The sequence below is a fragment of the Equus quagga genome, chromosome 13, assembly GCF_021613505.1.
Source record: "Equus quagga isolate Etosha38 chromosome 13, UCLA_HA_Equagga_1.0, whole genome shotgun sequence".
Classification (NCBI taxonomy): domain Eukaryota; kingdom Metazoa; phylum Chordata; class Mammalia; order Perissodactyla; family Equidae; genus Equus; species Equus quagga.
Window position 1 is genome coordinate 92,220,090 of NC_060279.1, and position 68,030 is coordinate 92,288,119.

At 56.0% G+C, this 68,030-nt stretch overlaps 4 protein-coding genes across 9 annotated transcripts in view; 3 read left to right on the forward strand and 1 right to left on the reverse strand.

Annotated features, from left to right (window-relative positions):
- Positions 1-650: 650 nt before the first annotated feature.
- Positions 651-9,022, reverse strand: GIPR (gastric inhibitory polypeptide receptor). Its single transcript, XM_046683355.1, has 14 exons — positions 8,922-9,022; positions 7,828-7,962; positions 7,324-7,423; positions 6,661-6,768; positions 6,010-6,113; positions 5,237-5,340; positions 4,888-5,032; positions 3,985-4,144; positions 3,716-3,776; positions 3,316-3,385; positions 3,108-3,196; positions 2,877-3,015; positions 934-975; positions 651-857 (listed from the first exon to the last, which is right to left on the reverse strand). The coding sequence occupies exons 2-14, from the start codon at positions 7,897-7,899 to the stop codon at positions 651-653; spliced, it is 1,401 nt and encodes a 466-aa protein (XP_046539311.1). The 5' UTR covers positions 7,900-7,962; positions 8,922-9,022.
- Positions 9,023-16,660: 7,638 nt separating this feature from the next.
- Positions 16,661-39,889, forward strand: EML2 (EMAP like 2). Of its 3 annotated transcripts, XM_046683939.1 has the most exons (22): positions 16,661-16,765; positions 19,287-19,505; positions 19,597-19,720; positions 19,902-20,006; positions 21,906-21,934; positions 22,114-22,246; positions 25,617-25,766; positions 26,261-26,330; positions 26,424-26,534; positions 27,478-27,573; positions 28,489-28,623; positions 29,466-29,565; positions 32,158-32,312; positions 32,467-32,592; positions 34,151-34,282; positions 36,067-36,134; positions 36,401-36,489; positions 36,723-36,820; positions 37,353-37,440; positions 38,111-38,206; positions 39,162-39,292; positions 39,609-39,889. In XM_046683939.1, exons 1-22 carry the CDS (start codon positions 16,699-16,701, stop codon positions 39,732-39,734), a joined length of 2,448 nt encoding a protein of 815 aa, XP_046539895.1. In that variant the 5' UTR covers positions 16,661-16,698; the 3' UTR covers positions 39,735-39,889. The 3 variants fall into 3 exon arrangements, with proteins under 3 accessions (XP_046539895.1, XP_046539897.1, XP_046539896.1); XM_046683941.1 differs by lacking the exons at positions 16,661-16,765; positions 19,287-19,505; positions 19,597-19,720; positions 19,902-20,006 and adding an exon at positions 21,309-21,411 and having other exon boundaries at positions 22,117-22,246; positions 39,609-39,885; XM_046683940.1 differs by lacking the exons at positions 16,661-16,765; positions 19,287-19,505; positions 19,597-19,720; positions 19,902-20,006 and adding an exon at positions 21,377-21,411 and having other exon boundaries at positions 39,609-39,885.
- Positions 39,890-47,434: 7,545 nt separating this feature from the next.
- Positions 47,435-55,901, forward strand: GPR4 (G protein-coupled receptor 4). Of its 4 annotated transcripts, XM_046682962.1 has the most exons (4): positions 47,467-47,492; positions 48,256-48,535; positions 51,896-52,012; positions 53,853-55,901. In XM_046682962.1, exon 4 carries the CDS (start codon positions 54,680-54,682, stop codon positions 55,766-55,768), a length of 1,089 nt encoding a protein of 362 aa, XP_046538918.1. In that variant the 5' UTR covers positions 47,467-47,492; positions 48,256-48,535; positions 51,896-52,012; positions 53,853-54,679; the 3' UTR covers positions 55,769-55,901. The 4 variants fall into 4 exon arrangements, with proteins under 4 accessions (XP_046538917.1, XP_046538918.1, XP_046538920.1 ...); XM_046682961.1 differs by lacking the exon at positions 48,256-48,535 and having other exon boundaries at positions 47,435-47,492; XM_046682964.1 differs by lacking the exons at positions 47,467-47,492; positions 48,256-48,535 and adding an exon at positions 49,014-49,030.
- A 3,187-nt stretch (positions 55,902-59,088) lies between these two features.
- OPA3 (outer mitochondrial membrane lipid metabolism regulator OPA3) overlaps positions 59,089-68,030 on the forward strand; it is a 49,166-nt gene continuing 40,224 nt past the window's right edge. Inside the window, exon 1 of the mRNA XM_046682879.1 lies at positions 59,089-59,465. Within this exon, the coding sequence (XP_046538835.1) occupies positions 59,324-59,465 (142 nt within the window). The 5' untranslated portion in view covers positions 59,089-59,323. The remainder of the gene's footprint in view (positions 59,466-68,030) is intronic.

Here is a 68,030-nt window from a genome sequence, read left to right on the forward strand (position 1 = left end):
ACAACTAGAAGGACCCACAACTAAAAAATATACAACTATGTACTGGGGGGATTTGGGGGAGAAAAAGCAGGAAAAAAAAAAAGATTGGCAACAGTTGTTAGCTCAGGTGCCAGTCTTTAAAAAAAAAAAAAAAATTAGCCCAGAAGATGCTCCCGCTAAGAATCTACAACACACCTGGAATAAAATCCCAACTCTTGTGCCCCTGCCGACTTCTCCCTCTCCATCTGTTGGCTCTGACTCATCCCACTCCAGCCACGCAGACCGCCTCTCTGTTCCTCAGACATGGCCAAGCTGCCCCAGGGCCTTTGCAGATGCTAGGTCCTTCTGCCTAGAATCTTGTCCACTGATTCTTCCCAAAGCTGTCTCCTTCACCTCTTCCAGGCATGGCTTAAATGACACCTCCTCGGAGATGCCCTCCCGGACCTCCCTAGGCCTGCTTGTAATTTTTCTTCCTAAGCCATTCCACAGCATGTATACATAACTTAACGTTTTGTTTTCACGGTCTGATTCCTTTACTCAGCTGTGATCTCTAGGAGAACAGGGACCTTGTCTTTTGTTTCCTCCCCCCACCCCATTTCCCCAGCGCCCTCCACACCAGGCCCGGTACACAGTAGGCGCTCAATGAATATGTGCTAACTGAACACTGCTCCCTAGCAGTAACTTTCCAAGACCGGGCTGGCCTCATCCCCAGGCCCCGGGAGGATCCCCGAGGACAGAGCGCGGCCGCTGGCGACCCGGCCGGGGCCGGGGCCCTCGGGCAGGGTCCGGAAGGCGCGCTCCGGGGGCTGGCGCGGCTCCTCGTCCAGGCTGCGGCGCAGGCGGCAGCGGTGCCAGCCGCGGCGGATCTCCGACTGCACCTGCAACGGGCCGGCGCTCAGAGGCGGCGCCGGGCGCGCGGTTCCCTGCGCGGCCGCCAGAGGGAGGGCTGCCTACCTCCTTGTTGATGAAGCAGTAGAGGATGCTGACCAGGAAGCCCTGCCAGACCGGGCACAAGGTAAATCGGGGGCGGGGCCAGGATTGGAAACACGCGCCCAGTGATCCGGGACCCCGGGCAGGCCCCAAACCACCTTGGCTGCCGCCACCCGGGGCCTAGACTCGAACAGTCACCTTCTCCCTGGCTCCCGGCTCCCCCCTCGCTCTGGCCGATTTGCTGCGTAATCAGGGCTGGAGTTTAAGAACCGCGCACCCTGGAGGTGGGCTGCCTGCGTGTGATAACCACTCCCCACTTTCTTCCCAACCGGGGCAAGCTGCTTAGCCCCTCTGTGCCTCAGTTTCTTCATCTGGAAAATGGGTAATACAGTGGGTGGTTGTGAGAACAGAAGCATGAATAGTATGTAAGGAGCTACAGAGCCTGGCAAATAGCGTTAAATCTTTTTCTTAGTCGTATTCTAACATTATTTAATATGTTAATAAATTAATTTTAATCAATAGTTTTACATTTGTATAAATTTATACGTTTTACGTATAATTTAAATGAATATAAAATATGTATAATTAATACATTACTTGATAAATTCATACAAATCAATTATTTATATGGGTTATTATTATTATTATTTTGAGGAAGATTAGCCCTGAGCTAACATCCGCTGCCAATCCTCCTCTTTTTGCTGAGGAAGACTGGCCCTGAGCTAACATCGTGCCCATCTTCCTCTACTTTATATGTGGGATGGCTGCCACAGCACGGCTTGCCAAGCGGTGCCATGTCCGCACTGGGGATCTGAACCGGCGAACCCCGGGCCTCCAAAGCGGAACCTGCAAACTTAACCGCTGCGCCACTGGGCCGGACCCTATGCATTATTATTAAGATAATATCTTATTATTACTTTTCATGATCCTATGAAAATCTAACTCAGATCGTGTCCCTCTGCTCAGCGTCCTCCGGGGGCTCCTGCTTTCCTCGGAGAAAGAGCCACAGTCCTCACTTGGCCCAAAGGGCGGCCGTGGTACCTCTGTCCTCTGTCCCCCTTGCTCCCGCTGGCTCCCCCTGCTTCAGGCATGCTGGCCTTCCCCCATCTTGACAGTACCCTCTCCTGCCTCAGGGACCTTGCACATGGTGTTTCTCTTCCTGGAACATTTTCCCCAGGGATCTGCCTGGCTTGTTCCCTCTCCTTTTTGGGGTCTCTGCTCCTATGTCTTCTCAGCCAGGACTTCCCTGACCCTGCGTCTAGAAGCCCACCCTTTATCTGCTCCTCACCTCTATTTTCTTCCTTTTCCCCCCCTCTAGGCACATCTGGCATTGCGTATATTTTACTTATGTAGCGTGTTTAGTGTCTGTCCCCCACCTGAGGGCAGGGACCATTTGGTTCTCGGCTCTATCCCCACAGTATGCCTAGAAGAGTTCTTGGCACATAGTTAAGTGTCCGATGGATGTTTGCTGAATTTCATGAATGAACAGCCTTGTGAGGTGAGACTGGTATTGCCCTCACTTTAGAGATGAGCAAACTGAGGCCCAACAAGGTAAAGCAGCTTGGGGACTAGGGCAGGGCAAGGAAGGGCAGGGTTGGCCTGGAACTTTGGAGCGAGCACCTTTTTACATTTTGCACCTTAGGCACCTCTCATAGCTCCAAGCCTGAGGCGAAGGCCACAGAGACAGGAAGTGACAGGCGCGAATTTGGCCCCAGCCCCTCCTGGCCTCGAAGCCCCCGATCTTCACCAGGAGGCAGTGATGGGGATGCTGCCCCATCTCCTGTCCTTCTTCCCGCTGCTCGCCCCGCCCTGGACAGCGCTAGCTCAGGATTTTGTGTAGGATGAACGCACACAATCCCATCCTCACACCCCATTCAGTGGCTGCGCCAGAGGATGACTGCGGCCACGTGTCCCTCTGGGAAGGAGGCCAAGGTCGAGGGGTGGAGCCCCTGCCCCCGCCTGAGCACCTGGAAGGAGCTGAGGAAGATCTCAAAGCCGAGCTTGGCGAAGCGCAGGGCGCCACGGGCCTGTTCCTCCGTCAGGGGAGCAAACACCACCTCGTGCACGCCCAGCAAGGGCACGAGCGTCAGCGTGGAGCGAGCCAGCCTGCGGGGAGAGGGTGGCAGTGCTCCCGCGGACCCGGGTCCCCCATCTCGCACCCAGCCCCCTTCCCCTCCGCCCCCACCGCCCTCCCTCACCTCAGCCGGTAGTCGGGGCAGCGCATCTGCCGCGTCCTCAGCTTGGACACGAGGATGCCAAGAATGCGGATGAAGATGAGGAAGTTAATCTGCGAGGAGAGACAGAGGCTGAGGCAGCCCGGATCCCGTCCTGGGGAGCAGAGGGTGGCGCCCCGCTTAGGATGAGAAATCCCCGAGGAAGACCTGGAGGAGGCGGGGCTGGCCGTACCAAGATGGTCATGAGGATAGGGGTGCGTATGATCCACCAAATGGCCTTGACGTCGTTCCGTTCCCAGCACCTAGGGGAGGGGGAGTAGAGCTAAGAGAGAAAAATCCCCCGGACTCACCGGATCGCGCGCATTCCCTCCCCAGGCCCCGCCCCCGCCCTTAGCGCCACACCCACATCCCTTTAACCCCGCCTGTTACCATCCAGGCCCCGCCCTCATCCCGCCCCTTCCAGGAGTCCGCGAACACAATCTTTCCAAGCTCCCCAGTCCTTCAGACCCCCACCAAGTCCCCTCCCAGCCCCTGGGCGCCAGCAGCACCGCCCCACGTGGCCAGCAAACCCCGCCCACGTCCCTCGGAGCTCCCCCCACCTCCCAGGCCCCGCCCCGACCCCGGCGACTCACTGCGTGTTCTCGTACAGGTACCTGACGATCACCCAGGGAATGACGAAAAGCGCGGGGGCCCCTGCGCAGACCCCGACCCCCGCCCCCCAACCCCGCCGCAGCCGTCAGCGCGCGCACGGGCCCCGCCAGGCCCAAGACCCGCGGAACTGCCCCGCCAGGGTGGGGAAGCAGAAGCCTAGAGAGGGGAGGAGACCCCCTGAGGTAGACCAGCAGGGTAGTGGGGGCATCGGAGGCGCACGCGCCGGGCAGGGGACAGGGTCGGGGCTCACCCCAGCCGAGGAGCAGGTAACAGTGGAAGTGGCCCTCCTCGGAGCGTCCCACAAGCACCAGGAGGCTGTGCAGGTAGATGCCCTCCACCAGCAGCCACGTGTAGTTGGCACCCACGCAGTACTGGGTCACGATCTGGGCGGTGCGGCAGGCAGCTAGCGCCTAGGGGGTCGCCAGGCAGAGGGAGGGGGCAGTCAGGGCCGCCCCGGGTGTCCCCGAGCCTTCCTCCACCTGGTTGTCCTCGCACTCCGGCTGGTTTCTCTCTCCCTGTTACCTTCTGCTATATGAACCCTCCCACTCTATCCTCTTTAACAATTAACTCCCATCTTGCTATCAGAGTTCCCGCTTAGCCCGCCCCCCCCCCAAATATGGCCTCTCCCACCTCATCTCCTATGAATTGAAAATTACTCCACCTATCAAAAGGTTTCTCCTTTCTCATCCCCCACTCTCCCGCCAGCCGGTGGACTCTCCCATCTGGCGGCTTCCTAATTGTTGCTGTGGGCCGATTTGCTACCAGATAGTTTTTCTGACTCTGCCCCCAGCCTCTAGTCTCTCCCACCTTGTCTCCCAGTAACCAAGTGGTTTCTAAGTTCCCCCACCAGTTAGCTTCTGCCGTCCTGTCACTGCCTCGCCTCCAGCAGGGGGCTTGTCTCACTGGAGAGAAAGTCCAGGGATGGGTGAGATAACGAGAAAGGGGATTGAAAATTCCAGTAAAGGAGGTGATGGGGCGGGAGAGTTCAAGGACGGGGGAGGCTGCGCTGGGAAGGTCCCTCTCCCTATGTGTCTGGAGGGGTCAAGAGAGAGAAACTGTTGATAGCGTAAGAAGCGGGAAAGGGACTGGGGACATCGTGGCCCCAGCAGGGGAGGCAGAGTCCCAATTTGAGGAAGAGAGAGGTGCTGCTCACCTGGTTCCACAGGGCAGGGGGCTGGTCCCCGGGGTAAGGGCCGGGAGGAGGTAGCAGGCGGTCTCGCGTAAGGATCGCCGCTGCCCGCAGCATGAACGATGTGAACAGGTTGATGTGGATGTGGTTCCGTGTGCAGTGCAGACGCCTGGGGGGTTGGGGGGCAGTCTGGGGACCCCTGGAGACCTGGCCTCAGCCCCCCAAAGCCCCCTCCCCCCCCCCCCCCCCCCCCCCCCCCCCCCCCCCCGCCCAGTCCTTCCCACGGAACCACCATTGGATGCCTGTTGCTGGTGGTGCCTGGGCAAAATGAGGCCCAGTGTCTGCTGCCACCGCTCAGGGCTGGGGGGCCCACCTGAAAAAACTCAAGATGAGCAGGGCGAGCAGCAGTGCGGCAAGGGACACGGAGTAACCGACGGTGTACACGACCTGCAGCCGCTCCAAGGTCAGCCTTTGCTCCTGGGAAAGGAGGACACAGGAACAGGGCTCAGCTCTTGCCCCCAGGGCCAGAGAGGGGCTGGAAGGGCATCTGCTCTTTGTTCGTGCCCAGTACCCCAATTTTCTCTTGGGGATCCACCTACCCTTGTTGGAATGGGGCTGACTCCATCCCTCAGCTCGAGTGCTGGGCATGTGACCAGCCAATCAGAGCATTCTATCTCACACACATGCACAGTTCAAGATGGGCATATGACCCAAACCAGACCAATGAGAGTCAGTCCTGGGGCATAAGGTTGGAGCTATTGAGAACAAAACTCAGTCTCCTCGCAGTTTTGGTTGGTGGGATATGAGCCTGGTGCTAATGGGGCTATCTTTTCCACCCCATGGAAAAGGTGAGACCAGCACAGAGAAAACCAGAGCACAATAGGGTGAGAGACAAAGAGATACCCAACCATATCGTTTGAGCACCTAGATCCAACTGTGCCTGAAGCTGTAGTCTTATACTTTTCAATCACAGAAGCTGATACATTTCTCTTTCTTTTTCCATCAGGCAAGTCTGAATTGAGTTTCCATCACTTGGAACCTGAACAGTAGTCCTGAACTATACAAGAGGCTTCAGAATCAGCCAGAGGCTGCTGCCTTTTCACCTCTCCCTGGACATCCTAACTGGAATTCCTCACCTCTTCTTACCTGAAAGGCTCCGTTCTTCTCTGGGTTCTCACACTGAGAATGGTCTCTCCAAGGTTCCCATTGGCCATCACTGCCACATTGGCGGAGGACAAAACCTGTGGCCACTGTGCGGAAACAAGGGAGGGGATGAGAGGCAGAGAGAAACAGAGAGATGGAGACAGAAAGGCAAAATATGAGACAAGGGCAGAGAGAGAGAGAGAGCCAAAGTGATGATGACAATGATGATGATGATAAACCCTTACACAGCATTTTACACTTCTTAATTTAATATTCATAACAAGACTATGAAATTGGCACTATCATAAACCCCATTTTACAGATGAGGAAATCGAGGCATAAAGAAATTAAATAAGCTATCCCAGGCCACATAGCTCGGTAGGCATGGAAGAGCAAGACGCCTAGAGATAGACAGACCCGTGAAAAGGAGAGAAAATAAGAACCGGGTGGTCCTCAGAGAGGTATACAGACAGAGAAGGGGCTTTACGTGACAGAGCCAGGACCCAGCCAGGGTTGGGCAGGCGGGAGGAGACAGGCAGCCGGACAGAGAGGAGCTGGAGACAGCGTGTAGGTGAGCTGCGGGGGAGTGGCGTCTGGGACAAGGGTTAGGAACTGTTTGCATCTCGAGGGCCCGGGATCCAGGGGGCACCTCACCATGGCGGTGCCAGGGCAGGTACCAGGGGCAGGATGCACGGGCAGTGGCGTTGGGTGCAGCGTAGTCCCAGCAGACATACATGTCGAAGGACCGGTTGCAGGCGAGGCCTGGGGGGTGGGTGTGAGAGCCAGACGTGGAGTGGATCTCCTGCACCGCGTGCCCCAGGGGGCTCCGCCTTCTAGGCCCAAGCCCCGCCCTGGCCCCGACCACCCGGGGTGGGCCGGTCCCTGCTCCGCCACAGTTCCTCCCACCAGACCCAGGGCCCCGCCCACTCTCCGAGCCCGAATCTGGGCTCCTCCCACCAAGCAAATTCCCATGGCAGATGCTTCCCACGCGGCGAGCCCCTTCCTAGGCTCCGCCCCAACCCCGCCCCTTCGCATCCAGTCCAGGCCCCACCCACCTGGCGCAGCTCCACCCACCTGGCGCAGCCCCACCCAAGACTCCGCCCATTTCAAGCCACCTCTCGGGCTTTTCCAGCTAACCCAAGTTGCGCCCCTGTCCCGCACTGAGTGCAGGGCCTTCCCATCCAGGCCAAGTCCTCCCCGCACAGGCCTCCCCGATCCGGCCCACGTCCACCCTAGACTTCAGGCCCCTCTCGTCAGTCCTAGGCCCGCCCCAAGCCCACCCCTCGCAGCCGCAGCCCACCCCCTTCCCAGTCACACCTGCTGGGGGCTCCGCGGCCTCCAGTGTCTCCTGGCATTCCCTGCGGTACCGTTCCCAGCGCCGGTACAGCTCCCCCGCCGTCTGCCCCTCAGGGCCCGTCTACGGAGAGACAGAAGGGAGGACCACCCCCACCCCAGCGACCCCCGCTCCCAGGCAGGATGGTTCGTGTGGCCACAAACACCCTAGAGGGACTTGGAGGGGCTGTCTGTTTTGCCCACGAGTTCTGAGTGGCTTAGAAACTTCTTCTAAGTCTTGAGGGGTGCCTAGAAACCACCAGGGGAGCTGCTGTGGGGGACTGAAAACCTTCAGGAAAATGAGAGGAGGGAGTGAGTGGCTGGGAAGCATCAGGAGGATTTGCGGGAGAAAGAGGAGGGTCGGGAAACAACCCTCAAAATTTGAATCTGGTCAAGCGCGGCTGTCTTAAAACTCTCTTTGCCTTAGGGGGAGACTTAAAACGGTCCCCAGACCTCGCCTTGACTTCCTGTGGCTCCGCGGGTCCTCACCTCCGCCCTCCCGAGCAGCAGCCCCCACAGCAAGAGCAGCAGAAGCAGCCGCCAGGGCGGACAGGTCGGCATCTTGAGGGCGGCGGGGCATGGGGGGCCAAGGGTCTGGTCACGCGGGGACAGTCCCAGTCCGGCCTGAAGGGTTCAAGAACAGAGTCAGGAGCCTCCGCCCTCCGCCCCCAGCCCCGGCGCCACCTGGCTCCCTGGGTTCGTATGAGTGGACTCGGAGGAAGCCCCCCGCCCCCACGCGCGATGATTTGGGGACGGGGGAGTGGGGAGCGTGAGGAGTGGGCGAGTCCGGGATCCAACACGTGACTCCTGGGCCCGGCCCCCACCGTTGCTGGGGGAGCGGCGGCGGAAGGGGCTGTTTGCAGAGGGCGCGGTTGGGTTGCCCTAGAGCGGCGCTGGGCCGAAGCGCTAATGTCCCCCGGAGTCTAGACCTAGGGACTCCGGGGGACCTGGGGCCGGCCTCGGAGAGGAGGACACAGAGACCGTGAGGCACGGAGCTTAAAATGACCCTGGGAGTTTCCACTCTCTGAGCCCAAAGGGTTTTCAAATCGCCGTGGGAACCCGACCTTTTAAAACTTTCCCCCTGTGCATAAGGCCCAGAATCAATGGGACAACCCTCTCCTTAGGGACTCGAGAGGCGTCAGACCCTGGGCTTAGGTCTGCAGGGGCCTCGATGTCTGGAAATCGGTCTAAGCGCCCCCCCCCCCCCCTTCACCGTGCAGTGTGGAGGACAAAGCAGAAGCAGGGAAGATCAAAGGGAGCTGGGGAAAGACAGACAGGGAGTCAGAGAGGCCTCAGACAGACATACAGAGACTGAGAGAAATGGAGACTGAATGAGACACACAGCAAGAGACCAGAGACCAAAAGATGGAGAAATAACGTGAGCTACGAGACAAAGAAAAGATAGAGACGTGGAGGGAGACATGGAGACAGAGATACCAGGAGACGGAAAGGAGGCTAGAGACTGTGGGCACAGAGAGACAGAGGGACCAAGGCATGGGCTAAGAAACAGAGAGAGAGGGACCCGGAGACTTGTGGGGGGCAAGGGGGCAGGGGGAACGGGCTGGGATTGGGGGAGCCCTTACCTGTCCCCAGCCCTGCTCTCGCTCCTGGCGTGGCTGCCTCTGCTGTTGCCTCCACTGCCTGCCTGGGCTCTGGAAGAGGTGACAGCTGGGGTGGTGGGAGGGGGCGGGGCCAGGGCGGCCCAGGGAACAGGCCGGGGGAGCTCTGGGGCAGAGACCCAGAGAGGGGGCCAGTCGCGTGTGAGTGTCACAGGCACTCGAGGTCACATGGGAGAGCAGTCACGCAGTCATCGTCCCAAGGACCCCCCCTACCGAGGGCACAGTCTCTCACATTGTCCCATCCAGCCATCGCACACACAGCCACAGTCACACGGCCACGCCCAGTGTCACACGCAGCCCCGTGCTCTGAGCCACAGAGAGGCAGGGCACAGAATCACACAGAACATGTTCCTCAGGTTCGTTCACAGTCGAACAATCCACAGTCACATCCAGAGAGCCAGAGTCTCTCACCCACAGGTGGGTGGTCAACCACGGCGACACACAGCCACATGCCAGGGGTGTGGACTCCTCCACTCACACAGGAACACAGTCACAGCTTCCCACAGTCCTGGTGATACAGTGTCCATCACACCATCAGTGGGTCACGTCACAAACACCGTCTGTCTCCCCGAAACCAGCCTGACTGCCCTGGGAGGACGGCGCCAGGGCATCTCGGTCCCCACCGGGTCCCCAGAGTCACTCAGCACAGGTTTGGGCACAGAGCAGAAACTCAAAGAATGATTGTTGCGTCAGTTCAATAAAGGCACACAGTTACATGGTTCCTCACGGTCATATAATCCCTTAATGGCACAGTCTGAATGTCACGCACAATGTTACACAGGCACATGCATTAATGCTCCCACGCATCATCTCGCACACTTCACACCATCAACTACAGAATCCAGGCCCATCCCAGCGACACACATTCCCCGACTGTCACTAAGGCACACACTCTCACAAGCTCCCGCTGTCACACTGTCGCACCAACACCCTCACTCACACAGTCACGCCCAGTGCCACGGTCTTACAGACACACAACTCTCCATCACGGCCTCACCCGCACTCACAAGTCACGTATCGTCACACACATGTCACACCGAGATGCTACCATCCCCCCGTCATGCACGGTCACACAGTTACACGCAGGATCACACACCATCATCCCACAATCCCACACCAACCCACAGCCTCACATGGTCGCCTGGCCACAGTCATCACTGAGTCACACACCTTCTCACCATCTCCATCTCCAGTGTCTTCCTTTGCCCTAAAATATAGGGAACATCTGGACATGATGGGCAGGCTTAGAAACAGAGACTCAGCTCTCGGCGCCTCGTCCTCCTTCAATACAAACCACATCAATCACACTGTTAACATTCGTGAGGGCGCACTCCCCTGGGACCTATAAAATAAATGGGACAGAGGCGAGTCTGCCCATTTTGCAGAGGAGAAACTGAGGCCCAGAGGCCCTGGGAGGGGCGGGTTGTAAGGGGTGGCATGAGGTCCAGCCCCAGAGGCTGGCAGGAGACGAATCTGGAAGAGGGGAGTGGCATGGGGACGCCAGCTTCCTGGCCTCTGGCCCACCTCCCTGCTCTCTGCCCCACATTCCTGGCGCCTTCTGGGTCCTGGGAAAGGCTCGCTTCACGGTTCACGAGTGGGGAGGGAAAAGGGTCTGAGATGGCCCGGCACCTCTGGGCTTGGGAGGGAGTCTCTCCTTGGCCCCAAGAGGGCCTGGAGTTCCCTTGGCTGGGGATGGGAAGGTGGGGGGAGGCTGGGGAGGGGGAGGGGAGGGGAGGGCGGGGGAGGGGGGTGGAGGGAAGCAATGGAGTGGAATTGAGGTGGTGAGAGAGGCAGGAAAAGAAACCAAGGACAGAGAAAGACAGGAAGAGACAGAGACAAGAGAGACCAAGAGAAAGAGATGGACAAAGAGAAAGACATCGAAAGAGACAGAAATGGGGAGAGACACACAGAGCCAGACAGAGATAGAGAGATAAAGGAAGAGAGACAGAGATAATAGATACAAACCAAGAGACAGAGACATTAAGAGATGAAGATGGGGCGGGGCGGAGGGGGAGAGAACATGAAAGATGGGCCCCCCCTGAGGAGAGATGAGCAAGACAGGAGCCTGGGGGTGGGTGAGCAGCTGCTGAGAGCTCACACCCCCCTGGGAGAACGCAGGGCAGAGCAGAGCACGGAGGCGGGTGGGGGGAGCCCAGCGGAAAATGCCTGGGTCCCTGCCTGGTCCCCGGCCTATCTCAGCCCTCCTGAGAGCCCCCGCCATCTCCCAGGATCTGGGGAGGGGGCAGCAAGACCACAGAGGGTGCCACACCACCCTCTCCGATTCCCATGATCCAGGCTTCTGGAAACTCCGGCAGAGAAGCCGCCGGGCCCTCTCCCCACGCACTTCTCTCTCTCTGCTGTCTATCCTTCTTCACGCCCCTCCTCTCTTTGGTGGGACTCTCTCCTTTCTCCTCTCCTCCAGACCCCCTCTGTTTGGCCCTTCCTCTTGAGGGACAGCCTGGCTTTTCTCTTCCTTCCTGCAGCTTCCATTCTGCCCCTCTCCTCACTTCTGCTCTCTCGTGTGCTCCAGGTCAGACTTTTTGTGCCTCTTTTGAAGGTTTCTCTTTCTCCTCGCCTCTTTTCCCATCTCCTCTCGGGTGTCTGTGTGTTTCTCTCTCCATTGCCCCTGGTCCTGGGTCTGCAGGCTGCTGTCTCCCCCCCTGCCCCCCGCCCCAGCAATGACCAGGCAGTACCCCCCACCCCACCCCCCATCTAGGAATGCAGCGGTGGGGAGGAAGCTGGAGGGCCTGTGGCTCCCCCCATGGGGCTGCCCGGCCAAGCAGAGCCTTCGGGGAGCAGGCGGGCGCCTGGAGTGCTGGCAGATGGTGCAGGAGAAATGAGGCAGAGAGAGATGGGGAGAAGGGGCACCCCATGGGGACTGAGGCCAGAAATGGGAGGCTGAGATGGCCCCCTGAGATTCAGGACTACAGAGAGATGAGGTCTGGAAGACAGAGACCCAGAGAGAGGGACGTGCATGCACGCACACACACGGAAAGACAGAGATACAGAGAGTGAGAGACAGCAACAGAGACAGAGACTGAGAGAGATGCACCCAGAAACATAGGGATCCAGGGAGAGGCAGAGAGACCGAGATGAAGACTCCGAGAGAGAAGACCGAGGAGATGGAGACTGAGAGCCTGTCACTCAGAGACATGGGATCTGGAGAGACAGAGACCCACCGAGAGACAGCACGCCAGAGACAGGGGTCCCGAGAGAGAAACAGAGACAGATGGTCCAGAAAGAGAGACAGAGAGTCTTGGAAGGCAGAGAGATGGGGATGGGGTAAACTCTCTCAAAGACACAATCAGGCAGAGATGAATCAGAGATGCCTGGCTCTCCCAGAGGGGGAGTGCTCTCCCCCTACCCCAACACCCCATCCCCCCCACCCCCACCCCGCGGAGCATCTCCATAGCAACGTCCCCAGATCCTAAGGGCAAATATTGTCCTGGCCAGAAGCAGCGCCAGAAGCAGCGGGCTGTGTTGACATAATCTCCTGCTGGTGGGGTGGGGGCTCCAGGGGCCCTAGAGGCCAGGATGGGGGGCAGGAGAGCATAGAGGCTCTGAGTCGCGGCCCCACAGACAGCTGCAACCTCCCCCCACATCCAAATCGGAGTGCAAACCTCCCCGCCCTGAGAGGACTCGAACCTGTAGCCCGGACTTCCCCCTGGTGGTGGTGGCCGAGTCCTGAAGCCCCTTTCCCGGCATCAAGGACAGCAGGCTGGCCTGAGCATTTTCCTCCAGGTTTCTAGAATCTGGCTCCTCTTTCCTCTTCCCCCAGCTCCTGCGCTGGTCCAGGACTCTTCTCTCCCAGGTCTCCTGCCCCAATCCCGCCCCTCTCTCTTCCACTCACCTGCCCACACAATGGGGCAGCCAGGCAGCCAGAGCGGTCACACTAAAGCATAAACCTGACCCTGTCCCTCCCCGGCTCGGAACCTGCCATGGCTCCCTAGTGCCCTCAGGAGAAAGCTCAGGCTCCTCTCCACGGCCTTCAAGGCCTCTGCTGAGCTCTCTTGCCTTCTCTCCATGACTTCCTACCTCTTTAAACTCTTCCCAGCCCCTCAACCTTGGTTCCGGCAGTTTTCCCCACCTCCAGTGCCTCCACCCAATTTTTGTCGAGTCTTCCAAGCCCACCTCAAAGTTAGCTCATTCATTCATTCAACAAACAATTATTTCCTCTCCTGGACTGTGAACGCTGTGAAGATAGGGCTGGGGCTGTCTCTGTCACTGCTGGGTCCCAGCATCACCCAACGCTGGTTTGGCACAGAGCAAGGTTCAACTTATTTTATTAGGTACTGGTGATGTATCAGGCCCTGGACTTGGCAATGCTGGGGATGTGGCTGGCCCTTGCCCGGCCCTCATGGGGCTCCCAGCCCAGGCATAGACCCAAATAGGGAGCTAGATGGACAGAAGGAGAGGCAGAAAGAGAAACACAAAGAAAGGAAGAGTCAGAAAGAGGAAAACAGAGGCTCCGAGAAAAACGGAGTCCAAGATCAGAAGTAATAGTACAGTAATAATGAGAATAACAATAATAGCTCCCATATCTCGGGCGTTTTACGTGTCTGCATCTCACTTAATCCTCCTAACAGACCTGCAGCAGAGGTATCCTCATCCCCATTTTCCAGAAGAAGAAACGGAGGCTCAGAGAGGGGGAGTAACTTGCTCAGGGTGACAGAGCTCATAAGTGATGGATCAAGGGCCCAGTTTCCATACAGAGACATACGGACAGACAGAGATGAGAGAGAAAAGTGGCCTGGAGCAGGAAACCTAGAGGCAGAGAAGAGACGAAGGGAGACCGTGGGTCCTGTCCCCTCCCTCCTGGTGGAGCCGCCCTCTCTCCACTCTTGTCTTCCAGGCCTTGACATCTCCCTGCAAAAGCACTTGTCTGGGGCCGGCCTGGTGGTGCAGTGGTTAGGTTTGCACGTTCTGCTTCGGCGGCCCGGGATTCGCCAGTTCGGATCCCGGGTGCAGACGTGGCACCGCTTGGCAAGCCATGCTGTGGTAGGCGTCCCACATATAAAGTGGAGGAAGATGGGCATGGATGTGAGCTGAGGGCCAGTCTTCCTCAGCAAAAAGAGGAGGATTGGCAGCAGATGTTAGCTCAGGGCTAATCTTCCTCAAAAAAAAAAAAAAAGTGCTTGTCATAAAGCTAGCTCCGTTCGCTGTACCCAAACAGCACTGTGCTAAGCGCTTGACAGGCAGGAACTCACTGAACCCGCTCTCCTCCCCTGGGAAGCCCGTGCTGGGATGGCTCCCATTTTGCAGAAAAGGAAAAGCCAAGCTACTGGGGCAAAGCCACCGGGCTCACATGGATCCTGACACCTCGAGGGCAAGGGCTGACTGGTCCTTGTGTGTCACCCGCACCAGCCTAAACTCCTCTGCCTGTGGCTCCTTCGTCCACACCGGGGCTCCCCCCTCCCCTCCCGCAACACATGGAGCCCGGAGGACCTGAACTCCCCTGGGCTCCCACGGTCCTCGAGGACACTCCCGGGACGGTTCCTGGTACAATGCAGCCGGCTGCGGAGTCCTGTAGGTAGGCGTCTGACTTCCCCTCTGCTAGAATCTGAGCTCATGGGGGATGGGAGGTGGGAGAAGCTGGAGCATGGGAGGCAGAAAACCTGACTCCTGCTTCATTTTTATCAGAAACACAAGCAGTTATCATCACAGAATGATAACAGCCCACGTCTATTTCGCTCATTGCTCTGAACCCACTATTGATCTTGGTCCCTTCCATGGTAGGTGTTCACTGGGAAGTGAATAGGGGTTGCTACCACTTATGTGCCAGTCACTGTAGTCATGTGTGATTTGCATCAGTGGCCTCACTGGGGCTCATGGAGGACACAGTGACAAATAACATACATCTTCCCACAGCCTTTGAGACCCTACAAGATCTGTGGGGCCCATTACCTTCCTGACCCCATCTACCTCCCCCTCTCCTCTCCCTTGCAATTCCATCCTTGCCAGTCTTCTTGCCCCAGAAATATGCCTAACTCATACCTACCTCAGGACCTTTGCACTTACTCTTTCCTCTGCCTGGAAAGCTCCCCCCACCGCACTCCATGCGTGATTGCTTCCTTCTTGTCATTCACATTTCAGCTCAAATGTCTCTTCCACAGAGAGAGCTTCCCTGGCCCCACACTCTGAATTAGCCTCGCCCTCCCCTCCCTGATCATATCGCTCTGTCCTATCTCCATAATGTCGCGATCTGAAATTATCTTACCAGCTCCTTGCCTGTTTCTTCATCTGTAAAATGGTGATGAAACTAGGGCTTGTGGTGAAGATAACTGAGTGCCTGGCCCAATAAATGTTAGCTATTATTATTTATTTGTTTTGTGTATGGTGGCTTACCTTCTCCACAGATCGCGAGATCCGTGAGAACAAACTACTGAAACTCCAGCACCTCGAGCAGGGCCTGGCACCCAGTAGGCATTCAGTAAACATTTTTAAATGAGTGAAAGAGGTAGACACGACAGGAGCCCCCCCCCCCCCCTCCAGGTATGGAAACTGAGGCTCAGGGTCATAACCAGAAAGTAGTGGAGTCAGGATTCGAACCGAGGTCCATCTGGTTCCATAGCCCCGTGCTTTCACGGTCTTGCTTGTGTGTCTAGAGGCAAATCTCTTCCCGCTTTGAGATCGCTTCCCCTGCCTATAAAATAGGGTCTGGGGCATGTCTAGGCGCTGACCCTCCGTGGGGACTTGAGGAAGGTGGTCTCCACTATTCTAAAAGTCCGTTGTCAGGTTTTCTACCCTCCCCTCTTCCCCCAACATCGGAGCCGGCTCCGACAGACACCGCCAGCGGTCCTGGCGTCACAGCGGGGCCTCTGCCAAAACCCGGACTGGATAATGAAGTCGTGGGAGATGAGGGCGGTACGGGGAGGAACTAAGGGGCGGTCGATAAAAAACTGGAAGGAAAGGTTAGGGAGGGACCACAGGCTCGGGAGGAGGAGTCTAAACTCGGGGGGGCGGAGCTAATCCTATAAAAAAGGCCGGGTCAAGGGCTCTGGGCGAGGGACTACAGCCCTCGGATGCTCAGGGGGCGGTGCCAAAGGCTCTGGGGGCGGGAATAGAACTTTAGCTCCCGCAGGATCCTAGGGGTGGAGCTAAGAGTCCCGGGGGCGGGTCTAGATCGAATAAACAAGGACTCCAAGAACTGGGCTAGAATAAGAGTTCCAGGGCGGAGCGAGTGGATATCAGGGCGGGTTTGAGACCCTAGGGGTCCGGCTCTAGTCTTGCAAAGGGGCTTTTGGGAAATGCACCAAAAGATTAGGGAGAAGGTTTTGGGGATGTGGGAGTGTCTTCCTCCACCCCATCTTCCTCAGAGCCGGGGGCTACGCTTCAGGCTGAAAAGCTGGGAAGGCCCTGCCCCTTCCAATCCTTCTGCATCCCTATTGGAGGAGGGCCCTGCGCGACAGGCTCTCATTGGTCCTGAACAGGCGAGGAGGGGGTCGAGAGAATACGCGCTGTTGTGGGCGGGACCAGACTGTACCGAAGGGGATCTCGGCGCAACCAATCCCAGCCCGAGGATTGTGTTGGGGAGCCTGGCAAGGGGTGTCCCGACCCCCCTTTCTGAACATCCTGGGGGATGACCCCGGTGCCAGGCCCGGCTCCGGCCGCCTGATGCCGGGCAGGCCGAGCCGGGGATGCTGGAACGAAGGGTGTTGCTATGGCAACGGGAGGCAGGGCCTGGGGGGGCGACCGGGCCCGGGCTGGGGCTGGGGGGGCTGGCGGTGGCTGTGGCGGGGCGATGGCGGAGCGCGGCCCGGCCTTCTGCGGCCTCTACGACACGTCCTCGCTGCTTCAATACTGCAACGGTGAGACCCCCTCCTCAGTTCTGACACCGGCCCGCTCAGGGCTGGACCCATCTCCTCCTGCCCCAACCTCCTCCTGCCAAGTGTCCGTCTTCGCCCCATGCTGAAGATCCCCTTTCTCTCCCAGAGGGATCCTGACCCCAGAGCAAGGTCCCTGATCCCCGAAGCCCTGATGAAGTCCCTCACCCACTTCCACCCTCCCCTTCTCCCAAGGTGGCTGGATGGAGAGAAGGGGGCAGAACCTTCAGGAGCTTGGGGTTGAAGGGGGCGGGGGGGGGGAGGCCTGGAGGTCTGGAGCTCTGCCCTCCCTCTCCCCTCTCGATCCCGTGGGACCCTCACCCTTCTCCCTGGCGGAGGGACAGACAGATTAGGGGGAGGATGGGATCTGGTGTCAGCTTGTTGGCTGGATGTAGGACCAGGTAGGACGACCAGAGGACTTTACCTCCACTGTACCCCCCAAATCCTCAGGACCCCCTCTCCCACCCATTATAATCACCCCTTCTCCCTAGACAAATGGGTATGATGCCAGAAGGACCATTGGTGGGTGTCAGGCCCAGATGAGGGGAGCTGGAGGCAGAGGGGAGGGCAGACTGGAGGAGAAGTGGGGGCTGGTCTCTGGGCAAAAAGGCTGAAGGTGGGGGAATGGGCAGGAGGCGCCAAAGACTTGAGTCATGGGCGGGGTGGGGTGGGGGATGGGGGGCAGGCCAAGGCCTCAGAATATACTGGCCTCTCTGGGTGGGGGCTGAAGGGCCAAGGCAAAAACTCCTCCATTCCCCTCAGAGGGCCCTGAGAAGGGACTATCTTCCAGTTTGAAGCCCCCTACCCTGGCCACACACTCCAGTGCCAGGGACCACTGGAGTTGGCAGAGGACCAGAATGCTCCTTGCATCTTCCTCTGCCCCTCTAAGAGGCGGAATGACAGGGTGCCCAAGCCTGGGTGGAGGATCTGTTCCGCTGCTGAAAGGCTGTGTGTGCATACACAAGTAACTCCACCTCTCTGGACCTCAATCCCCTTCCTCTTCAAATGGGTATAATACTGCAACTGTGAGTTGCCGGAGCGTTAAGTACCATCATAATAGTTAATTATATTCTGTATTCGCTGAGCACCCGAGCTGGGAAATGTGTTCAGTGTTTTCCACGAACAGCCTGCCACATGTGAGCTCACTACAACAGATCTCAGTGTGGGGGGGTATTAGTATTAATGGTAAGTGAGAGGGGGCTCAGCGAGAGGTGATGGCCCCTCACCTATTGGCTGTGTGACATTTGGCGAGTCTTTGCACACTACCCAGACCTCCGTTCTGTTTCCTCCTTTGCAAAACGTGATGCTGACAGGATTCCCTCTTCTTAGGAGTTCCGAGTCCTGACAGCGCTCCCCCTCCCACCTCGGGAGGCCCCCACCTTCCACTGCAGGTCCGGCAGTGGGTGGGGGGCAGGGCGGGCGAGGCCTGGCAGACGATTGGGCCGCGGGGGGAGGGAGGGGAGGGACGGACGGCTGCACTGCGGAGCCCAGCGGCCGGGTGGGGCGGCCCACAGACGCGGGATGGCAGTTGCGACCTCTACGCCCCGTCTCTGTTAATGCTACCACCTTTACTTTCACCCGGCTGGGAGCCAGGGCGTCCTCGGTTGTGGCCAGCAATGAGTCTGGGTATGAGTGGTCTGGGAGGGAAGAGCGGAGGCGGACCATCTCGGTCCTCCGCCCTCCCACTTTTGGAAAATGGGCGATGGGGGGCGCGGTGGAGGAGTTATTTGGCGGTACCTATGGGATGGAGAGGAGAGGGAGAGCCGAATCTGGGGCGTGGGGTGTAGAAGCGAAATAAAGGAAGGGAACAGAAGAGAGAAGCTCCAGCTGGGAAGAGAGTTTGGGTGTCAGATCCCCGCCCGCCTCTCCCTCCCGTGGGTCTCCTGGGTCTGCGATGCGCTACCTGCAACCCCCAAGTCCGCCGCCAGGGGCCGCAGAAACTTTGTCCTTGCGGCGGGCTCTGGGGTCGAACCCCTTGGTAAGCAGAGAGCGCGAAGGGGAGAAGACCAGGCGTGATCTTTTGGCTGGGAAAGTCTTAGAAACAGAGAGGGAGCATTAGCACCCGCGATGAAATGTTGAGATTCGTCAGAGAATGTTGGAGATCAATTCTAGAACGTTGATGTCACTAGGAATAAGTTGGTGTCACTCTTAAAATGTCGATATCACTCACAGATATTTAGCATCTTAGTCATAGAATCTTAAAACCAGAGTCGAGAGGCTCTTGATTCGTAGAATCTTAGAAGGTAAGAGAGGAAGGGACTTCCCTAAGGTCACACCTCCAGGGCGCTGCGGCAGAGAGGAGCGTGGGGGCAAGAGCTGAGAGCGGTGGGGATTTCCTCCCCCTCTGAGCCATCTTCCTTGGCTCATCTCCAAGCGTGCCAGGCCCCGGTTGTGGGAGAGGAAGGGGGAGTGGCTGGCCTCCCTTAGACCCGGGGAGGAGAAAGTGGCACATGGCGCGTTGGAGCGCCTGGGTGACCCCAGCAGCTAGCGCTTCCCGGCCTTCCAGATGATAATTTGTCGGGCACGAGCGGCATGGAGGTGGACGACCGCGTGTCGGCGCTGGAGCAGCGGCTGCAGCTGCAGGAAGACGAGCTGGCGGTCCTAAAGGCGGCGCTGGCGGACGCGCTGAGGCGCCTGCGGGCATGCGAAGAGCAGGGCGCTGCGCTGCGCGCGCGGGGCACCCCCAAGGGCCGGGCGCCTCCGCGCCTGGGCACCACAGCCTCGGGTATCTTCTCCAGATTGGAGGGGTGAGATGGGGGGGGGACCAGGGCACGGATCTCACACTCACCTTCTATCCTCTAACCCTTCCCCTCCAGTGTGTCAGCTCTTGAAAGGCCTTCCCACCAGGACGCCCCTCAATGGCTCAGGACCACCGCGGCGCGTGGGCGGCTATGCCACGTCCCCATCTTCCCCCAAGAAGGAGGCAACCTCCGGGCGCAGGTAAGGCACGGAAGCCGGGATCCCCCAAACCTCCTCCAAGAAGGAGGCTGCTTTTACGGAGAGGGATGGACTCATGCGCCCGAACTCCAGCGGTGGAAGGTGCGGGGACGTTCTCTCAGCCTCCCGCACTCGCCCGCTGGCCTCTCAGGCTCCACCCTAACTGTGTGCTCTCCCTTCGCAGTGCCCGCCGCTACTTGTCACCAGAGCGCCTCGCCTCCGTGCGCCGAGAGGACCCCCGAAGCCGCACCACATCCTCTAGCAGCAATTGTAGCGCCAAAAAGGAAGGGTAGGTGTCCGAGGCGGGGTCATGTCACAGAGAGTGGGGCCAGCACCCCGGATGGGCATGGAGAAAGATGGGGAAGTTAGGGCGATGCCCTAGGCCACGAGGTGATAACCCAGAGCGGGGTCATCTGGTTCAGAATGCGAGGGCAGTGCCCGGGGTTGGGAGGGACCAATCTTGAGAGAGCGTGGCGAAGCGGAAGGCCTGGAAAGGCGGAGCCAACATTCAGGGGCGTGGTCAAAGACTTAAGGGGCTGGGCTAGAACCTAGGAGCCGTGGACTGTCAGGGTCTCCCGGGTGTGACAGTAGAAATCAGGGAGGAGCCAGGTTTGTGGGCGTGGCTATTAAGGTAAAGGAAAGTCCTTGCTGAGTCTCAGGGTTGGGGCCAGGGCGGAAGCCTCGGAGGAGTTTCAGCAGGGAATTGGGGGAATCAGAGGGAGGGGCGTGATTGGCATTTGAGGGCGTGGCCAGAGTGTTAGCCTGGGTGGAATCAGACCTGGGGTGGGAGGGGTCCCTGGGGTTGTGACCCGCTGGGGGCGTGTCAGGTGCAAGTAGCGGGGCCGAGCCGAGCCTGGGGCACCGCGTGGCGAAAGTGGGCGTGGCTGGAGGGCTGGGCGGGGCCACTGGTAGGCGTGGTCAAATCTCAGGGGGCGGGGTCAAGAGAGTGGATCACGTGGAAGTGGTCGTGGTCAGAATGCATGGAGAGACCACAGGCGGAGAGGAGGGCCCCGGGGGTGCGGTCAGTTATCAAAAGACTGAGTCAGGGGCAGGATCGGAAGGAGAGGTGGGTGTGATCAGAATGTTGGGCGTGGTCAACTCCCCGGAGGCGTGGCCATACTGAAGGTCTGGGCGGAGCAAAAACCCAAGGGTGGAGTCACGGTGCAGTGGGCGTGGTCAGGGCTTGGGGGCCGGACTAAGGAGGGACTGGGGTCAAAAACCACACATTTCAACCCCACTCAAATAATAGCAAATACGTACATAGCGCTATGTGCTAGGCACTACTCCAGCCACTTTACATCAATTAGCCAACTCAACCCTCGCAAACACCCCGGGAGGTACGTACTTTTATTATCCCCATTTTTCAAAAGAGGAAACGGAGGCAGAGGTTGGGCAATTTGTCCCCACTGCGAGGAAGCGGCCGAGCTGGGGTTTGAACTCAGGCGGACACGCCCCCGAGTCCAGGTTCTCAAACGACGCTCTCCCCCAGCCCCCAAAAAGAGCCTGGTCTCAGGACCCCACAGCTCGGGACCTGAGACCGCGTGGCCAGCCGGCTCCCGGGGTCAGCCGCGGAGGGCGGGGCAGGGCGCGGCGGCGCGGGCACCTCCCAGGGCCGGAAGCGGCGGAGCTGGCCCCGGCTCCACCCCCGGCCCCGAAGCTCCGCCGGCCGCCGCCATGAGTAGCTTTGGACCGGGGTGAGACCCTCTCGCAGACCCCCTCCTTCCCGCACTCCCGGAGCCTGGATCCCAGGTCTCCCCGGTCTCCAGAGACCCAGGCCGGCGAACCTCAGCCCTTTCCGCCGGCGGAGGGACTGTGGAGACACGCCCCTTCCCTTGCAGCTTGCAGTGTGGGGCACTGGGGGACTGGGGGGCGGGGAGCGATGGGAGAGCCGTGCCGATTAGGAGGGAGGGGACCCTCATGACTCCCCTCTTCCAGGACTGCGTCCCTGCCACTTCGTGCTGTGTGATCCTTGGCGTTCACTGCCTCTCTGGGCCTGTGTCTTAGGCTCTTCAAGATCAACCGAGCAAAGCACACGGCCTGCAGAGAGGCAGCGCTGCGCTCCTTACGCGGCCCCCCTTATTCAGCAGACACCTCGGGGAGCAGTGGGGTGGGGGAGCCCTTTCTCCCCTTTTCTGACCTGCCTGCTAATTAGGGCGCTTTTTTTTTTTTTTTGGTCCTTTCCGGACAGCAAAACCAAAGAAGTTATCTTCAGCATGGGTGAGTGAGGAGAGGGGGAGGGGCTGGCAGCTGGAGGTCGGGAGACCTGGCCATTTAGCCGTCGCCTCTTTGCCTCAGTTTCCCCACCTATTTTTTTTTTTTTTTAACTGAAGCCTGAAGGGGAGAGGAAATAGGGATGGGGGCTGGGGTCAGCGCCTGAACTCTGGGGCGTGTCCCAGCAGAGGAGGGCTCCGTGAAGATGTTCCTGAGGGGCCGCCCCGTGCTCATGCTGATCCCGGACGAGCTGGCGCCCACCTACAGCCTGGACACGCGCTCGGAGCCGCCTTCCAGCCGCCTCAAGCTGCACTGGGTGTATCCTTCTGGTTCAGACCCTTCCTCCCCGCCCCCGCCACCACCCCCGCCGCCCCCCCTCCCGGTCAAGAGGGGACAGAAGTCCTTCTGGTGTGGGGCTTCAGCAGGAGGGTGGGGAAGGTCCTTGTATCACTGCCCAGGCCTCGGTGGCTTGCGGGGTCAAGACTCCTCCTGGACTCAGGAGGGTGCAGAGGAAGGGGGTTGGCTGAAATGACCTTTTCGGATTCATTTAAGCAGCAAATGTTTGCTGAGCTCTTTCCGTATGTCATATTCTCTTCTGCGTGCGAGCTGTGTTCTGGGAGATCCATGATGACACAGAAGCCCGCGATTAAACAAACAAGATAATTTCAGTTAGTAATAAATGGTGGGAATACAGTAACCGAAGCTTGCGGGAGGCGAGTCACTGGGTTTCTCTGAGGAGAGGGCTTTGGAGCTGAGAATTGAGTAATTAGGAGCCAGCATAGAAAGAACTAGAAAGAGAATGTTCCAGACAGAGAGTGTGGCAGGTACAAAGGCTCTGTGGCCAGAGGGAGCTTGGTGTGTTTGAGAAACAGAAGAAGTTGGTAATGGTTAAGAACCCCGTCCTGGAGCCTGGCAGAAGTGGGTTGAAACCTCAGCGTGGCATCTGGCTGGCTGTGTGACCCTGGGCAAGTCACCTTGCCTCTCTGTGCCTCAGTTGCCTCCTCTGTAAAATGGGTGTCATGCTCGCAGATTCACGGGCCTGTGAGACCATGCGTCAAGATGCTGAGCTCATAATCTGTGCTCCATAAACAGTGATTGATAAGATCCTAACTAATCGTCATGGGGCACTTATATGCCGGGCGCTGCTCTAAATTCTTTCACGTATAAATATGATGAATAATAGGATCCTTCTCTTTTCTAGAATTGGGCATGTGTTTTTGCCACCAGTGGCCTCTGACAGCTCTCTGAAGCCTGCAGGTTGGGAATTATCACCCTCACTTTCCAGATGAGGAAAGCGAGGCCGAGAGTGGGGACAGAGCCCTCTCCTGGGGAGTCAGAGCGGATCTGAGGCAAGAACTCTGACTCTGGGCCCAAAGCCTTTTCCACAAAGCCCACTGTGGCTTGGGCTCGGCCTCCTAGGGACCTAGGCCCTGTCCTCTTCTCTTGGCCTTGGTTTCCACTCTGGAGCAGGCAAGGATGTTGGAGCCCAGAGCTTCTTCGAGGGAGCTGGAAATATTCACGAGAATCAACGAACACCAAGCCGTCATGCTGGGCTGCATCAGATGACAGACAGCGGACACTTCAGAAGTCAGGGCGGGCCTCAGGTTTCCCAGGTCTAAGATGACTATGGCTGGAGCCATTTCTACGGGGTCAGGATACCCCTGTTGACACGCATTCAAATATTTTCTGAATGTCTGGAGCCAAAGGCTGGGCACCCAGTTGTCACCATGACAGGGTCTGCCCACCTCGGGCTCACAGTCCGGTGTAGGGACGGGCTTCTTGACAGGGACAACACACAGTGGGCAGGGCTGGGACCGGGGAACCCCGAGGGGGCAGCTGAGCCAGCCTGGGGGTCAGGGAGGGCTTCCCAGAGGAGGATTCTAGCAGTGAACAGAACAACCCAGTCTGGGCCACCGTGGAATTCAGTCTCAGTGGCGAATAGGGACAGTTAACTAACTGACTAGATGGTTACTAAGTGGGGTGAGTCCACTTAGTGGAGGAAGCAAGCCCGAGGGCTGCTCTGAGGAGTCATAGCTGAGAAGGGGGGCAGGTAGAGTGTACTAGGCAGAGGAAGGTTAGGGCAAGACCTGGGGTGGGGGTAATGACCTTGGCATTTTGAGGCACTCTAAGATCAGAGAGCAAGGGAGGGCAGGAGCCCTGCCGAGGCTAGGGAGGGGCCAACCAGGCCAGTGGGAGGAGCTTGGACTTTCTCTGACGGCACTAGGGAGCCACGGAAGGTTCTAAATGCGGGGGCAGAGGGGGGAGAGTCAGCCATTCCTTCAACAGATACTGATACTGAATTCATATGTCTGCTGTCCACCAGGCTCTGATCTGGGCGCAGGGGATCCAGCAGTGAACAAAATGGACAAAGATCCCTGCCCTCATGGAGCAGACATTCTAGATGGGGAGACAGATAATAAGTTAAACAGCATGTGGGATGCTGATGTGTGCATTGCAGAAATATGAAGGGGACTGGAGGAGGGGGCAGTGAGGGTGCATGAGTTTGCAGTTTTAAACAGCTCGGGCAGGGGAGGCCTCTCGGAGGAGCTGACCAGAGACCTGAAGGAGGTGAGGAGCCATGGAGAGGTGAGGAGGAGGAATACTTAGGTGGAGGGAACAGCAGGTGCAAAGGCCCTGAGGTCAGAACAGGGAGGAGGCTGGTGTAACTGGAGCTGAGCGAGGAACCACGGCCCAGATCAGGCCAGGCCTCGTGCCTGGGCTTTTGCAACGACTATGACTTTTGCTTTAAGTGAGATGGGACCCTTGGGAAGCTTCTGAGCTGTCTTGGTGTTAAGAAGTTTTAACAAAATCCTTCTGGGGGGAGGGGGCGGACAGGAGGTTATATTCATTCTCTGTGGCTGATGTAACAAATTACCACGAACTTGATGGCTTAAAACCACAGAAAAATCTTTTCTCACAATTCTAGAGGCCAGAAATCCCAAGTCAGGGTGTTGGCAGGGCCACGCTCCCCCCAGAGGCTCAGAGGGAGAATTGGTAACACGTCTGTCTCCTAGCTTTTCGTGGCGGCCGGCAACCCTTGGCATTCTTTGGCTTGTCGCCGCTTCAGTCCATTCTCTGCCTGTCTTCACTTGGCCTTCTCCACCCTGTGTCATGTCTTTTCCTCTCTGTCTCTTAAAAGGACACTTGGGGGCCAGCCTGGTGGCGTAGTGGTTAAGTTTACACGCTCTGCTTTGGTGGCCCAGGGTTTGTGGGTTCGGGTCCCAGGTGCCGACTTACACGCCGCTCATCAAGCCATGCTGTGGTGGCGTCCCACGTGCAAAATAGAGGAAGATGGGCACAGATGTTAGCTCAGCAACAGTCTTCCTCAAGCAAAAAGAGGAAGGTTGGCAATAGATGTTAGCTCAGGGCCAATCTTCCTTACCATAAAAAAAAAAATAAAAAGGACACCTGTCATTGGATTTAGAGCCCACCCATATAGTCCAGGATGATCTCATCTTGAGATCCTTAATTACATCTTCAGGCTCTTTTCCAAGCAGGGTCACATTTACAGGTCCCGAGGGTTGGAACATATTTTGGTGGACATATTTTTGGGGGTACCATCATTCAGCCCCCCTCAAGTGTAGGAGTGGAAGGAGGAAAACCTAGCTCCGATGACCTTGTTGAGTCTGGTCGTCCATCAGCACGTGCGATGCAAAACAGGCTCCTTAACCGGCCTGGGCATCTCCAGCTATGGCTACCGCGGCCGAGACTGCCGGGCCAATCTTTACCTGCTGCCCACGGGGGAGATAGTGTACTTTGTGGCCTCCGTGGCCGTGCTGTACAGCGTGGAGGAGCAGAGGCAGCGGCACTACCTGGGGCACAACGATGACATCAAGTGGTGAGGCCTGGGAGGGGACGCCAGAGAGCTCCGGATGCTGTTAGGGGCGGTGGGGCTCAGCCTACAGGCTGAATTCAGGGGAGACAATGTGGACTGACCATCAATACGTCAAACGCCGGGGGATTCACTCAAATGCCTGGAGTTTTCACTTCATTTGGAAACTCCGAGCTGGCACCCTAGATGGTCCCGCAGCCTGTTGGAGCCCTGTCGTGGCCACCCTTTCAGTGGCCACAGTCTCCTGGCCACCATTTGTAGTACAGGCCTGCGCCCCGTGGGCATTTGAATTAGAGACCCCAGGCCTGAGTCTTGCTTCTGAGCCCTGGTACCCAGAGAATATCCCCTTATTGCTACTGAAGGACTAAGTAACTGTTGATCGACTAAATAACTCACTCAGCCAACTTGTGGCATGAATAACCAGGCATCCCGATCGTGGCCTGCTGCCGGAGGGGTCCCTCCCTCCCTGAGCCCTGCCCATCTGGCCTCTCTCTCCTCAGCCTGGCTGTCCACCCGGATATGGTCACCATCGCCACTGGACAAGTGGCGGGCACCACCAAGGAGGGGAAGGTAACAGAGTGGAGGCAGCAGGACCTGGGATGGGATATCGGGGGCCAGGCAGCTGGGCCCCCCAGGAAACAGGCTTTTTTCTCTTTCCTGCAGCCGCTGCCACCCCACGTGCGCATCTGGGACTCAGTTTCCCTCTCCACCTTGCACGTGCTGGGCCTGGGGGTGTTTGACAGAGCCGTGTGCTGTGTGGGCTTTTCCAAATCCGTAAGTGCCATGCCAGCCCTCACCCGCCCCTTTGGGATGGAGGCCACGCCTTCCTTGTGACGTCATGGGCGCAGGCCACGCCCCCTCCCAGGGCTCCATCTGTTGGTTGTTCCCAAAGTCCTCAGTGATCCCCTTCGATCCGTTCGTGGGGTCACGTTAGTTTTCGCACCACCTTTCCTCCTGGAAGGGTCCTTATCCCTTAGGCATTTTGAAGCCGCGCTGTTCCTTGCACGGTCTCAGATGGGTGTTGGCGGGACGCGGAGCTAAGTACAGAAATCCAGAGTAAGCCTTTAGGAATTTGTCGAGAAGTCTGACATTCCCGCAACGTCCACGTGTGTGATTGGTGGGTTTTAAAAAACAAAAATCAGATTTTGGCATTTTTATCATATTTTACCCAAGTATTGGTCTGCAACGGATCGGCGAATAAAAACAACCCCCCACAGATAGTTTACGCAGCAGAGCCTCGCTGGCTTTCTGAGGCCTAGGGAGACATCTCAGAGCTTTGGGGGGAAAAAGCTATTTTTTGCCAAAGTTCGTCGGGGGGCGTGGGGGGGGGGAGTAAAAACCCTGCGAAATCAAAAGTAACCTGGGCTTCACTAAAGGTGTAAAAAAATTATGGCGACTTTATTATTTCATTTCCTACACATAAAAGTCCTTCCATATGAAAATGAAGATTCGATGCTCTCAGCGAGAATTCCTGACTGTGTGATGGCTGCAGAGAAATTGTAGCTGAGGGTCAGTTAGATGAATTTCTTAGGGACGAGTCATTTCCAAGGGAAAATTAGAAAAAACCCTCTAAAATGTGGGTATGGCCCCTGGATGGGGGCCAGGGCCTTTGAAAGTCTTCAAACAGGCCTGAGTGGCGGATGCCCCAGCGGGCAAGGTGTTGGGAGGGGATGGATCCTGACCCACTTGCCCCTCTTCTCCCCTTCTCTCCTCCCAGAATGGAGGCAACCTGCTCTGTGCGGTGGATGAATCCAACGACCACATGCTGTCCGTGTGGGACTGGGCCAAGGAGGCCAAAGTGGTGGATGGCAAGGTGGGGTGACCGTTCTCATCCCCTCTCCTTGGGGTGCCCCTGTGGGACTGGCCGGATCTCAGAGGTTAAGAGTCTGGAATCAGATAGACCCACATTCGAGTCCTGGCTTTGCTGTTTGCTGGCTGTGTGACTTTGGGCAAGTGGCTTGCCCTCTCTGAGCCTTGGTTGCCTCATCTGTAAGTTGGGGTTAATGGTAGCATCTTCCTGGTAGGGCCTTGGCTTTGATGTTGGGAAACGGGGTGGGTGACCTGCGTCTACAGAAGTGTTTCTATGAGTTGGCTGCCAATTCTACGGCCCTCTGATGTCTAGACAGACCTTGACTTGCATGTCTGGGTGGTGGCTTATTTCACAGATGAGGAACCTGAGCCATGGTAGAGGGGAGAGCTCCTTCCCCAAGGTCACACGCCCCTTCTGGGCGAGGGGGAGGAGACCCAGGTTCTGGAACGGGGCCGTGGTTTGGGGAGAGAGAAGTGGTTGAGAGGCTGGGCTCTGGCGCCAGACCTAGGTGAGTTGATTCTGGACATGACTCTTACCTGGCTGTGTGGCCTTAGGCAAGTGACTTTCCCTCTCTGAGCCTCATTTCTTTATCTGTCATAGGGAGGTACTAATGAGCCTCCCCTCACAGGGTACTGTGGGGTTAAAGGAGTTAATGGATGTAAAGAGCTTAGCCCAGTGCTTGGTGCAGAGTCGGGCTCTCCAAGTGTCTGCTGTTATGTTGATGAAGAAGGCAATAATGCTTTGCTGGCTGGCCCTGCCTCCCATACCTTAGTTTGCTCATATAGGAAACATACAGGCAGGTAGAGTGTGCAGTGCACAACCCACACAGCTGTACAGGGCAATCCTCCACCGGGTGGGTGTGGTGGCCCCCCCTGGTGGCTTTGAGGTCCTCATTCAGAATCTCCCCACTCCCCAAAGTGCTCCAACGAGGCCGTGCTGGTGGCCACCTTTCACCCCACAGACCCCACCTCGCTCATCACCTGCGGGAAGTCTCACATCTACTTCTGGAGCCTGGAGGGAGGCAGCCTAAGCAAGCGGCAGGGCCTCTTTGAGGTGAGTGCCAGAGCTGTGGGGACAGGCTGGCCCTGAAGGAGGCAGGCAGGGACACCCGGGCAGACAGCCAGATGCCCCAGAGGGTCCGAGAGGCTGGGGATTGTGGGGATGCTGAGATGTCGCCCCTGGGGCTCAGCTTCCTTGTTCATTCCGGGAGGATGATCCTCTTAAGTCTTCGAGGTTGTGAGGACCAATGGGATGAAGAGCTAGCAGCTCCTAGCAGATAGTAGATGCTCAGTGCACGGGTGCTGAGGTTGTTGATATTATGGATAAACACAGAGAGTCAGAGGCCAGCTGCCCGAGAGAGACGGGCACCGAGACAGAGAATCTGAGCGGGATGCAGACGGCCTGGGAGGGGAGACGCAGGGGCACCTCAGACGGGGCTCCCGCTGCCTTTGGTGAGAGTTGGGGCTTCCACCCCAAAAAGAGGGGCCCTGAGAAGACCAGGCGCAGACAGAGATGAAACAGAGACACCGAGAAGCGGAGTGGGGGCAGGAAGGGGACCTAGAGAGAGACCGAAGACAGAGAGGGGAGGAGAGAGGGCGGGGCAGAGGGAGGGAGCCCAAAGGGAAGACAGCAGGGGAAACCGAGGACAGAGAGGGAGACAGAGTGAGGGAGGAGAGAGAGGAGGCGGGACGTGGTCCAGGGCTGGGAAAGGGAGAGAGGATGGTCAGAAACTCTAGGCGACGCCAACGCTCCATGGAGGTGGGCTGCAGATGGCGGTGCTCCACACAGGGCCTCACCCGGAAGCGTGCAGGGGGCCGCTGGACCACAGTCCTGGAGGATGGATGGGCACTGGGTGGCCACTCTCTTCAGTGACACCTTCTTCTCCCCCACCATAGAAACACGAGAAACCGAAGTACGTGCTGTGTGTGACGTTTTTGGAGGGCGGCGATGTGGTCACCGGGGACTCTGGGGGGAACCTCTATGTCTGGGGCAAAGGTCAGTGTCACCCCACCTGTGTCGTCCCGAACCCCCTTTGGCTCTGGCCCCCTTCCTCTGACCCTGCCGCTGTGGAATGCGTGATAAAACAGGCTACATCTTTCCTTGTCCAGTTCCGACCTCGCCTTCAAGGCTCCGCTCCAGTGTCCCAGCCCCATGAAACCTTTACTTATTGCCCACCCTTGTCCTCTGCCAACCGAAGGTTGGGGATCCAGTTTGAATTGCAAATGAGTGGGTTAACCCCGTTGTGGATGGCTAGATGGAAAGGTTGTTTGTCCCAGAGCAATGAATGAATGAATAAGGGAATGAATGAAGGAAAGGGTTGTCCTGTCAGTGGATGGTGGAATGGGTAAATGAGTGTGCTGCCCTCCTTCATGGGGGATGGTTCGGTAATGGATAACTGAATGAATGAATGGTGGGCCCCTAATGGATGACTTTGAGAATGAATGAATAGGTCGTTTCCCAGGCAGAGGATGAATGAATGAATGAATGGTTAGCTCAACCAATGGATTCATGTGTTGTGAAGAATGGATTGTCCCAGGAAGTACATTGATTACTGAATGAATATATGAGTTGATTGGCTTCCCAATGGATGGATGAGCAAATGAATGAATGGTTGTCCCAACCAATGGATGAATGGGTTGTCCCAGCCAAGGCTCATGGGAGCAATAAAACTTGCCCCCGCCTTTGGGTGAATTGTAAATAAAGGAATGAATGGGTTGTCCCAGCCGGTGGACAGTGGGAAGAAATGAGTGCGTTTTTGGGCCTGAGTACTTTTGCTTTTGCGTACTTTATGCTCCTTCTTCAAGGCTGGACCGAATATTATTCCCATTTCACAGATGAAAAACATTGGGTCCAGAGAAGGGAAATGACCCAGACCCAGCAAGAGGCTGAGCTGGGCGGAGTCAGGGCGCTTGGTTTTTCAGGCCACCTGCCCCGCCGCACACGGGTTTATGGGAGACAGGCCTGAGCCAGGTGTCGCTCCGTGGCCTTGGGGAAAGTCTTGCCCCCTCTGGGCCTCAATTTCCTGCCTGTTAACTGTGGGGGAGGCAGGAATTAGCTGTAAGTACCAGTTCTCCAGACCTGGAGGAGCTCGGCACCCTGGGGGGTTCCCCCAGGCAGGGGCAGGGGGAGAGGAGTGGGTTTGGGGTTTGGACAGGCCTGGGTCCGGGTCTCAGCAGTGCTGCGTGCCCTCCATGGGGCCATCAGAGAGTCACATGCCTTCTGAGACTCAGTTGCCCCATCTGGAATATGGGTATAAGATCACTACCTCCTTCACAGGGTTGCTTTGAGCTTTCCTTGAGATCAGACCGCTGAGAATAAGCTCAGAATAATTGGCAGTCTGTCTTTCCCAGAAGCCTGTAAGGCCCCTGAGGGCAGAGACTGGCTCTGATTCATTTCCGCAGCCCCTGTCCCACCAGTGGGTCCAGCCTGGGGGCTTTGGGGAGTTGGATGGGCGGGTGGCTCGTAGGGGGACAAGATGGTGTCTGTACACGTGGCATCGCATCTCAGTCTTCAAGGATGGCAGCTAAAGAGGGATGCTGCTTCCCGCCTCCGAGTCCCTGCCCCGCCCCCCTCCCTGGTCTGGCGCCCTTCGCTCTGGTCCCCTCCAATTCTGGTTCTTCTCAGAACCCAGGGTAACTCTAACCCTGTCCTTCCCCTGCCCAATCCGTCCTTCCTTCCGGTTCCCTCAAGACAAGGTCCAAGTTCCTCACCGAGGCATCAAGCCCCTGCGGGGTCTGGCCCTGCCTTCTCTCGCCCCTTGCGTGTTACACTTAGTCACACCCGATTTCTTTTTGTTCCCTAAATAATCCATGCTCCCTCCTACTCTCTGCCCTTAGCGCACATTGTTCCTTCTGCCTGGAACACTTTTCTGCCCTCTGTTGTCCTAGCCAGCTCTTACTTAACCTTCAGATCCTTGCTCAGCTGTCTCCTCTGCCAGGAAGCCCTCCCTGACTCACCAGGCTGGGTGCCTTCTCTAGGGTCCCACAGTCAGTCTCCTGGGTTTTCCCATCCCAGCCCCAACCACCTTGGGTTGTCACGGAGTGGTAGTGGGTCTGTCTCCGCAAGTGGACTGTGAGCCCCAGGAGGGAACTGATCTGAGGTTGTCTTGGTCACCAGTGTGTCGCCATTATCACCCAGCATGAGGCTGGGCCCAGAGTAAATGCTAGTTAAGTAACTGTTGATTGGATGGGTTAATGGGTGAATGAACGGATAGGTAGACTGACAGATGAGTGGATACGTGGGTGAATGGGCAGAAGGATGGGAAAATCGATGGAAAATGGGTGGATGTTTGGATAGAAGGATGGATGACTGGGTAGTCAGATGAAAGACAGAATGAATGGATGAGAAGTGGATTGATGGTGAATGGATGGGTGGATGGATAGATGTTAGTTTAGATGGCTTAGCGGAAGGGTGGTAGGGTGTTGGAGTAGATGGGTGGTGGATGGTTGGCTGGGTGAGTGGAAGGGTGGATAGAAGAATGGAAAGGTAGGTGAATGGCTGGATGTGGGCCCGAGCGTTTGAGCTGCTTTTGGGGGTCAGTACAGGGCAGCTTCCCCATGCTGACCCCCCCCCCCGGCGACCCCGCAGGTGGCAACCGCATCACACAGGCGGTGCTGGGCGCCCACGATGGCGGCGTCTTTGGGCTCTGCGCCCTGCGGGACGGGACGCTGGTGTCCGGAGGGGGCCGTGATCGACGAGTGGTCCTCTGGGGATCCGACTACAGCAAGCTGCAGGAGGTGGAGGTGAGGAGGGGGAGAGGCTCATATGAAGGTGAGGACACCTCCCCACATCCCACTGGGGCCCCTAATGCTGACCCTCCCCTCCCTGGCATGTTACCCCCACCCCCATGTGCGTCCTACGCTCATCTGCCCGCCCTCTCCCCTCTGGCCCACCCAGGTCCCGGAGGACTTCGGCCCTGTCCGCACTGTGGCAGAGGGCCGGGAAGACACCCTGTACGTGGGGACCACCCGCAACTCCATCCTGCAGGGCTCCATCCACACTGGCTTCTCGCTGCTCATCCAGGTGAGCAGCTCTCCTGCACTCGCCCCCCTGCCTCCCCAGCCATCTTTCCTCTTCCCGGCACCATCCATCCGTCCTTTCTTCCCACTCCCACGTCCCCTCCCCTCCCTGCCCCATCCCTTTTCCTCTGGCCTGGCAAACGCCACTGGTCTTCCCTTTACGTGCTCCCGCTCCATCACCCCACCCTGACCCAGGACCCCTCCCAGAACTGCCAGCAATGGGTTAACTGCCAGCATAGCAGGGGGTCCCCAGGCGCTGCCCCTGCCCTTCTGATCAGGGCGGTGTCCATTGCTGTTGGGAAGTGCCCTGGGAGGTTGTCACACAGGCCACATACACCTCAGGCCACGCACCTCCCAGGTCTCCAGCTCCCGGGATCTGGGAAGGTCCTCTGGAGTCCTCCCTCCTGTGTGCCAAAACCCTACCCCCACCCAGTTAAAAACCCACCTACCAATAGGCAGTATAGTATGGTGGTCAGGAGTATGGATTCTAGAGCGTGACTGCCTGGGATCAAATCACAGCCCTGTCATTCACCATTAGCTGTGTGATTTAGGCAAGTGAGTAACCTCTCTGTGCCTCTATGAAATGGGAGAATAACAAACCAACCTCATGGGGTTTTAGGAGGATTTCCTGAGTCGGTTCGTATGCAGCAACGGTGCCTGGCACAGAGTAAGCGCTCAAAACCTCTTGGCCCAGATGACTCATTGCTTCTTGGTCCCTGTTCCTTCACGGCCGCCATGAATTTTCCCTCATATGGATTAGAGGAAATCAGGGCTGCTACCTTTAGATCCTGTTCTGGCTCTAGATTCTGTGGAGGAAGACAAAGAAAAACAAGGGCTGGAAGGAATTTCCAGGTGTCCCAAGAAGGGACCTAAGAGACCCCTAATAAGATCACCAATACTCTATCTTATTAAGTATATTATTAATATAGTGACATGTTATTAGAATTACATTAATTAGTAACATTAATTATTATGCTACTATAAATCATACTCATATTGATGATTGATGTTATTTATTATTTATTAATTAATAATAGGTTATTAATAATAGCCACTTCCATTTTGTGAGCAGCGTCACTACCAGCCTCATACACTTTCTGTCCATGGTTTGCGTGAGCACAACCCCGCCATGGGACATGTACACTGATCAGGCCCATTTTACAGAGGATTAAACTGAGGCTGCAGGGAGCAGTTGCCTGCCTAGGTGACGGTAACAGCCAGAGAGCTGAGGTCAGACCTGCCAGGCTGACTACCCACCTCGGGGGTCCCACAGCCTTCTTGGGGGCACCATCTGGCCCCCAAGCTCAGGCTGCTCCCCACCATGCTCTCTTGCCTCCCGCTGTGCAGCCTGGAGGGCGGAGGCTGGGGGGAGGGGCACCATTTGCCTGGAGCCACACTCTGTGGGTGGCCTCCTTCAGACACTGGGGAAGGGGTCTTCCCTGGGTCACCTGTGGGGCAGGATGTGTGGCTGGCGCTGGTCCCGCACGGCTTTCTGCCATCAGGCGCGTGGGGAAAGGGCCTGGGTAGGCGGTCTCCATGCTGCCGTCTCCCCTTTCCGCCAGGGCCATGTGGAGGAGCTGTGGGGCCTGGCCGCGCACCCCAGCCAGGCACAGTTTGTGACGTGCGGGCAGGATAAGCTGGTGCATCTGTGGAGTGCAGAGTCCCACCAGCCCCTGTGGAGCAGGAGCATTGAGGTAAGGGGACAAGGGACTCGACATACCCTTTGAACAGCACAGAACAGAACATGTCAGGACTCCAGGCATCAACACGACACAACCGACTGGCCCGCGGCCTCCGCCACAGGCAGGAGGGCGGGGAGTCAGGAACCACTCCGTTCAAGAAAATGCTATTGTCATAGCTGCACTCAGGAAACAGGAAGCTGTGGCTGCTTGAACTGTTGGCTCCAGCGACACTGCCTCATACATGTGGCTATTCAAACTTAAATTAACTTGAAAACATAAATAGAATTAAAAATTCAGTTCCTCAGTTGCACTAGCCACATTTCAAGGGCTTGGCCGCCACATGTGGCCAGTGGCTACCATATTGGAAAGTGCAGGCATAGAACATCTCCAGCATCGCAGAAGGTTCTATGGGACTATTTTGCTTTAAAGTGACCCAATATTGGCCACATATGCGCTAGCCAAGAACAGATACTCTGTGCCCTTGCCTTTGTGTGCACGAGGCTAGTGACGGCTCCTGGGGTGCTGGCATAGCAAGTCTCATTGCTTTCACAACCAAACTGGTCGGTAGAAGTGGCAGGGGTGGGGCTTCTGCCTTCTGCAGGGCACAAAAGCACAGCTGACTGTTGGACCCAAATCACAGTGGAACCCGAGCTGCAAGGGATTCTGGGCAGTGTAGTTTTTAAGCTCCCTGCCTGTGCAGCATGGGAAGGGCCGTTAGAAGGTCAGTCCACCGTATCCCCCACACCACCTTGTGAGGCTTTGCTCCAGGAATCCCTCCAGGGTTCCCTCTGCTCCTGGAACACTTGATGGCCTTTGGACTTCTGTGAATCGCGATGGTAGACCCTGGAAATGGTTAGGGCCATGTATATAATCCTCATCCTGGCTCTCTTAATTGAGCACCTACGATATGCCAGGCCCTGAGCTCAGCACAGCACTTCTCTAGTCTGCTGGGGCATTGGGATCCCCTGGGAGTCGTTAGAAACACAGAATCCTGAGACCCAGGCACAGAGAGTCAGATTCAGGAGGTCTGAGTTTGGGACCGGAAGTCTGCCGTTTGTAATGAGCTCCCTCAGGTTAATCTGATTCCGGGGCTCTGTGGATCACACCCAGAAAAACTCGTTTAGCACTTTCCCTGCGTTGTCCTTTTAACTTCTCCCCACAGCCTCCACTTGGCAGTAGGAAATCCTGGAAAGTGTTGATCCCCATTTGCTAGATAAGGCAATTGAGGCAGACAGGGAAAGTAGTTTGATGTCATATAACTAGAAAATGCCAGAGCCACAGTCTGAATCCAGGTCTGATTCCATGATCCTCTATTGCCTGAGAACCAAGATGCCCCCCAAATTTAAAATTGGGTAATACCCAGTGCTGCGTATTCAATAAAAATGTGGGGAAACAGGCACTCGGGCATGCCTGGTGCTAAGCTGATATGCTTTTATGGAAAGCAAATTGGCATTAGATATCAAGTCTTAAAAATATGGCTACTCTGTGTCCCAATAGTCTTGCTTCTAGAAAATTACCTAAGGAAACCATTTTGGATGAATCAAGTGGTGGGAATTTAGAGAAGGCGCAGGAAAGGATCCAAAATCAACAGTGGCAGCAGGAATGTTTTCCCTTTGAGCGGCGTGTTTAAGGAAAGGGGGATGGTTTCCAGGGTGTCTGGGGCAGTGCGTTCCTGGAGGGCAGCTGCGGGAGGTAAGAGGCCTCATGCCAGGCTGAGAGTTGGCTCTGAGGCAGGGGAGTGGCCAGATGGATGGGGGACCCCAGCTCTCAGCGCCGGCTCTTCTCTCCCTCCTCAGGACCCCGCCCGCTCTGCTGGCTTCCACCCCAGTGGCTCTGTCCTGGCGGTGGGCACAGTCACTGGCAGGTAAAGCTGAGGAAGGCATGTGGGGAGGGCGTCTCTGCTCCCCGGGGACTGTCCCTTGACCACACCCTCTTCCCTCCTGCCCCAAAGCCCACAGAGAACATTAATTAGGTTCTGACTGTTTACTGGGCCTTCATCTCCCAACATTCCCCTGGAGTCAGCCTCCCTCCCAAATCACTTCTGAGCTCCTTCCTTCAGGCCCGAGATGGCCACCCTTCTCTACCAGATCCATTCACCCCTCCTCCCCCAACCACGCCCTCTCCTTAAAGATGGCTGCTGCTGGACACGGAGACCCATGACCTGGTGGCTATCCACACAGATGGCAACGAACAGATCTCCGTGGTCAGCTTCTCTCCAGGTAAGGGGCTGGGCCCGGGACCCTGGAGAGGCCAGGTAGGGGAACTGAGGCTCAGAGTTACTGGCAGGGGGAAGGGGCAGAGCCTCTGCGGCAAGACCTGGGGGTGGCACCGGGACTCGAGCAGGGATGGAGCTTGGAACTGCTGAAGAGTCGGGGATAGTGGGGGGCTGAAGCTGAGAAAGGAGGGCGCGGAGCCTGGGTGCCTCCTCATAGCCCCCCTCCCCCTCCCCCAGACGGGGCGTACCTGGCCGTGGGCTCCCACGACAACTTGGTGTACGTGTACACGGTGGACCAGGGCGGCCGCAAGGTCAGCCGCCTGGGCAAGTGCTCGGTGAGTGGGCAGTGGCCCCCAGCCTGCGCCGCCACCCGGTCTAGGGGATGCAGAATTAACCAATTTTCTACCTCAAGGGAGCACAGCTTCAAGACTCTACTGACTCTGCCCTGATCACATCAAGGAGTCTTAGCCCCGCCCACACATGTCCCCCTGCCCCTCCCCCGTGTCCTAAGCCCGCCTCCTTGTGTGGCCCCGCCCCATGGATCCTAAGCCCGCCCCTTCGTGTAGCCCCACCCCCTCACGTTCTAAGTGGACCCTCTGTGTGGCCCAGCCCCTGGCATTCAAAGCCCACCCCTCTGTGTGTAGCTCCGCCCACATGTCCTGAACTCCCGTGTGTTCTAAGCCCTTTTGTCTAGCCCCGCCCATCAGTCCGGCCCCGCCCCCCGTAGTCTGGCCCCGCCCCGTGCTCCAAGACTTGTGTATCCTTTAGCCCCCGTGTGTTCTCACCGTGCCTCTGTATTTTGCCTTCCACCCTTCCTGATCTAGTCCAGTCCCCTCCAGCTCTAACTCCACCCCTTCCCTCTCCCAGGGCCATTCCAGCTTTATTACCCACCTGGATTGGGCCCATGACAGCAGCTGCTTTGTCACCAATTCTGGGGACTACGAGATTCTGTACTGTGAGTTCTCCGAGACCCAAAGGCGTTCCTCCCTCAGCCTCCCTATTTTTGTTTTTTTTTTTGAGGAAGATTAGCCCTGAGCTAACTACTGCCAATCCTCCTCTTTTTGCTGAGGAAGACTGGCCCTGATCCCATCTTCCTCCACTTTTTTTTATACGTAGGACGCCTACCACAACATGGCTTTTGCCAAGTGGTGCCATGTCCGAACCCGGGATCTGAACCGCGAGCCCCAGGCCGCCGAGAAGTGGAACGTGGGAACTTAACCACTGTGCCACCGGGCTGGCCCCTCAGCCTCCCTATTTGCATGTGCGATTTGCAGAGAATTCCCTGAATTCTGGGAGGGGAGGCGGGGGCTTCAAGTCTCTCTCCTCTGGTTATCTGGCTATTCTGATTGGTTGGTCTCCTGGCTTCTGTTTTCCTCCGTGATGGACCCCACTTGTAATTAATTCCTCCCCTTCCTGGTTGGAGGGGTGAGCTAAGCAGATGCTCCTGCTCAGTACCTGGGGTGTCGCGGCTCAGGATCGTGCCCCTCAGCCAGTCTGCAGAGGTGGAATAAGCTCTGGGACCCTGGCCTCCTGTTTCGGACCTCAGCATCCGTTGTCTGTGCAATGGAAGGGTTGAGTCAGTAGTTCTTTCCACTCTGAAATCCTCCCCTCATTTTCTGCCACAGGGGACCCGGCCACCTGTAAGCAGATCACTAGTACAGATGCTGTGAGGAACATGGAGTGGGCCACGGCTACTTGTGTCCTCGGGTTTGGGGTGTTTGGTAAGTTCTGGAATGAGGAAGGTCCCACTGAAGACAGGAGTTCCAAGAAACATCCCTGACTGGTGGTTTTCACATTCTCTTGTTGATTACCTCCAGGACAGGAAACTCACTTCCTTACCCATGTGGGTAATATTTGTGTAAGAGGAAAGGGTAGAGTGAGGTGACTGCTCAGGTCCCTTGGAGCTGTAATGAAATGAGACCAAATGGGTGGTGACACTTGGCGCAGAGAGACTCACACTGCCAGTATCCCAGCCACCCATTCATTCAGGCATCAATGCAATCAACACATACTCCCTGAAACCTCCGTGCCCAGCCTTGGGCTAGGCAGTGCTGGGACACCGTGGTGACCATGACAGCCCTGGCTCTGCCATCCTGGGCCTTACAGTCCAGTGGAAAAGACAGATCTGTCCCTAGACAACCCAATTGTAGACCGGGCTGGGACAAGGAAGGCCAGAGGGGGCATGTGGCTCAGCCTGGGAGGGAGTCAGGGCGGGCTTCCTGGAGGAAGGGACATGCAAGCTGGACCTGGAGGATGAGGAAATACATTCTCCCTCTCTACACAAAGGGAATAATAGCACGTGCAAGAGCCCAGAGGTGACGCAGAGCTTGGCATTTGGAGCAATGCAGGAAGGCAGGATGGCTCAATTATTGCAGAGTTCAAGGGGAGCACTGATGAGGTTGAGGCTGGAGCAGTGGGGGGGACCAGGCCAGGCAGAGCTTGGCAGTCATCGTGAGAAGCCTGGGCTTTCTCCTGAGGCCACAGGGAACCATGGAAAGGTTTTGAGCAGTTGAGGGACACAATAAGATGTGCATTTGGTTCCAACTCTCAATCCTGGCTAGAGATGGGCTCGGTGAGATGAAGGCTGGGGTGCTGGGGCTGGGGCCTGTTCGCATCGGGGGGGTCCCTGGCCCCAGCTGACATCTTACCACCCCCTACTCCCCATCTTGCCCACAGGGATCTGGTCCGAGGGAGCCGATGGCACCGACATCAACGCTGTGGCCCGCTCCCACGATGGGAAGTTGCTGGTTTCAGCTGATGACTTTGGCAAAGTCCACCTGTTTAGTTACCCCTGCTGTCAGCCTCGAGTGAGTCCTTCTGGGGGGCTGCAGGGTGGAGGTAACAAGCAGGCAAGATTGAGGCAGCCCTCTCTCGGCCTTAGTTTCCCCATCTGTACAGGAGGGCGGTGGTTTGATCCCAAGGGTCTTTCTTAACCTGAAAGTTGATGAATTTCATAATCTGTAGTGCTAAAGCTCTGAGCGTCGGCAATTCTGGGATCTTCGGTTCTTTGACCCTTATTAACTCAAGACATATTTATTGAGCACCTACTGTGTGCCTGGGCGCAGGGGAGGCAGTGGTGAACAAGACAGACGACCTCCTTTCACTTTTTGTTCCCTATCGCAGGCCTCCAGCCACAAATACGGCGGACACAGCAGCCATGTGACGAATGTGGCCTTCTTGTGGGATGACAGCGTGGTCCTGACCACGGGGGGCAAGGACACCAGTGTGCTGCAGTGGCGGGTGGTCTGAAGTGGGGGTGGTGGTCCCAGGGACATGGGGCCAGAGTTGAGGCAGGTGGTAGGGCTGGAATTCTATTTTCGGGAGATGTCTATTGCCGAGTAGAGTAATATATACCCAGAGTATATCTATAGCAGAGGGGGTTATGGGGGCGGGAGGGTGGACTGACAGAAGTCTCTATTTATCAGGGTGGGAAGAGGGGTCACATTGCTTTGGGAGAGCCCTTAGGGTGTTTGATTTGGGTGTTTTTTAAGTTTATTATTTTGTATCATCCAGAAATAAAGACACGAGCACTGAAGTGGGATGTCTGGATCTGTGTATGTGGTGTGTCCATACACTGAGTGTGTCTACAAACAAATGTGTATGAGGAAGGTGTGTGTGTGTATTCCAGTGTCTGTGATGAGGGACCATGACTATTTAGGTCTTTGTTGGTCTTTAAGCTTGACAGAAACCAAGTTTGCTGGAACTTAGGCCAAAAGAGAACTAAATTGGCCCACTTTGCCAAACAAGGAAGGATAGACGTGTCTCTGGGCTTCAGGGCCATCGAACCAAGGTTTTGAGGGCAGCCAGGGTCCTCTATACCTTCTCTGACCTTCTGCAAGTCAGCATTTTTCTCAGGGACCAGCCTTCATTCTCCACACCACAGAAACATGGCGCCCAGCAGCTTCAAAGCTCATATCAACCAGCCTTCGGCCCCCAGTTCAAAAATCCCAGGGAAGGGGCTGGCCTGGTGGCGCAGCGGTTCAGTTCACACATTCTGCTTCTCGGTATCCCGCGTGCGGACATGGCACCACTTGGCACACCATGCTGTGGTAGGTGTCCCACATATAAAGTAGAGGAAGATGGGCATGGATGTTAGCTCAGGGCCAGTCTTCCTCAGCAAAAAAGAGGAGGACTGGTAGTAGTTAGCTCAGGGCTAATCTTCCTCAAAAAAAAAAAAAAATCCCGGGGAAGGGCTGTGATTGATCCATCTGCACATCAATCAACTTGTCCTGCTGGTTGGTCTCCTGTGATTGGCTCCACTTGGGTGAAGACCAGCCCTGGACCAATGATGGTGGCCAGGGAGATGGGATCACGTAAAAAGATGGAAACCTTCACCTGAACCACAAGGTTGAAAGAGGGCAAGGAAAGTTTTCGGAGAAGTGGGCTGATGACACAATAGACAGCTGGGAGATGGAGTATGAGGATCTGGGTAGCAAGAGACAGAAACCCAGCTCCATCCAGCCTAAACAAAAAGAACTTGCAGGTCGTGGAACTAGGAAGTGCAGGAGGGGCCCTGCTGGATTCAGGGGGCTCACACGTGGTCATCGGGGTCCTCTTCTTGGGGATTTCTCAACTTAGTATCTGTAACCTTGAGCAAATTTTTAACTTTAACTTTTTATTGATATTTAACATAGATGCAGAGAAGTACACTCATCGTAAATGTATAATCTGCTGAATTCACACAGACCCCATCCACGCAGCCAGCTCCCAGATGGAGAAACAGAATATCCTAGCCCCCGCCAAAAGCCCCTTTGTGACCCCTCCCAGTCATTGGGCCCCACAGTAGCCACTACCCTTACTTCTCACCCCACAGAATGGTTTTATCCATTTTTGTACTTTAAATCACAGGTGGGCAAACTTTTTGTAAAGAGTCAGTAAATATTTTAGCCTTTGTGAGCCACCCAGTCTCTGTCCCCAACGGACTTTGACGTTGTCATGTGAAAGCAACCGTAAGCATATGAAAATGAGCTTGTGTTCCAATAAAACTATTTATGGACACTGAAATTTGAATTTCTCATTTTCACAGTGTCACAAAATACTGGTGTCTTGATTTCTGTTGGGCCACTTCAGAATGTAAAACCATCTTAGCTCAGCTGCCATACAAAGACAGGCTGTAGACAGGATTTGGCCCACAGTGGTGGCTTGCCCACTTTTGCTTTAAATAGATGGAATCATAGATTATGAACTCTTTTGGGTCTGGCTTCTCCCTGTGAGCGAGTTTCTTAGCCTCAGTTTCCCCATGTATAAAGTAGAAGTTAATAGCACCTCCCTCATAGGAGTACCGTGAAAACGGAATGACTTAAGTATATGCAAAAGCACTTAGGACGGTGCCTGGCACTTAACAAGCTCTCTATAAACGTTAGCTGATCATTTTTACACGATTCAGAACACAGACGCCACAGTCGCAAGCATTCCGCCTGGCCACGTGGTAACATCAAAGCAAGAGGATGCCTTTCTCCCCTAGCCCTCAAGTGTCTCCAGGAGGAATCTGATTGGCTCAGCTTGGATCACGTGGCCACCCTTGAACCAATCTCTGTGGCCCAGGAAATGGGGTCATCTGATTGGCCGGCCTGGGTGACCTGCCCGCCCTTCTGGTTAGGGTACCATTTCTGGGACTGACAGCCCCTCCTCCACCTCTCTGAGTGGGCGGGGGAGTTCCCCCAAAGGAAAGAGGGTGGGAAAATGTGGAGCCGGAGATGGAGGGTGCCAGCCACCTCCGCACGTGCGTGTCAGGGTGGGTGACAATGCTTCCGAGAGTCTAACGATTCCTGTTCCCATTATCTGTTGCTTCAGGACCAAACCACTCCATGACAAATGGCTTAAAACAATAACCAATTGATTTCTTATCACTCATGGTTGGGTGTCATCCATTGATCCCTTGATGGAAATTTGGGTTGTATCCACCTTCTGTTACTGTGAATAATGCTGCTGTGAACATTCTCGTACAAGGCTCTGTGCCAGACATGCGTGCTCACTTCTCTCGGGCACATACCTGGGAGTGGAATTGCTGGGCCATGGGGTAATTCTATGTTTAACTCTTTCGAGGAAACTGTGGTTTTATTTACACAACTTTGAAATGGTGATAGACTCAGAGCAAGTTGCCAAGGAGTATGGAGAGGTCCCCCGTACCCTTCATCCAGCTCCCCCCAGTGGTAACATCTTGTACAGCTATAGTACAATACCCAGACTAAGAAAGGGACACTGGCAAGTCTGCAGACCTTACTCACGTCACTGGTTTTACATGTTGTGGTTTGTGTGGGTGTGTGCGCGCGCAGTTCAATGCAATTTTATCACGTGTGTGGGGTTTTTTTTAATGGAGATTCCAGAAGAGGTTAGAAACTCCCTTTTCTTTCCAGCGTATCCTCAAGCATAGCCACCGTCTGTAGATATATTTGTTCTCTGGTCTTTGGCTAGTTGACAAGCCCTAATAAGTGCCATAAGTTCTGCCATCTGGGCTGATTTTAGCTCAGGTAGTGGACTATATCCTAAAGGAGACCTTATATTAATGATAGGATATCCTGCGTGGTAGCCGCCAGCTTCAGTTTTGAGGTATTAGAGAAAATCCCAGGCAAACAGAACCAGGAGGATGTGTGTGTGCGTGTATGATACATATATATAAACACAGAGAAAGAGAGAGGTTTATTTTTTCTTTGTATTTTTTTGTGAGGAAGATTGGCCCTGAGCTAACATCTGTGCCAATCTTTGTCTATTTTGTATGTGGGACGCTGCCACAGCGTGGCTTGATGAGCGGTGTGTATAGGTTTGCACCCGGGATACAAACCCACAAACCCCAGGCCACCGAAGTCGAGGACGCATACTCAACCACTGAGCGGTGGCTCCCCTCGCCTTTTTTTTTTTATGTTTCAGGCACTGAGTTTTTTTTCCCTATTCTCTAGTTCAGTAGTTCTCAAACTGGAAGGAGCGTTAGAATCACCTGCAGGCATTGTTCTAATGAAAAGGCAGCTCCACCTGACCCCACATCCAGTGTTTCTCATTCAGTGAGTCTGGGGTGGGGCGTGAGAATTCGCATTTCCAGAGTTCTCAGTGATGCTGATGCCTCGAGGACCGCACTTTGAGAGGCAGCGCGCTAAGAGAAATAGCATAAGGGAGCAAACATGTAGTATTTTTCCGGACAGACCAATACACAAGAATTTTGTAGAACGTTACACGCTTGTGTTTCCTTTCCTTGTCTCAACTCTACAGATGATCTCTTGAGATGGGAAGCTCAGAGACTTGCGATTTCAGAAGGACAACTTATCAAGCGCATCTCTTCCCAAGGGAGGGAAAAATTATAGCAGGAGAAACCTGTGAACCCCCCATTAGCCAGCAAGGAGGATGGGCCACGAGTGTCCAGGAACAGCTGTGTAAGCTGTAACTCTCCAACCATCAGAAATGAAGCCCCGAGAGCCAAACAGGAAATTCTAAGAAGGGGAGGGTATTCAGTCATGTCAAAGGGTTCTATCCCCTCCACGTTTGTGGCCAGAGATCTCAATTAATGTGACCAGAAGTCACTCATTCGCTAATCAATTGCCCATGAAGGTGAGGGTTTTAACTTTCCAAGATTGTATCCCCTGTGCCCAGCACAGTGTCTGGCATAAAGTAAATGCTCAACAAATATGTATGTTGATTAGTGAATGAATGAATGAATGAATTCAACATATGGAAGGAGCATTTTATGGTAGGCCAGTGCCTGGGCACGGTGGTAACAGAGACAACCCCGGCCCTGACTTCAAGGGACTCACAGTCCAGTGGGGGAGGCAGACCCATCCTCAGACAATGATGACCCTGACAGGGCAGAGGAAAATCAAGGGGGCACCCAGGAGGGCTTCCTGGAGGGGACAATAGACTGGAACATTGAAGGATGAGTAAGAAATGAGCCAGGTAAAGTGAAGGGAGTGTTCCAGGTGGAAGTTCTGACAGTTTTCTGCTCCCTCCTTCCTCCTATTCTCCTGAGAAAATGCAACAAAGTCCCCTCTGGGCTCCAGCAGTCCTCTTGTCCCCAGTGCCAGCCTTGACCACTCTGGGGTGTCACTGTACCCCCATCACTGACTGCCAGCCCTGGGAGGAAAGGGCCACGGCTGTTCTCCACGGCTGGTCACTGCTGTGTCTCCAACACTGACAACCCAGGGCCAGGTACAGAAGCAGGGGCTCGGGGACGGTTTGTTGATTGAATATTAGAGTGATATGTGGGTGTGTTGGAAACAGTTGAAAGTGCGTTAAAGGAAGGGGGTCAAAGATTAAATTCCTTAGGCCCCCATTTCCCACCCTGGAAAGTGGTATAACTGGGGCCCCACTGCTGGGATTCCAGCATTTCCACTTCCTCTTCTGTGCCTCAGTGTCCTTATCTGCAAAACAGGACTTCTCTAAAGGGTTACTTTGAGGATGAAACGAGATATTCGCATAAAATGCTTACAACAGTGCCTGGAATGTAGTCAGCGGTCATTAAATGTTAGCCGGCCTTATTTTGCAATCATTTCTGATCCTCCGCCTTTTTAGCCAGCATCCTCTTCTGTGCCTGCCTCTGATCTCCAGCCATTTGAATCACCAGTATTTATCCTTCTGTGTGACATTGCATGCCTTTGCGCCTCTGCACACGCTGTTTCCTCCCCGCTGGTTCACCCTTTCTGAACTTGTCCACCTGCGGAACTCCTATTCAGCCGGCACCGCCCAGCAACCACATCACCCCTCCAGATCCCCACGTTTCACAGGCCGGTTTTCTTCTGTTCTGGGATCAAAGTCTCCTTTCCTGTCCGCCCCCCTACCGCCCTTTTGACCCTTCAGACTGTCCGAGTTCTGGGGAAGTGGCCGGCGCTGTGGGAGCATCCTTTTCATTGCGTCTCTTGGTGCTCTGTCGCCCCCTTGTGCCCAGCCTCAGACCTGCATGGAAAAAGGAGCCTAGAAAATTCTATGGAAGTGTGCTGGTGATTCTCCACGTGCCCCCGGGGTCAGCCTCAGCCCTTCTCCTCCTGCTCGGGGCCCTGGGAGGCTGCCCTGTGCGGACTCCATCCTCGGGGGCCCCTGGTCCTCGGTCTTCTGCTCGAATCCTGCCAATTAGAGGCAGTGATGGAAAATTCTCGGGTGGGAGGAGAGAGGTGGGGCCCCGCCCTGCACCCCTGCCCTCTGGCCGTGGCCCCTTCCTCTCCCTCCAGCTCCAGCTCCTCCGGGCTCCCCTCCCGCTTTCTGCTCAAAGGGTGATAATGGTTTGGCTCACACACACGCTGGTCCCCTGGCGCCACCCCATACTTTGTGGGGTCCTTCGCCCTGCCTATCCCCTCTAAAATGTCCCTTCCTAAAAGCTCCCACGTAAACTCTTTAAGTGGCACCTGCTGCCTGCCAGGACCCCTAAGCGTAAACTTAGGGCGAGCCCAGGAGAGAAGGGGACCCTCGCCCACCAGTGGGCCCAGAATTTCTCTTTAAGAGAAGCTTGGGCCGGCCAAGGGGCTGAGAGGAGGGCTCTGTGGAGCTTGTCTGGAAGCTGATAGGATATATATGGGGATATCTGTGGGCAGGGGCTGCAGCCTTCTGGACATTTCTCTTGGAGCTGTCCCTGACTTGAGGGAGGGTGGAAGGAGAGAGCCTTTAATCCAGTGTGTGTTGGAGGTTACAAGTCCTTGATTAACTCTCACTTTCTGTTTCCCTCAAGAGCCCTGAGAGGAACTGGGTAATATGGATCAGAGAGGTGAATTCACTTGTTGGAGGCCACACAGCAAATGATTATAATAATAGCTACCTTTAAAAAAAAAACAAACTGTATCACTTCATTTAGATGAAGTTCTAGAACAAGCTACACTAATCTCTGGTGGAAAAAGAAAGCAGGGAGCTGCCTCAGAGGGTGGAGAGTGTGAGTATTGCCTGGAAAGAGGGAAAGAACAACGCTCCTGGGTGATGGAAACGGGCCACGTCTTGATTTGGGTGCTTCGTCACGTGGCTGTATCTGTTTGTCACAACTCATTGTCCCATTCCCTTAGGATCGGGGCATTTTTATTTTTATCAAAAAAATAAACAAACAAGAAAGAATTTGCAAACCCAATAGCCGTCATTTTTGAGTGCTACGTGCCGGGTCTGTCCGAAGTGCTTTGACCAAGAATGAATTCTCCTGACCGATTTATGAAGGGGGTGATGATCATCATAAAAACAATCAAATATTTCTAGAGCACTCAACCAGTCGTGTATTCCTTCCCTGAAAATAATGTGTATTGCACACCTATCGTGTGCACGGTGGTCCTCCAGGCAACGGACACACGGCAGTAAACAACCAGATGCAAAAATGACACTCCTCCTAGTGGGGAGACAGATCGTTAGAAAAAATAAGTGAAATTTCAGGGAGGGCCATGTTTTACAGACTTGATCATATTGACACCTTGAAATGATATCCCCATGACAAAGGGACTATGAGGGACCGCATGGACAGAAGAGGAAACTGAGGCACAGAGAGGTCAGTAGCCTAAGATTGGGCCAAGAGGCTGGGCTAGAACTGCAAGTCCCAGGGCTCCTTCCAGGGGCGGCCCCGACCCTAGGAGAGGGGACTTAAGGGACCTCTTTGTTCTCTCCCTTGGGGGCGGGGGGCATGCGGTGACCAGAATGTTAACGACTTATTGGGGTCTCCAAGGGAAGAAATGGCTCAACTCGGGGAGGGTGAATAGGGGAGCCCCCTACCCCCATAGCCCAGAGCCTGATCAAGCTGGCGGTGTGGGGTTGGAGGCTGGTAACAAAAGGGGTTAATGAGATGGGGGCCCCCAGGCTGGGGACCTGGACGGGTGGGGGGGATGTTCCAGCCGCAGGTGAGGTTCCCCAGCGCTGGAGGCCTTTATCGGGGTGAAGGCTTAAGGGGTAAAAGGGGAGCGACAGAGGAGGGTTAACGGGGGCGGGCCTGGCCGGGGCGGGGCCTCGGCGGGCAGCTCAGGCCGGGGGCGGAGGAGTCGCCGCCGGGTCCCTGCGCCGCCGTCGAGCCGGACCCCGCCGCCACCGAGAGAGGCACCGCCGCCCGCCCCGTCCAGCCGCGCGCAGGTAGGCGCCCGCCCCCCCTCGGCGGCTTTGCGTCCTCGCGTCGCTGCCTCAGTCTCCCCCGCTGTCTCGTCCCCGCCCCTCTCCGGGGCTGGCTCTCCCAGTGTCTCCGCGGCTGACTTCGTCTCTGGGTCTGTCTCCATCTCTCCCCTTGTCTCTGATGTCTCTGTCTCTGTGGTCCCTCTCCCTTCTCTGGGTGTGTCTCTCCTTCTACGTCTCTGGGCGTCTCTGTCTTTCTCTCTGCCGTTCTCTCTCTGTCTATCGCTGTCTGTCTCTCTCTTGTCTCTGCATCCCTTGTCTGTCTCTGATGGCCTCTATCCCCATCTCTTGAGGAACTCCCAGTCTCTCTGGATCTCTCTGCCTCCATCTCCACATCTCCCTGTCTCTGTGCATTTCTCTGCGCTTTCTCCTCCTGCCTCTCTGCCTCTCTCCGTATTTCTCTGTCTCTGTCTCTCAGACCGGCTCCTGGCTGCTTCACTCTGTCCTCATCTCATTCCAAACCCTCGGGCATCTGCAGAGCTTTCACCCGGGCTGAGGAGCTGCTGGGGAGCGGGCCAGGGGGCAGTAAGGTTGCCACCTGGGGCAGGTGGACTCCGAGTGACACTGTGACCCCAGCGCCCCTTTCACATAGTCACCCCTCTGCTCCTGACGTCCCACCCACCCCACCCTCCAATTTCAGGAATTCCTGGCTGGGGGGTGGACTTCCTTCCCCACTTCCTCCCTTCCAGGATTTGGCTGGGTCACCATTAACTCCTTCCTTCCTCAGCCTCGTCCCCCCTCCTTGAACTGGACCTCTCCCCCAGCAAACCAGACTGAGGGACCACTCTGGAATTTCTATGAGGCGTTGGTTGCGGGATGTGTGTTGTGTGCTGAGGCAGGATGTGTGCTGGGGGGTTTGCTTTTGGGCACCAATGGAGATGATGGGGCCACATCCTTCAACTCCCCCTCCGGGGCCCACCACCACCAGCCTTACTCCTCCTGAACCCACCAAGAGGGCACTCCCACCCAGCTCCGTCTCTGTGGATGAATTCGACCTCAGATTTGGGGTGAGGATGGGGAGGTTTTCCTTTCTGGGAGGGGGGTCCAGTAGGAGGAGATAAGAGAGACAGATGAGGGGTTCTTGAACTCTGGGGACCATATAATGAAGAACCCTTGAATGTGAAGTCTATGAATGGAAGGACCCAGACCGTGAGAATGATCCGGTGGGAGGACTGGAAATGCCCCAACCTTCCAATCAAAGTCGTGAGGATATTTGAATCCTTCAATCCAAAAAGCTGAGTTTTGGGACCTTGGCAGTTTTCAGCATTCCCAGTTGTGAGCTCAGAAGGGCTTTCGCAGCCATCTGGGCCAAGCCCCCATTTTACAGATGGGGAAACTGAGGCCCAAGAGCAGAAGTCCCCACAGCGAGTCAGTGCCAGGCGGAGGATTGGAACTCCAGTTCCACGGAAGCCCCAATCCACAGACCTGCCTTCTTTGGCTGCCACTAAGTCAGATTAATTTGGGAAAAGAGGTCTTCACAGGGAAGAGGGAAGAATGCCGGGGTGAGTATGGATGGCTGGAATCCAGGAGGGAGCGTTTTAGTGGCAGAGAAGAGAAAATATTTCGAAAGCCATGGTGGTGGGGAGGGAGAGGGGACAAGAGTTGGTTTGGGTGGAAGGGGCGGGGTTTCAGAGAAGAGGGGGGCAGGGGTTAACACCCGCCTGCCTCTGTCTCCTGGCCCTCCCCGGGAAGCCCACTGCTCCCGCGGGACGGGCCCTATAATTTGGTTTGTGTCTAGACAAATAATAACTCAGCTGGTGTGAGCGAGTGGGGAGGGATGAGGCAGGACACCCTGGGCAAGGGGTAAGGAGGAAGCCTGAGCTCCTAGTGGCCCCCCCCCCCAGGCGGTGAGAATTTAGGGTCTAGGGGCAAGTGGCTTCTAACCCCCACCGCCACCCCCTGCGAATCCTTAGTGTCTTGGAATTCCGCACACTCCCAGAATTTCAGGCTGCTGGAATGTTAAAAAGACAGAACAGAGAAGGGGGGCAAAAAAGGAAGTGAGGTCCACCATCTGGAGAGCACGTTCCCATTTGTGTAAAAAAGAAAAGGGAAACACATCTTCGCGTTTGCTGGGCAAAGATAATAATCACCGAGTGTTTAATAATAGATTATGAAAGTCGCAGAATGTTTAAAAAAAAAATCCTAGAGCGTTCTAACAATAGAACTTGAGATTCTTGGGATGGGAGACGCTTGGAATATTGGAAACTTAGAAGGGTAAGGGCCTGGGAAGCCGCGGTGATAATCATAATAGAATGGAAGGGAGGTAAAGCTCTGGAAGGTTATAAGAATAGCACAGTAAACCATGAACCGGACTAACAATAGAACCCAGAGAGAATAGAATCTAGAACATCGGGGGAAAGAGTCAGACGACTCTGCTGTCCCTTCTAGGTGGTGTGGTGTGTGGGGGCCTTGGGGACCCATTTGGTGGAAATGGGGAAACTGAGGCCCAGAAGGGTGGTCAGCGTGGCCTGGCTGCCCCCTGGTTTCCGCCAGCCGCCAGGGCACCAGGTGGGGAGCGAGGCGTGGTGATCACATTTCGTCCCCTAATGAGCAGACCGGAGCTGGCCGGTCCCCCGGGGCTGCCAGGGGAGGGGGGGAAGCAGGAGGCCGCAGAGGAGGGATGTGGGGGGCGGGGGGAGGCAGCCTGGTGGCTTCTAGGATGAGGCTGGTGAGTGAGCCGAGGGCAGCGGGGGAGGTGGGAGGCTGCATCCTCTCCCCCTCTTGTCCTCTTAATGCCACCCCATCCTTCAGTCTTGCTGGATTTCGGGTTGGCCGGTAGGGCACAGGGACTTATCTGGCCTGAGCAGCTGAGGCATCAAGTTGGGGCTGTGGCATGACCAGTGCTTCCTGTCCGCCCCCCTATCGCGTCACAGTCGGGCTTATCTCTCTCCCCTGCTCCTCTAGGAGGGGCCAGTGGGGACCAAAGAGGGGGCTTGTGGGACCGGAGGCTGGCTTCTTGTGGGGCTGTGAGATTTGGGGGTAAGAAAGCCTGAGTAAGGGAGGCAACTTACACCTCAAGTCGAGAAGGTCCTGACCCCAGGGGGCTGGGCCAGGGAGTCAGGTGATGGAGGGGCACGCGAGACACCGAGGTCACTTTCTTTTCTGTGGTGAGAAAGTCTGTGTATCTTTCAGCAGATTCTCAAAGTGGGGCCGAGGACCCCAGAGAGACCTGAGAAAAATTACAGGAGGGCAGGGCGTGAGGAGAGAAACCATTCAGGGAAGGGGCAACCCTTCAGTTAAGAACGAGGGGAGATCTGCCCAGTCTTGGCACATCGTGTGACTCAGACAACTGCCTTGCCGCTCTGAGCCTCAGTTTCCCCATCTGTACCCGGAAGAGGTCAGAAATAGCCTCGCACCCCCCGTTGTTGCACATGGGCCTGTTGCCTTGTGGAATTCTGAGGGTCTGCCGTTCTGGGCTCTCTTTTGGGGGTTTGATGGTGGGCAGAACTTAGGTGGGGGAGAAGAGAGGGCTTGTCTGAGTTCCCCCCATGCCCAGCACCCCCAGGAAGCAGGTGGGTTGAGGAGGAGGAGCGGGAGGAGGGAGGGGTGAGCGCCCCACTGGTTCCACCTTGAGGAAATTAGTAATGGGAAGTGTATTTCCTCTGGCTGCGGGAAATAAGTCCCCTGCCTGTGGACCGGCTCCAGCCTCAGCTGAACCCAGACGGTCTGAGAGGGTGGGGCAAAGGGAGCTCCCAGCTCTTAGTGCATCCTCCCATTCCTGGTTCCTTTCTTGTCTCAGCTCCCCCGTTCCCATGGAACAATGATAATTGTTCAAATACTGCACGCTTTATAGATGGTCACATGTTCTACCAAGGCTTTTCCTATCTGTGATGTGACCCGCATAAAAGTTCTGTCAGGAGGGGAAACTGAGGCTCCTGAAGGAGAAGGAATTTCCTCAGAGTTACAGGAGGATGGGGAGACCAAAGGCAGACAGAGGAGGAGACCGAGGGTCAGAGGAGACTGAGGGGAAGAGAGAGGGGAGACAGGGGTGTTGAGCGACTTGGTCGGGTTGTGAGGGGGAGAGTTCGATTCGAAGGGAAGGACTGGATTGCACTGTTCCGACCAGGAGCAAGCTCCCTCTGCCCCGTCCCCACAGGATCCAGCAGCCTCTGTCTGGGAGTCTGGGATGGGGGCAGCCGCTCTGCCACAGAGGACCCCACAGGGGGTAGGACTTACTAAGCAGGACTCAGCCCTGACCTTTCAAAGTCAATTATGGAGCGGATAGATTCTGCCCTTTTCACTTTTTCCCTGGGACCCCGCAGGGATTTATCTGAGCCTGAAGTGGGGGATGGGGGGGTGGGGGTGCTGCCTCAAGGGGAGAGGGAGCCTGCCTTGGGGGATGGGCTGACCAACGCGTGTTCCTTCAGTCCACAGTCATTTATTGAGCGCCTACTGTATGCTGGGGATACAGCTGTAAACACGAGGTCCTTGCCTTCCTGGAACGTCCACTCTAGACAGACAGACAGACAAAAGCAAGATACGAGGTGAGGAGAGAGCCCCGGGAGTGGGGGGCGGGGGGGTGGGACTCTGGGTAGGGAGGGCCTCTGTGAGGAAGTGAAGGACATGAGGGAGCTGGTCTGAAGATCCGCAGGAAGAGCCATCCAGGTGGAGGGTACAGTAGGGCAAAGGTTTTGAAGCTGGAAAGAAGGTCATTGACCTTGAGCCTACTTAGGTGCAGGGGGGAGGCATGTGGGCAAGAAAGTCAGGCAGCACCTTGTCCCCTGGGGCAAGGAGCTGGGATTTTTACCCCAAATCCATTGGCAAGCCATTGGAGGGTTTCAAGGAGAGAAGTAACGAGAACTGATTTCCACGTTAGAAAGATCTTTCTGGCTGCCATGGGGGAAGTGAGTTGAAGGACGCCAGAGCGGCAGCCTGGAAAACAGCAAGGAGGCTACTGCACGAGTCCCAGCGAGCGCTGATGGTGGACAGAGCAGGCAGGGGCAGGGGTTTAGGGAGACATGCATGGATTCAGGATTTATTGTGGAGGTAGGCAGAGCCAAGAGGTCTTCCCCGTGGAAGGATGCTCAGGCATCTGGGGGGTTCCCAAGGACCTGCTGTGTGACTTTGGGCTCATCCCTTCCTCTCTCTGGACCTCAGCTTCCTCATCTGTCCAATCGACTCCACCAGTGGTTTTCAAACGTTGTCCTGGGGATTCTCCAGAGGTGGCCTCCCTCCCCCCACCTCATTTCATCCAGAGCACAGAGCAGCTTTCCCTTTTGGCTTTCTTGGTTGAGGTTTCCAGTGAAGATCTTGTTTTGTTTCTTAAAGTTTTCACAGCCTGAAAAACGAAATCTGTGCAAATCCCTGGATCCGAAGATGCCTCTGATTCAGGACTTTGCTCCCTTTCCTCCGGGGCTGACGGTGGTCAGGGGCTTGGTCCATGACCGTCCGCTGCCCTGTGATTTCAGGTCTCCCCAGGACCGAGGGGGTGACAGGCCCAAGGTTCTCACTCGGGGAAGCCAGAGGGGAGTAAGAAGAGGCAATGACGGGAGTGGTCCCTGAGGGAGGGGACGGCAGGCGCTGACCCCAGGGCCTCCCCCTGCTCCCCAACCTTGATCGAGTCCAGCAGCTCCTCCTCTCCTCCCTTCCCCCTGGCAGCTGTGGCTCCCAGACCCCGCTGTCAGCCCAGGGTCCTTCTCTGTCCATTTATTCTTGGGTGGAAACATGCACAGACTGGAGAAAAGGGGCGAAAGCCGAGATTTTCCCTCTTCCCTCGTCAGGACCTTGGACAGGTCTCGGAACCGCACTGTGCCTCAGTTTGTCGAATAGGGCAAATAACGTACTTTCCTCAAGGGGTCCTTGAAATTTTAATGAATTAATACCCATAACAGTGTTGAGAACAGGGTCTGAGATGTAGTAGGACTCAATAAACTTTAGCTATTATCACCATTGTCATCATCATTGTCAAGAAAGGGGTGTCCGGGTTGAGGAGTGGGAAGCTGGTCCCAGCCCAGGTTCAGTCACAGCCTTGCTGTGCGTCCTTGAGGGAAGTGACCCAGCTTCTCTGGGCCCCTTCTCCTTGCCTGTGAATTGATGGGGTTAGCCTCGTTTAGCAGTTCCCAAAGCATGATATGATATTTGTACCAGTTTTACATGGTTTCTGGAAGAGAGTTCTAAAATCTGAGTTGGGTCTTTAACACCTACGAGGGATAAAATATACATCCAGCACCTCAAATCTGTGTTTTCAGAGATCTTGCTTAGAGTGGGGCTCAATCAGGCATCGTTGGGTTGTCCACCCCCTGCAGCCCACAGGAGTTACGGTGAGGGGTGTGGGGAAAAGGGGGCGGTCCGTGACCCCATCATTGCTGTCCTCTCTCCCCGCAGGCCCTGCCAAGCCAGCTTGGAGTTGTGAGTGTGGCCACTTCTTCTCAACTGCTCAGTCCCCACCAGGACCAAGCTGGAGCCCCTCCCCTGCCCCCTTCAAATCCCCCTCCATCCTATCCTTCCTTTGATCTGACCCTGACTCACCTCCTTCCTGTTTCTTAAAAACCCTTCCCACATCCCCAGACTAAGCCCTTCCTCTCTGGCCGCCCCCCACAGGACGTCTCCTTTTTCTGTAATCTTCTCTTTGGTTACCTTACTCTCTATTTCTTACTGGGGTCCTAGGAGATACCAGCACCCCCATTCACCTTGCCTGATCTTTTCAACACCCCCTAACCACAGTCTGCCTTAGCTCAACACTATCCCATATATTTCATGTGTCTTCTAGGACATTCCACCCCACCATTACACTTACTTCCTATATCAACTACAAAAATCTTTCTCTCACCACTGCCCACGGATGCCGCCATCTCATCTATAAACATTCCCGTCAGCCAATTTTTGTGTCACCCCAATACTCTGTCATTTATGCTCTGATTGCGTCTGTAAACACCTCCTTGACAAAGCTCTTTGTTAATCCTGCCATCCCCCCAAACACCTCTCCTGTTGTAATTCTATCCCTCCTCCAACTTTCCCCTCTCAAGCTCTACCTTCCGTGCCCCGCTTTGCCCACGATTCTCGGTCGATCTCATTTCTTCCCCTCGGAGCTCCCACCATGTTACCCTGAGCCTCCAAGGAGGGGGCTCAGGGGGCCCGATGGCTTCCCGCCCCCCGTGGCCCCACAGCCCCCGTGGGCCAGGGGAAGTGCCTCGAAAGCCCCAGTGCCGAGGATGGGCAACCGCACGTGGGAGGGCTGCCATGTGGACTCACGTGTGGACCACCTCTTCCCGCCGTCCCTCTATATCTTTGTCATCGGGGTGGGGCTGCCCACCAACTGCCTGGCCCTGTGGGCCGCCTACCGCCAGGTGCGGCAACGCAACGAGCTGGGCGTGTACCTGATGAACCTCAGCATCGCCGACCTGCTGTACATCTGCACGCTGCCGCTGTGGGTGGACTACTTCCTGCACCACGACAACTGGATCCACGGCCCCGGCTCCTGCAAGCTCTTCGGGTTCGTCTTCTATACCAACATCTACATCAGCATCGCCTTCCTGTGCTGCATCTCTGTGGACCGCTACCTGGCCGTGGCCCACCCGCTGCGGTTTGCCCGCCTGCGCCGTGTCAAGACGGCCGTGGCCGTGAGCTCCGTGGTCTGGGCCACCGAGCTGGGTGCCAACTCGGCGCCCCTGTTCCATGACGAGCTCTTCCGGGACCGCTACAACCACACCTTCTGCTTCGAGAAGTTCCCCATGGAGGGCTGGGTGGCCTGGATGAACCTCTACCGCGTTTTTGTGGGCTTCCTCTTCCCGTGGGCCCTCATGCTGCTGTCCTACCGTGGCATCCTGCGGGCCGTGCGGGTCAGCGTGTCCACCGAGCGCCAGGAGAAGGCCAAGATCAAGCGGCTGGCCCTCAGCCTCATTGCCATCGTGCTGGTCTGCTTCGCGCCCTACCACGTGCTCCTGCTCTCGCGCAGCGCCGTCTACCTGGGCCGCCCCTGGGACTGCGGCTTCGAGGAGCGTGTCTTCTCCGCATACCACAGCTCGCTGGCCTTCACCAGCCTCAACTGCGTGGCTGACCCCATCCTCTACTGCCTCGTCAACGAGGGCACCCGCGGCGACGTGGCCAACGCCCTGCACAACCTCATCCGCTTCCTGGCCAGTGACAAGCCCCAGGAGATGGCCAACGCCTCCCTTACCCTGGAGACCCCACTCGCTTCCAAGAGGAACAATGTGGCCAAGGCCGTGGCGGCTGGCTGGGCGGCAGCTCCGCTGGCCCAGGGGGACCAGGTGCAGCTGAAGATGCTGCCGCCGGCACAGTGAACCTCAGATCACGCAGAGCCCCCTCCTCAAATCTCATCTCACACCCTCTTCCCTCTGGGGCTGGTGTATGCAAATTTATGTAAATAAGTCCATATTAATATTCATAAGAATATAAAAAATAGGAAAACAGTGAGGTTGGTGTGTCACGGGTCAACCATCATCCTCCACCATGACCCCCTAACAATTCAGCTGAACTGTACCCAGCCCTGGGCCGGGTGGTGCCGGTGACACGGAGGTGACGAGTGACAGCCCTGGCCCTGCCCTCACGGGCTGCCACTCCAATGAGGGAGACAGATCTGTCCCCAGGGGGTCGTGACCCAGAGTGGGCAGAGCTCACACAGGGCAGCTCAGGGACTGGGGGAGCCCAAACGGGCATCTGACCCCAGTCTGGAGGTCAAGGAGGGCTTCCTGGAGGAGGGGACCAGTTAATTAAGTCAAATATTTGGCTTCCAGAAGGTAAAGACAAAAAGAGAAAAAAGGATTATTTCCAACAAGGGGATCTCTTTGTGATTCAAGGGGAAAGTGGAAGGAGAAATTCCCTGGGAGTGGAGTGATCACTTTCGCCCTTGGAAGCTCCTGGTGATATGGGGAGAGAGGGCATGACGGAGCAATTCTGAGTCCCTAGATAAACAGCACTCTCCAAGTCAGGACTGAGGAAGAAGAGAAAGTCAGAACCCAAGGGAAGGGTGACGGGGCAGTCTGGCTGGAGCAGCTGTGAGCTGGGCAGGCTGGGGACGGGGGCTCAGGACAAATGGAAGGATATTTATTCATTCGTTTGACAGAGATTTGTGCCCACAGTCTGTCCAGGCCCCGATCAGGGGGAAGAGCGTTGCACACAGAGGGAACAGCAGTGCAAAGCCCTGGTATAAGACAGAGCCTGAATTCCGAGGGACGGCCAAGTCCAGCGGTGTGGCTGGAGCAGAGGGAGGGCGAGAGGGTGGGAGGGGAGTCTGGCAAGGGACAGAGGCCGATCTTTTGGGGCTTCGTAAGTCCTGGTGAGGACTCTGCCTTGTACTCTGAGATAAGGGGGGCTGCGAGAGGGCTCTTGGCAGAGGAGGGATGTGATTTGACTTAAATGTTCACAGGATCCCGCTGGCTGCTGAGTGGGGCACAGAATATGGGAAGTAAGGGCGTAAGTGGGGACCCCGGGAGGTGCCTGCAGTAGTCCCGTGGGAGATGCTGGCCGCTGGACCCGGCGTGGGCGGCAGAGCGAGCAGGGAGCAGTGGTCAGCTTTGGGATTTATTTTGAAGGAATACTATGACGGAAGAAGCACAAGGGTCTGTGGGATTACATAACAGGAGCCTCTTGCCCATCCTGGGAAAAGGGTGACGAGTGGGCTTGAGCCGGAAGGACCTCTGGGAATGATCCCAGGCCGTAGTCCAGGGCGGTCACCAGAGAGGCCAAGTGACCAGCCTAGGGTCACACAGCCAGTGAGTCAGCGCTGGGGCCATCCTGAGCTCCCTCTCCCCTCCCTGTCTCTGCCTCTGTTCCCACGCCCCAGAGTGGCCAAGGCTGCCTGTCCTGGCTGATAGTGTCCCCGCCCTCCCCTTCTTTCCCAGGGGTATCAGGCTGCAAGCTCCCGATGAGAAGTGAAGGTCCCCTACACACACACACCCCTGCCCCAGGAGAGGTTCCGGAAACCCTTTTCAGAGAAAGGGAGAGGAGGGAGGAGGGGGAATGAGAAAAAAATTAACTTAATCGGGAAAATGGTTTTGCGGGAGGGGGGGTTACTGAGATGCGGGAAGTTGGGGCTTTGGTGTTGGGGGGAGAGACAGGAGGAGGGCCTGGGATCCAGGGGGGCTAGTAATTTTCCCACCCTGTCCCATCGCCGTGATGCCACTGGGATGGAGACGTAGGGGGCCAGATCCTTTCTGAACACAGCCCCCTCGGAGACTCAGATGACAGCCTGCACACCACCCCTCCACCAAATGCTCCTTCCCATTCGTGCAATAGGTATTTATTGCGCACCTACTGTGCGCCGGGCACTGTTCTAGGGGCTGAGGAGACGGCCATGAACGATACAGCGAAAAAGTCACGTCCGAGTGTGGAAGTTTCCTGAGCCGATGACAGGGCACCTCAGCACCCCAGTGGGTCCCGGGGGTCCCGGGCTAAGACCTCCAGGGGTCGGAGGGAGAAGACTCGGAGCTGGGACTCCAGGAACCCCAGCCTCCGCTCCGTCCCGGTCACCCCTGGAACTCTGTAAATCCTTTTCATCCTCTGGCCTCAGTGGGCCAGTCTGCACAATGGGGAGAGGGGTTGGTCCCAGGCGGACGATGGACCTTGAAGAGGCCCCGAGCTCCCTCACCCCTTCGGTTCAGTTGGGGTCCTGGGGACGGGTTGTTTTTACGGAATCCGAGCATCCTTGGGAATTTAGAAGATGTGGGTTCCCGCCTGCCAGTATGGTCCTCATCACAGATGGAGACAGGCAGGTGCCCCAGGGCCGGGGAGGCGGCAGAGGATGCTCAGGGAGTGAGAGTGGGGGCCGAGGGAGGCGTCCTGGCGTCTGGTCCCTGCTCCACATCACTCTGGGGCTCCCATCTTCCCTCTCCCTCTGCCTCCCACTCCGCCGTCCAGGAATTCCTCCCCGCCAGCCCCTGACCTTGTTTACGTGATCTTGCTCCCCGCCGGGTGACGGGGGAGGGAGGGCAGTCTGGGACGAATCCTTAAACTCCTCCCCGAGCCGGCTCTCTAGGGACCCTCGCCCCCAGGGGAGGAAGTGGGGCCGCCTGAGAACCGGCCCGGTCGCATCAGCCCCTCTGCGGGCTGCGGGAACTCGCGTCAGCCCCCGGCCCCACCTCCGGGCCTCGGGGTGTCAGCTGCCTCTGCAGAGGACGTGCGCTCTCACGCCGGAGGCAGCAATAATAACACTAAGATCTGGAGAGTATTAAGGGCTGTTTATTGCGCGCTTACCACGTGACTGGCGCCATTCGAAGCACTTGGCATAGTTCGATCACTCTGTTTTTATGTACAAGATTCCCAGGCAAGCCTCCTAACAACTCCATAAGGGGAGGGCTGTGAGGATTCCCATTTTGGAGACGGGAATGCTGATGCCCAGAGAGGTTAAGTCACTCGCCTAATAGCACACAGCAAGTAAAGGGCGGAGCTGGGATTCCAACCTAGGTCTGTAGGATACAAGGCCAGTTTCTTCTCTAACCTGCGGGGGGAGGTGTATTTGGGACTCGTTAGCCCTAATCAGGGCTAATTTTAAGAGCCTCCTTTGGGCGGAGAAGCCACCTAAGTACGTGACGTCACGAAGGAACGCGGTGACATCAACCGAAGCGGGCGTGGGAACCCATCAACGCTCCCGCGAGCAGCCGTTTAACGGCACCGCCCCCCGACCGCCTCACTTCCGCCGCATATTTGCATATTCAGCGAACGGGCGTTGGGGCGTCAGCATCGACGCGGTGACGTCAGGAAGCGCCCCTCCCGCTCCCCGCCCCAAGCGTACGCACGTACGCACGCACGCACGGCGACGAGGGGGCGGGGGAGGAGGGAGAGCGCGGAGGTGCCCCGCCCAGTGAGCAAGGTTGCGCGTGCCCCTTGCGGCCGCCAAGATGGTGGTGGGCGCGTTCCCTATGGCGAAGCTGCTGTACCTGGGCATCCGGCAGGTCAGCAAGCCGCTTGCCAACCGCATTAAGGAGGCCGCCCGCCGAAGCGAGTTCTTCAAGACCTATATCTGCCTCCCGCCGGCTCAGCGTGAGTCTGACCCCACGTCCCTCCAACCTTTCCATTCTCCAACCCCTTTCAGGTGGTTGCTCAGGGGATGGACTTCTGTGCACGACCAATCACAGCCCGAACCGGCAAAGTGCTGCAGCCAATAGGAAGGGTTCCTGGGAGAAGGGCATGCGGGCAGCCCAATAGTAAGAACCGGCGTGGGGTAGGGCGCCAGCGCTCGAGTTGGGAATATCAGCCAATAGGAAAAGAGAACTCCTGGAGACTGACGTCTAGGCGAGCCAATAGTGTGGGGGACAGGAGTAATCTGGGCGGGGAATTCCAGGACTGGGAGGAGCTAGGGGCGGGGCCGAGGAGACAGCGGACGGGGTCATTTGCTAGGCCGTCCTTAGGCGACTTGGCTTCCAAAACTCCACTCCGTGCTTCAGTTTCCCTCCCTTCCCGAGGAGTGAGAGGTGTTGATATATTATCCGTTTAGGACATCGGTTTGCCCCAGTGTTAGTCTGGGAAATAGGCCTGGGCTAGGGGCGTGGCTCGGGGCCGGGGTCTGGGGTCTGGGGGCGTGGCCTGGGACGTTCACCCGTCTTACACGTGGTTGTTGGTCCGCTCATTCAGTAGACGGACCGTGCCGGCTCCTTGCTGGGCACCGGGAGACACACTCGACCCGTCCTGTTAACCCGGAGTGGTCAGGGTGGTGGGAACGCTGGGACTCAGAGCCTGACCTGGGGGCGTGGGGTCCGGAGGGCTGTCTAGACGGGGGCAGCCCGAGCTGAGATCTAAAGGGCACAGTAAACGCTCAAAATAGGAGCTACTTTACAAGACGAGGTAGGTGCGATCGGCCTATGGGAGCATGGAGTAAGGAAATTTAACGTAATTTGCTGGGTCGGGAACCACCATTCATTCATCCATCCATCCATCCATTGCTTCATTTAGTTAGTATTTTCTGAGCATGTGTTCTGTGCCCGGCCTCGTGCCGGGCAGTGCTGGTGAAACAACAGGGACCAAGCTGAGAGCCCTCAAGGAACTCTCAGTCCAGTGGGGACAGAGCCATCCTGCGAGAGTGACCACCCAGCGTGGGCAGAGCTGGGATGGGGGAGCCCACTGGACGCCTGACCTGGCATGGGGTTCAGGGAGGGCTTCTTGGCAGAGGAGACCCCTGAGCTGGAACCTGAAGGGTGAGGACAACCTCACCAGATGACACGGGGACAGGGGTGATGTTGGGGGAGACAGAGGAGCATGTGCCAAGGTCACAGGGAGGAGAAATGACTTCCCCCAGTTGATAGAAGAGGAAACGGAGCCCTTGAGAGCAGAAGTGAGTGGCTGAGGTCCCATGGAGTTTGTGCCAGACGGCGGACTTCAACCCTGCAGTCTGGGTTCCCAGAGCTGCAGCCTTTCTCCCAAACATGGTGATAGGTCATAGCCTTGTGCATTAGAAAGTGGTTTCTTGAGTCACACTCGGTCGGCTCCCATCCGGCCCCACCCCTTCTTAGCCGGGCGGCTTGGGGCAGGTCCCATCAAGTGGCTTCCGAGCTTTACTGTCCTCTTCTGTGTAGTGCGTGTTGTATAATTGCAGCATTTAATGGATGCTCACTCTGTGCCAGGCTAGGCGCTTCCTAGGCCTTCTAGCATTAAGACCGCACAAATCATTATGAGGTAGCTACTGTTGTTATGCCCATTATACTATATATGCATTTACACCATGAACACTACTCACCGTGGTTTTGTGAGGAGTAAATGGATATAAAATGTTGTCAGTGCTTGGCGCTAACATGGGGCTGTTGTGTAGATGCTGTGGATACAGCAGAGGAGAAAAAGCAAAAAATCTTGTCCTCAGGGACCTTACATTCTTGAGGGGGAAGCCAGACTATTAAGAAAATAAATAGTTAAGATATGAGGCATACTAGCTAACAATAACTGCTCCAGAGAAAACATCAGGGGTGCAGAAGGAGGAGTATTTGGAGGCAGGTTGTAAGGGTTTTGTTTTCAACCCAGGGAACACAAGCTCTCTGATTGATACACTTGAAAGGATACAGACAGAGCACACTGATATTTATCACTTAAGGATTTCTCCCTCTTCCCCTCTTTTTTTTTTTTTTTTTTTGGTGAGGAAGATTGGCTCTGAGCTAACATCTGTTGCCAATCTTCCTCTTTTTTTTTTTCTCCCCAAAGCCCCAGTGCATAGTTGTATGTTCTAGTTGTAGGTCATTTTAGTTCTTCTATGTGGGATGCCGTCTCAGCATGGCTTGGTGAGCAGTGCTAGGTCTGTGCCCTGGATCTGAACTGGCAAACCCCAGGCTGCTGAAGCGGAGCATGCAAACTCAACCACTCGGCCACAGGGCAGGCCCCCAGGTTGTAAGTTTTGATAGGGTTATCAGGGTGACCCCACTGAGGAGGGGGGGAGCAAGCAGTACCCTCCTCTCCTTCTGCAGAATGCTCTTCCCCAGGTATCTGGCAGAAGAGCATTCTATCCCAAAAATTCTGCATGTGCAAAGGCCCTGAGGTGAGAGTGTGCTGGGCATGTTTAACAAACAGCGCTTTACCACCTGGGTCATCATTTATTAGCCTGCAACAAACTTGCTTTGTCTTCGTTCTCGTAGATGTATGTGTGTATACACACTTTTTTTCTTGAACCATTTGAAAATAAGTTTTGAACATGACACTTCACTCCTAAATATTTCAGCCTATCCCTCCTAAGAACAAAGACATTCTATACAACACTGTAGCAATATCGCACTGGAGAAATTTAACATTGATAACAATAATATTGATAATTTTGTGGTTTAATATATAGCTCATATTCTGATTTCTCCAATTGTCCCCAAAATGTCCTTTTTCCTGTTTTAGTTTGTGTGTGTGTGTGAGGAAGATTGGCCCTGATTTAACATCTGTTGCCAGTCTTCCTCTTTTTGCTTGAGGAAGATTGGCCCTGAGCTGACATCTGTGCCAGTCCTCCTCTATTTTATGTGGGGTGCTGCCACAGCACGGCTTGAAGAACGGTGATAGGTCTGCGCCAGGATCCGAACCCGTGAACCCTGGGCCACTGAAGGGGAGCCAGTGGACTTAACCACTACGCCACTGGGCCAGCCCCTTTTTTTACTATTTATTATTATGATTATTTTTAATCGAGGATCCGGTCCGGGATCATGCACCACCTCCTTGGTTATCATGCCTCTTTGGTACCCTTTAATCTCCAACAGTGCTCTGCTATCCGGCCCGCTGCCTGTCTTTGTAAATAAAGTTTTATTGGAACACAGCCACACCCATTTGTTTGCACATTGTCTGCGGCTGCAGAGCTGGGTGTGTGTGGCCCTCAAATCTAACATATGTACTCTGTGGCCCTTTACGGGAAATGTTTACTGACCTGCTCTAGGACAGTAACCCTGCCCTTGTTTGTCGTGACAGTGACATTTGGAAGAGTCCAAGCCAGTTGTCCCATAGAGTGTCCTCCATCTGGAGTTTTCTGATCGCTTCCTCTGATTGGATTCACAGTGAGCATCCTTGGCAGGAACCCCACAGACGTGATGGGGTGTGCTGAGGACGTCACCTCAGGGGGCCCCGAGGTCTGTTTCTTCTGTCGTTTGTGATGGTGACTTGGACTGCAGGGTTAAGGTGGCGGCCACCGAAAGAACCTTTCCTGTTCCCCTTAGTAATGAATAAGCAGTCGATTTGTTTGGAAGGTAGAGCCGGCAGGATTTCCTGTGGCCTGGCCGTGACATGGCCGACTGGAGGAGGGGCGGGTTGCACAGGAAGGACCAGGAGCTCGGTCTGAGCCAGGTTGAGCTGGAGATGCTGGTGGACATTGGAGTGCACTGGCTAGAATATCTCCGCTTGTGTTACTCCGTTGTTACTGGCTTCGCACCGCTCACGGCCCTTTGCTGCGGCCCTGCCTGTGTGAGGCCAATCCCCTAAGCCCGGAGCAGCCTTGTGTTCGCCCGGGCCAGGCCTCCCGGGAACCAGCACATCCAGCGCCTCTGGCTGAGGTTCTCGCCACCCGACAGGGTGAGCCTGCTGGCCATCTCCTCCTCCGAGAGGCTGGAGTGGGAGGCGTGTCTGCCTGAGGAAAGAACAGTCAGTGCCAGAAGCATAAATCATTGATGGTGTGCTCCGTTGGGGAGCCAGAGACCCTTCGCAACAGCCATTTCTGGGGGAGGAAAAAAAGGAGGTTGGCCATGCCAGGCAGGTGGGGCGGCTCCCGCAAAGGGCACTGCTGACGCTTGTGGGGCAGCTGTGGGCCGTCTGTGGGCAGCGGGGAGATTCCGGGGCCGTGTGCTTCTCCCTTGGAGTAGACTGGTCGTTTTTCTAGTTTACACTCACAGTTAGCGAATAACAGCATCCTAGAGATGTCCGCACCCCAGTCCCGGGAGCCTGTTGAATGTATTACCTTACCCAACAAAGGGAACTTGAGAGATGTCATGAAATCAAGGATTTGGGGACAGGGAGATTATCCTGGATGATCCAGGCGGGCCCTGTGTCATCACAAGGGTCCTTATAAGTGAAAGAGACACACAAAAAAGGGACCGGTTGGAAGATGCGTGCTGCTGGCCTTGAAGATGGAAGAGGGGCCAGGAAATGCATTCTCCCCCAGCGCCTCCAGAAGGAGCACTCCTCCTTGAGCTTAGCCTCGTGAGACCCTAGTGAGACGTTTCGGAACCGAAGCTGGTCACTTTGTGTGGTTTTAGGCCACTGCGTTGGTGGTCATTTGTCCCAGAAGCGGTAGGAGACCGAGGTGCCACGTTCATTCGCGCAGGTCGCCGGGCTGATTTCCTCAGCAGTGCTGAGCTCTGTGGCCGTTCTCCCGACTTTAAGCCGTGGAGTTGGTTTCAGTTTTCTGTTGCTACATGGCTTCTGGCCCAGAGCTTAGTGGCTTAACGTGGTCACCCTTTTTTTTTGCTCTCACGGTTTTGTGGCTTGGCGGGGGTCAGCTGGCCGACTCCTCTGCTGGTCTTGCTTAGTGGTCTCTCATGGGGCTGGGGTCAGAGGGTGGCCGGGGACTCTTCTGGGGCCTTGGAATGGCCAGTTCCCTCTCCCCCTCTCACTGTGTGTCAGGACCGCTTCTCCACGTGCTTCCTCCAGCAGAGTAGCTGAATCTCTCACAGGATCGCTCAGGGCTCTCGAAAGCCACGTCTCCAGGAGGAAAAAGTGGAAGCTGCAGTCCGAGCAGCTCTGGCTCAGACCAGGGTGAGTGTGGGAGGGGACCACATGGGCATGGTATGGAGGGTCGCCAAAGGTGGTCTACCCCAGAGTTGGCATGTTTGGGTTTGACTCTTGGCACCACTGATTAGCTGTGTGACTTTGGGCAAGCAGCTTGACCTCTCTGAGCCTGTTTCTGTATGTATCAAATGAGGGTAATGATAGAACTCTCCACCAGGGCTTCTTGTGAGGAGGCAGGAGACAGTGGATACCAAGGCCTGGCTCAGAGCATGGGTATCTGGTCCTTAGTGCTGGCTTCTGACATGCGGAATCTCTTCTTACCACACGTGGGTGTTACTGCCCAGAGGCTCCACTCTGCTTCTGGACAAAGGCTTCCCGCGCTCAGCTCCCTGCTCTGCTCGGTGTGTGTCCTGGGCAAGTCACTGGGCCTTCCTGTACCTCAGCTTCCTCCTCGGTATCTGTGGCACTCACCTCGTGGTCTGACGGGAGGGTCTGATTTCTGCACAAACACCCTGAGAACCAGGTTCAGTGACCAGCAGTGCGGCTGAGTGGTCTGAAACCCGGCCTCTGGAGTGGGGCTGCCTGCCTATGAATCCCAGTTCTGCCACTTTCTGTGTGACCCCGGGTAGGTTACTTAACTTCTCTGAGCCTCAGTTTTGTTGTCTGTGAATTGGATTATGATGTTGCTTCTGTGATTTAATATCCATAAAACGTCAGACAGTGCCGGGCCTGTAAGTGGTGTATAAATACTTGTTGAAGGCAGAGAAATGTCAGGCGCCATTATTATTATTATTATTTTTTAAAGTTGGGCCCTGAGCTAACATCTGTGCCCATCTTCCTCTATTTTATATGTGGGACGCTGCCACAGCATGGCTTGATGAGCAGTGCGTAGTTTGCACCCGGAATCCGAACTGGAGAACCCCAGGCTCCCAAAGTGGAGTTCGCAATCTTCACTGCTGCGCCACCAGGCCGGCCCCCACCATTATTATTTTTATCACTGTCAGCATCTTAATGCTGAGCCTTCCAGTGGGGTCCTTCTCGGTGTGCACTCTTGGGCCCTCTCGGAGCCAAGCAGCTAGTCCTTCCAGCTTCTAGAAGATGTTGGTCCCCCTTCCTCAGGCAGCCTCCTGGGTTACCATCGCCAGAAGGATCTGGGCTTCCCCGGGAACGTTTCTGACCAGCCTGGGGCAGTTGTGTCTGAGGGGCTGGGGTTGGAGATAGAGCTCCGAGTCAGGACAGGCGGAAAGGCCGACACAGAGGGCCGTGTGGCCGAGGAGAGGGCCCCCACTCCCCAGTTCCGCATCGCATACTTCAAGCATCCTTTGAGAGGAACGGTGAGACCTGCAAGGAAGCAGAGGGGCTCCTCACAGAGCAGGGAGAAAGCAGGAGCCAGGAGCCAAAGCAGGGAGTGAGCACTGAAGCTGCCTGATACTCTGGGGACAGTGACAGATTCGCACGGCCTCAGGGACGGAGGCCATGCTGTGGGAAAGCCAAGCAGGGGCCACCCGTGCAGAACCAGGTCCCGGGACAGGTCCCTTGGGGGAAGACAGAATTAGAAAAACCCACCGCGCTGGGGCACGCAGCCTGAGATCTAGGTGGAGACAGAAGAAGTCGCCTCTGGGCATTTGTGGCCACTGACTGCCCCTCCTGCGGGTTGCGGCTTGAGTTAGACTCTTTGAAAGGTCCTGGACAGACCCGGGGCTGTGTGGCCCTGAGCCCCTGACAAGGACAAACATAAACCTTCCCCAGAGGAGCCCCCGCCCTCCCCGCCTGGGCCTCGGAGAATCCCTTCAGGCAGATGGGAGCCCGTGCTGGAAGGTTCCTCCGCACAGAGAGGCGGGCGCCGGGCACGGCCGGGCAGGACCTGCCAACATCGATCGGAGGGGCATCTGAAACACCTGTGTTTCCGTGTGGAAAGGGGAAAACACGAGGGATGTGAAGACACGAGGACACACAGTCAGAAGTTACCATGAAGCTGGAAATAGAACCAAATGGAACTTGGAGAAAGAGCGAACGCAGGTGATGTTCCGAGCTCGGTAGAAGGACCAGACAAACACCGGGTGAAACGCAGCTGCTGAGAGGGCAGCTGACCTGACAGATGGACCATCTGAAGGGCAAAAGGGAGCGTTGCGGGGCTCCCCGTCGCTGCCCAGGACGGCAGGGCCTGGTTGGGTCCATCTGGGCAAGGAAGGGCTGACGGTTTGATTTGTAACATTCTCCAGAGGATTCGGGCATGCACGAGAGTTTGAAAATCACTTCGCTGGAATCTGTTTATAGTGTCCGGAACATCACCTCAGTTACGTTACAGGACAGCCAGGCTGCTGCTGCGGGTGACCTCCGGCTGGTTCTGCTGCTTCTTTGCTATGAAGGAAATATTTTCGAACCTTCTTCCCTAGTATGTAGGTATGTATATGTAGTGTGTCTATAAATATAGTTATTTAGCAGTCGTGTGTAGTGCTAACATATAATACTGTGAGTATATTATGTGTATTTAAAAACACAAAAATTAGGGGCTGGCCCAGTGGCATAGCAGTTAAGTTTGTGCACTCTGCTTTGGCGGCTGGGGCTTCGTCCGTTCGGATCCCAGGTGTGGACCTACGCACTGCTCATCAAGCCATGCTGTGGCAGTTGTCCCACATATAAAGTGGAGGAAGATGGGCATGGATGTTAGCTTAGGGCCAGTCTTCCTCAGCAAAAAGAGGAGGATTGGTAGATGTTAGCTCAGGGCTAATCTTCCTCAATAAATAAACAGATAAGAAGACCCAAAATGAAGGGATGAAATTAATATTTTAAAAATCAAATTTTATCTTATGTATTCATGGCCCCCCAAATATCATTGCTCTCACTAAAAATGTTTTTGTAGCGGACAGTGTTCAGTGCGTTTGGAAACTCTTGGTGTGAGGCTCTGGGAGAGTCCAGTTTTGACGTGCTTTGTGTTCGGCTGTCTCAGCTGCCAGGGACCTAACCAAGGCACTCAGATCCAAATGAGAGCAGTGCACGGTGGGCCGCGTGTAATCCCGCTGCTCTTTTTCCGTCCCACCCTTCGGATGCAGTGGCGTTTGTTGGAACTGGCTGCTGCTGGCATGTTAAACCTTCAGTGGGTGGTTCCTGAGCGGGAGTCGTGTGAAGCGGCCCCTGGGTGCGTCTGGTAGATTTGCAGCCTGATTCTGTCCGTGTTTCCCCGGCTGCAATACACTGAGTGGACAGGAGAGGGCGCCCGCGCCAGCCTTTCTGCATTTGGTCCGGTGCCCTGGGGACCGTGGCACCTGCCGGCTGAGGCACTCAAGGCCATCTCCGCAGTTGACCTTGGTGTAGCTCTTTATGCTGGGAAAGCTTAATTCTCTTCTTCCTCCTCCTCCTCACCTTCCTCTCTTCTCTTTCTCTTCCTCCTCTCCCTCCCCTCCCCTCCCGCTCCTTCTTCAAAACATAAACATAACC

Coding starts and splice junctions, on each gene's coding strand:
- GIPR (XM_046683355.1), bottom strand. CDS start 7,899: ATGCCGACCTGTCCGCCCTGGCGGCTGCTTCTGCTGCTCTTGCTGTGG. Junction 4,145..4,887: donor CCCCTGCCCTGTGGAACCAG/GTGAGCAGCACC, acceptor GCGACCCCCTAG/GCGCTAGCTGCCTGCCGCAC. Junction 976..2,876: donor TCTTCCTCAGCTCCTTCCAG/GTGCTCAGGCGG, acceptor CCGGTCTGGCAG/GGCTTCCTGGTCAGCATCCT.
- EML2 (XM_046683939.1), top strand. CDS start 16,699: ATGGCGGAGCGCGGCCCGGCCTTCTGCGGCCTCTACGACACGTCCTCG. Junction 20,007..21,905: donor TGTAGCGCCAAAAAGGAAGG/GTAGGTGTCCGA, acceptor CTTTCCGGACAG/CAAAACCAAAGAAGTTATCT. Junction 38,207..39,161: donor CCTCGGGTTTGGGGTGTTTG/GTAAGTTCTGGA, acceptor TCTTGCCCACAG/GGATCTGGTCCGAGGGAGCC.
- GPR4 (XM_046682961.1), top strand. CDS start 54,680: ATGGGCAACCGCACGTGGGAGGGCTGCCATGTGGACTCACGTGTGGAC.